Source organism: Nilaparvata lugens, unplaced genomic scaffold, assembly GCF_014356525.2.
Source record: "Nilaparvata lugens isolate BPH unplaced genomic scaffold, ASM1435652v1 scaffold2386, whole genome shotgun sequence".
Taxonomy (NCBI): domain Eukaryota; kingdom Metazoa; phylum Arthropoda; class Insecta; order Hemiptera; family Delphacidae; genus Nilaparvata; species Nilaparvata lugens.
Genome location: NW_024090298.1, coordinates 1 through 55,915, shown reverse-complemented (window position 1 = coordinate 55,915; position 55,915 = coordinate 1). Strand labels below are relative to the sequence as shown.

General features: G+C 35.6%; 1 protein-coding gene across 4 annotated transcripts; it reads right to left on the bottom strand.

Annotated features, from left to right (window-relative positions):
- Positions 1-24,515: 24,515 nt before the first annotated feature.
- Positions 24,516-50,422, bottom strand: LOC111057209. 4 transcript variants are annotated; one of them, XR_005573549.1, is made up of 8 exons: positions 50,128-50,422; positions 45,018-45,100; positions 43,586-43,796; positions 38,550-38,821; positions 37,457-37,550; positions 35,674-35,860; positions 32,983-33,155; positions 24,559-24,720 (listed from the first exon to the last, which is right to left on the bottom strand). XR_005573549.1 is itself a non-coding variant. In XM_039443976.1 (6 exons), exons 1-6 carry the CDS (start codon positions 50,132-50,134, stop codon positions 24,542-24,544), a joined length of 795 nt encoding a protein of 264 aa, XP_039299910.1. In that variant the 5' UTR covers positions 50,135-50,422; the 3' UTR covers positions 24,516-24,541. The 4 variants fall into 4 exon arrangements, 3 of the variants coding, with proteins under 3 accessions (XP_039299910.1, XP_039299908.1, XP_039299909.1); XM_039443976.1 differs by lacking the exons at positions 37,457-37,550; positions 38,550-38,821 and having other exon boundaries at positions 24,516-24,720; positions 32,983-33,158; positions 35,722-35,860; XM_039443974.1 differs by lacking the exons at positions 37,457-37,550; positions 38,550-38,821; positions 50,128-50,422 and adding an exon at positions 47,016-47,991 and having other exon boundaries at positions 24,516-24,720; positions 32,983-33,158; positions 35,722-35,860.
- Between the last annotated feature and the right edge of the window lie 5,493 nt (positions 50,423-55,915).

Genomic DNA, 55,915 nt, shown 5'->3' with positions numbered 1-55,915 from the left:
CCCCCTGTTTCTCTTCCCGATATTTTCAATGCATGTTAGTTAACATAACTAAGTTGCATGTTATCCCTTTATGATTTTCTTGCATTATTGTTAGTCATTGAACACTCAGCATCTGTGCTCAGGTTTTTTCAAACCTTGCAGGGACTTGGTTTAATATATCTATATTATTTATCCTATTTGATGGAATTTCATTTTTCATTTTATATTGTATTTTAGTTTTTTATAATCATTGTTATTGTAATTATGTTTTTGGGAAAAATGAAGATTTGATTTGATTTGCAGTCGTCGCCGCCGCACCACGATCACTCGGCGGCATCCACATCTAGTGGTGGTGGATCTACATGCAAGGAGCATGCGCACTACCACTGGATGTGGATGCTGGATGAGTTGGGCAACCTCGGCCGCTCCAGTACCAACTGCCCGACCAGGTGTTGCTAACCATATTCGGCTACTTGCTGTCGGTTTCAGGGCATCAGCTCTGGTAAGTAGCAAATTAACAATAATTATCTGTGGTTTTATTGAATTATAATGTCGCATCCACACTATCGCCCAAGTGCGTACTAATGACGACGACCGCGAGAGTGTGGATGGGTGGTTTGCCAGTGCTGGCCTTGGTTGGCCTACGCTGGGCTGGCCGACGCTGGCCGACGTTGGGCCAATATGTAGCTACAACAGCTGAAACCATACAGGCTATACCTTACTATCATTCTCTAACTTATTGACTTGGACTCTTCAGGTATTATGTGTGTAGGTGTTGTGATCGAATTCCCATCTAGCTGTTAACCCTGTTGTCAATATGTGCAGTAGCACAAGTATTCGGGGTGATTTACAGCATTTAATTTGGATTACTGTTTAGTAATAATCATTCATTATTTAGCATTTGAATAAAATGCAATTTCTCATGAATTTTCATCTGTAGACTGGCTGGCCGCTATGGCTTCGAATAAAATGAGCGCTGCTATCCAGAGATTGTCAGTTTGGTGTAAGCGTGAGCATACCTGACGCTGACTAGCAATTAGGGTTCGATTCCCGGGCTGGCAAATAATTTCTAGATAGTAGCTCTCATCGAATTTCCATCCAGCTGTTAACCCTGTTGTCAATATGTGCAGTAGCACAAGTATTCGGGGTGATTTACAGCATTTAATTTGGATTACTGTTTAGTAATAATCATTCATTATTTAGCATTTGAATAAAATGCAATTTCTCATGAATTTTCATCTGTAGACTGGCTGGCCGCTATGGCTTCGAATAAAATGAGCGCTGCTATCCAGAGATTGTCAGTTTGGTGTAAGCGTGAGCATACCTGACGCTGACTAGCAATTAGGGTTCGATTCCCGGGCTGGCAAATAATTTCTAGATAGTAGCTCTCATCGAATTTCCATCCAGCTGTTAACCCTGTTGTCAATATGTGCAGTAGCACAAGTCTTCGGGGTGATTTACAGCATTTAATTTGGATTACTGTTTAGTAATAATCATTCATTATTTAGCATTTGAATAAAATGCAATTTCTCATGAATTTTCATCTGTAGACTGGCTGGCCGCTATGGCTTCGAATAAAATGAGCGCTGCTATCCAGAGATTGTCAGTTTGGTGTAAGCGTGAGCATACCTGACGCTGACTAGCAATTAGGGTTCGATTCCCGGGCTGGCAAATAATTTCTAGATAGTAGCTCTCATCGAATTTCCATCCAGCTGTTAACCCTGTTGTCAATATGTGCAGTAGCACAAGTATTCGGGGTGATTTACAGCATTTAATTTGGATTTTCGTTTAGTAATAACTATTCATTAATTAGCATTTGAATAAAATGCAATTTGTCATTAATTCCCATCCAGCTGTATATACCGTACTCATGGATGAATATAATAATATATAGCCTATCTATAGATATCTATCTATGTGAAGGCCATCTCACACCGCCGTAGCGTAGCTTGTAATACGTTTTTGAAAAACGTAGCCGACATATTTCCTAATGTTAGCCAATCTGTCCATTTGAATCTGGCATGGCATAATATTCGTAAATTGGGAAACACAACTTTAAAAATATAACATTGAAATATTATTTGCAGGATTGAGACCACAATAGGAGGCATAAAGTCCCTTGATAATTTTGAAAACAGAGACGTTATAGTGAGGTCCACGTTATAATGGCAGTGGAGGAAAGTAGGAGAACAACGTTGCCAATTATCTGCCTTGCCACTGCCTTCTGAAGAGGATAGCTTGGTCAATTTTACCACCAACTTTGGTCAATATCTATAGTTAGTTCCTAAAGGTAGGTAGTGGAGAAAAATAGAAGAACAACATTGCCAATAATTATACATAAATATCAGATGTACTGGTATCAGCTATCCTCTTCAAAAGACAGAGAATTGGCAACGTTGTTCTTCTATTTTTCTAGTGGAGAAAGATAGGAGAACAGTAGGGCCGATTCTGTACCTTCTATAGAGGATAGCTGATACCGTTAAGCCTATATCTGATCTGATATCAACTGTTCATTCTTGTTAAAAATAATTAATTATATTTCATTTGGGATTCCATCCCTTCCAGTTAGGCCGCAACTCCACCTCAGCATCTTCATTTCAGTGACCTCCAGTCTGTGTTCATGGGCTTTCTTAACTGCCCAGGCCTCCGCTCCGTATGTCAACGCGGGCCGCACGACACGACTGTTTTATAGATTTTGCCCTTAAGTTTTTCATTCCTTCTATCACAAAGTATTGCAGTCATTTTCCTCCAATTCATCAATTAATTTACTAGATGTGCTATTTCGTTGGCCTGTTCTCCGTCTGCATCAAAGGTTGAGCCCAGCTAATAAGAGTATAGAAACTCTAACTTGTACTAAACATGATTATTTCAAGTATGCATTGTGATGATCTATGAATTAATTTCTATTATACATTATTCATTATCTCATTTCCATTTTCATATGATGTGTCTGATAATTCGTGAACTGTGATTCCATTCATTCATCTGTGAATTTATTATATTGTCATCCAATTTATCTATGTACTGTTACAGGCTCTGAAAATTGATGAAATGGAACAAATTATTTGGACAAGACACTAGAAAAATTCTACTCGGTCGGTTTTGTAATCATACCTCAAGATACTTGCGAGATCTTCGTCTGCACTGCACTAGCATTTCAGGTAATTATCCAACTAGCCTACTATTTTGTATTCATTTCAGTGACAAATATTCATTTGTACCGTAAATGAATAAATGAATATCACAACTGAAATAGAGAGCAAACCTTTGTTTAGGAGGAAATTAAAAGACTCGAATAGTGCTTTTACAGTGCTACAGAACTTTTCGAATCAAGACAAGTTGAACTCATGATTGCTGTGTTCAGAAATAAATGTATTAATACAACGTTATATGTATGCTACTTTATTGTATATGACAATTGTAAATATTGGTGACATACTCAGTTATGCAGTAATGAAGGTTATAATTATTATTAAATACGTCCGTTCTTTAGACCTCACCGCTCGGTGAGTGGTACCATAGATATAGATAGCATAATTAGAAGTGCCATAGTAGAGGGCGTCTATGTGACGCTGGTAGTCTCTTATACTGTGTCGTTCTTACAATCTCACCCGTCCAAAACAGTAATAATTGACAGTAGTCGACAGTAGAACTTCCGTCAGGGACTTGGTTTAATATATCTATATTATTTATCCTATTTGATGGAATTTCATTTTTCATTTTATATTGTATTTTAGTTTTTTATAATCATTGTTATTGTAATTATGTTTTTGGGAAAAATGAAGATTTGATTTGATTTGCAGTCGTCGCCGCCGCACCACGATCACTCGGCGGCATCCACATCTAGTGGTGGTGGATCTACATGCAAGGAGCATGCGCACTACCACTGGATGTGGATGCTGGATGAGTTGGGCAACCTCGGCCGCTCCAGTACCAACTGCCCGACCAGGTGTTGCTAACCATATTCGGCTACTTGCTGTCGGTTTCAGGGCATCAGCTCTGGTAAGTAGCAAATTAACAATAATTATCTGTGGTTTTATTGAATTATAATGTCGCATCCACACTATCGCCCAAGTGCGTACTAATGACGACGACCGCGAGAGTGTGGATGGGTGGTTTGCCAGTGCTGGCCTTGGTTGGCCTACGCTGGGCTGGCCGACGCTGGCCGACGTTGGGCCAATATGTAGCTACAACAGCTGAAACCATACAGGCTATACCTTACTATCATTCTCTAACTTATTGACTTGGACTCTTCAGGTATTATGTGTGTAGGTGTTGTGATCGAATTCCCATCTAGCTGTTAACCCTGTTGTCAATCTTCGGGGTGATTTACAGCATTTAATTTGGATTACTGTTTAGTAATAATCATTCATTATTTAGCATTTGAATAAAATGCAATTTCTCATGAATTTTCATCTGTAGACTGGCTGGCCGCTATGGCTTCGAATAAAATGAGCGCTGCTATCCAGAGATTGTCAGTTTGGTGTAAGCGTGAGCATACCTGACGCTGACTAGCAATTAGGGTTCGATTCCCGGGCTGGCAAATAATTTCTAGATAGTAGCTCTCATCGAATTTCCATCCAGCTGTTAACCCTGTTGTCAATATGTGCAGTAGCACAAGTATTCGGGGTGATTTACAGCATTTAATTTGGATTACTGTTTAGTAATAATCATTCATTATTTAGCATTTGAATAAATGCAATTTCTCATGAATTTTCATCTGTAGACTGGCTGGCCGCTATGGCTTCGAATAAAATGAGCGCTGCTATCCAGAGATTGTCAGTTTGGTGTAAGCGTGAGCATACCTGACGCTGACTAGCAATTAGGGTTCGATTCCCGGGCTGGCAAATAATTTCTAGATAGTAGCTCTCATCGAATTTCCATCCAGCTGTTAACCCTGTTGTCAATCTTCGGGGTGATTTACAGCATTTAATTTGGATTACTGTTTAGTAATAATCATTCATTATTTAGCATTTGAATAAATGCAATTTCTCATGAATTTTCATCTGTAGACTGGCTGGCCGCTATGGCTTCGAATAAAATGAGCGCTGCTATCCAGAGATTGTCAGTTTGGTGTAAGCGTGAGCATACCTGACGCTGACTAGCAATTAGGGTTCGATTCCCGGGCTGGCAAATAATTTCTAGATAGTAGCTCTCATCGAATTTCCATCCAGCTGTTAACCCTGTTGTCAATCTTCGGGGTGATTTACAGCATTCAATTTGGATTACTGTTTAGTAATAATCATTCATTATTTAGCATTTGAATAAATGCAATTTCTCATGAATTTTCATCTGTAGACTGGCTGGCCGCTATGGCTTCGAATAAAATGAGCGCTGCTATCCAGAGATTGTCAGTTTGGTGTAAGCGTGAGCATACCTGACGCTGACTAGCAATTAGGGTTCGATTCCCGGGCTGGCAAATAATTTCTAGATAGTAGCTCTCATCGAATTTCCATCCAGCTGTTAACCCTGTTGTCAATCTTCGGGGTGATTTACAGCATTTAATTTGGATTTTCGTTTAGTAATAACTATTCATTAATTAGCATTTGAATAAATGCAATTTCTCATGAATTTTCATCTGTAGACTGGCTGGCCGCTATGGCTTCGAATAAAATGAGCGCTGCTATCCAGAGATTGTCAGTTTGGTGTAAGCGTGAGCATACCTGACGCTGACTAGCAATTAGGGTTCGATTCCCGGGCTGGCAAATAATTTCTAGATAGTAGCTCTCATCGAATTTCCATCCAGCTGTTAACCCTGTTGTCAATCTTCGGGGTGATTTACAGCATTTAATTTGGATTTTCGTTTAGTAATAACTATTCATTAATTAGCATTTGAATAAATGCAATTTGTCATTAATTCCCATCCAGCTGTATATACCATACTCATGGATGAATATAATAATATATAGCCTATCTATAGATATCTATCTATGTGAAGGCCATCTCACACCGCCGTAGCGTAGCTTGTAATACGTTTTTGAAAAACGTAGCCGACATATTTCCTAATGTTAGCCAATCTGTCCATTTGAATCTGGCATGGCATAATAATAATATTCGTATGGCTTTTATTGGTGGGGAGTTCCTGACGGAAGTTTCTCCTCGCCTGAATATATATCATTTAAGCCGTCAATGGGCCTCACGACTGTCATACTTCAGCCGTGACCGACAGTTTAACGTGCCCATCCAATTTAACTTGAGGAGATAGAACAGCTACGTCTTCCGAAGACTTATTTCAATAGGCATTTTACGAGGTGTTTCCTAAGCGACGGCTCTACGATTCTACCCGAGCGACATTGTAGGCTAGTCTATAAGTCGGCAGGTCAGGATTGGTTGGTTGCTCCGTTTGGGTTGCTGCTAGTGAGGTCCACGTTATAATTGCACTAGAAAACAAAGAAAACAGCGTTGCCAGAGGATAGCTGCTGTTACTGCTATAGGCCTATCTCATGTCATATTAACAACTGTTCATTCTTGTTTAAAATAATCAATTATGTTTTATTCGTCAAGGAAATACACATTCCAATGATTAAACAATAGGTGATAAAATTTGATTATTCATTTATTTTTCTAAACACTATAATCATAATATAATTATGACGATGGAGGAAGAACTAGGCAGAGCCTGTACCATTTCTCTTCCAAATTTTGATAGAAAGTTGATGTTTTCCAAAGAAATAATTGAGATTAAATATTTTGTTCATCAATTATATTATTCTATATTGTTAAAACACGATCTGGCGACGTTGAGGAGCTAGAGAAGGATAGAGAAGGATCTGCTTTGTCGAATGATAGACACGGTTGGCAATACCAATGTTAATTAATAATACTGCCATTATAACGTGGACCTCATGTATGTAAATTGTTATGTATTTTTTATTTCTGCACTTTTTTGTAATTGATTTGAAATCCAGGTTATATGCTTCTTTTATTAAAATGTCTATATTGTTTTGTTCAAAAGGCATTTTTCGGATTTGTTTCAATAATTGACCGCAGTGTCTTTTATATTATCTGTTTCAGTTGGGGCAAACTGAGCCGCTTCGGCGAGCGGGCCAATAATTTCAACATTGTTTCAATTCCAAGTTGATTGTTTTGAATTAATATAGTCTACTGTTACAGAGAGACTATGCCTTTTGAAAATATAAACGGTTACCTGATAAGTACCTTAATGTGTGTTATGAAATATGATTGATATCCAACTATTTAATAAATTTCTCAATTTGAAAGATTCAAATAATGATATTATTTCGATTATTTACTTGCTCACCAAGTGCAGTTTTCTCGGTGAAAGCTTAAACCGAATTGGATCAGCTGGTGTGTTTTAATATCAATTAAACTTAACATGGATTTAATTCATATTAAGCCGACATTTGGTTCAAACTGGTACTGTGAAAACGGCTTTTAAATCGTTAGAATTATTCAAGTAATTAGTATGGTGATTATTATCATAGAAAAAAGATATCATAAGAAGATAACCCTATGGTATAGATTGTTTATGTTTCATCGTGCGTTTTAAAACAGTAAAGAAAAAAGTATCTCAGGTTTGGCTGAAATTTGCACCATAGATGAAGCTTTATCTGAGAAATGTCTGAGCCAAATCTGGCACCCCCAGCTACTATACAGGGTGAGTTATGCAGCTTCAAACGTAAAATTTGCAAATTTTCAAACGGTGAGGAATTTTGCAAATCGGATTCCAGATTCATGTTCCTCTCATCAAAGAGCATAAGGTCACGAAGTTAGAGCGATTTTGATTTTTCACAAAAAAATTAGATAAACCATGGATTTTATGAAAAATGCGAATGTGCCAGATTCGGTTGATATTCGAACTATGGAAAGAGGTTGACTCAATAGTGATAGATAAATGTCTTTTATTTTCATTTTATAACATTACAAATGATGTGGGCGAAGTTGAGGCAATAAGAGCCCCCCTCTTCCACTTGACCCACAAGTATGGGTCTGTTTGTGTAAATGGCAGAAGATAAGAAAAGATTCATTGAACAATTGACAAATTTACTTGATAGAATACTTGACAATTATATAGTCTAAAATAAGAACTTAGTCAAAAATAACAGATTAACAAATAACAACTCTAAAGTCATTTTTCACCAAGTTACCAAGAGGGATTATTAACTATGGAATGAGAAAGAAATCAATAAAAATGCTTACTTTCTTAATCAGATTCAGTATAGTTTTTAGTATAAAAGATTTTTTTTTCAAAGAGCAAAGAATAAAGAGTTAACCTGATTTCAAAAACTCAGTCCAAGTAAACTGAAGATCAGTAGTAAATTATACAAGAAAATTTACAATAATCAAAAATATAATAGCTGTAAATTCTGCTCAAAATAAGATCTAGTTGCACGAAATTTGTTTAATAACTGATTAAATTATTAGATTTTTCTGTATTAGCTGTTATGCTACTATAGCGGTGACTGAGGACTCTATAGATTTGTTTCTTCAAGTATTTCAGAAGAAGTTGCTGTTGTGGGCTGTACAGCTCGCTTTCCTGATAGATTTTCCTTTGAGAATCTGATCTGTTTCATTTTCATGATGGCCTATGGGCTATGTGAGATAATGGGATGATGTTCCAGTAATTTAACCATAACCATTGAACGGTTCATCAGAGCCTTATTTTGTAGCAAACGTTGTTGTATAATATAACATTTTTCTTATCATCATATACCGTAGTTGAAAATTTTGTCACTGCAATTAATAAAATCAAACTGAGAGATTTAATGCTTCAAAAAAAAGCAGGACCGCATCTCTAGTAGAATTTTCCCTAGTTTTTATATCTCTAACTTTTGTTAGCTTCATAGTAGCTTTGTACGCATGAGGACCTTTTTTGTATAATATCAAATTGACTGTTGAGTAACAAGTTCTAATTACTAACTAAAGTCAAGAGTAAAGAGCTATTTTATAGCTTCAAAGAAAAATTTGAATCATATTCTCAATGTAGCCTATTCCTTAGCAATGTTACCTCAATAACTTACTTTTGAAAGACTTCTTGTTGAATATTTTAGAAATATTTCAAGCCAGAACAAGTGAATAACTTTTCTCCATTTATTTCGATTTTTAGTATAAAAGATTTTTTTTTCAAAGAGCAAAGAATAAAGAGTTAACCTGATTTCAAAAACTCAGTCCAAGTAAACTGAAGATCAGTAGTAAATTATACAAGAAAATTTACAATAATCAAAAATATAATAGCTGTAAATTCTGCTCAAAATAAGATCTAGTTGCACGAAATTTGTTTAATAACTGATTAAATTATTAGATTTTTCTGTATTAGCTGTTATGCTACTATAGCGGTGACTGAGGACTCTATAGATTTGTTTCTTCAAGTATTTCAGAAGAAGTTGCTGTTGTGGGCTGTACAGCTCGCTTTCCTGATAGATTTTCCTTTGAGAATCTGATCTGTTTCATTTTCATGATGGCCTATGGGCTATGTGAGATAATGGGATGATGTTCCAGTAATTTAACCATAACCATTGAACGGTTCATCAGAGCCTTATTTTGTAGCAAACGTTGTTGTATAATATAACATTTTTCTTATCATCATATACCGTAGTTGAAAATTTTGTCACTGCAATTAATAAAATCAAACTGAGAGATTTAATGCTTCAAAAAAAAGCAGGACCGCATCTCTAGTAGAATTTTCCCTAGTTTTTATATCTCTAACTTTTGTTAGCTTCATAGTAGCTTTGTACGCATGAGGACCTTTTTTGTATAATATCAAATTGACTGTTGAGTAACAAGTTCTAATTACTAACTAAAGTCAAGAGTAAAGAGCTATTTTATAGCTTCAAAGAAAAATTTGAATCATATTCTCAATGTAGCCTATTCCTTAGCAATGTTACCTCAATAACTTACTTTTGAAAGACTTCTTGTTGAATATTTTAGAAATATTTCAAGCCAGAACAAGTGAATAACTTTTCTCCATTTATTTCGATTTTCAATATAATAATTATATACCGTAGTTAGTAGGTAGCTTTTGAATTTGCCGGTTGATAACCTAGTTTGAATTTGCCGGTTGATAACCTAGTTTGAATTTGCCGGTGAGCCATCTTGATAATGATGTTTCAAAACCTTTTGAAGAATGAAGAGTGAATCTTTTTATGAATCATTCTTTCAAACGTAATCAAGACATCAATCTATAGTTATAAAATTCCTTATCTATAAAAAATCATTTGAGAACCATTGAATGTCGATATTTTCTCCAAATGCATCAATCAGAAGTACTTATATATATTCCCAACTTTTCAATGAATAATGGTATAAATCAACTAGAGAATATATTTGAAACTTTTAAAATCATCATTTGAATATCATAATTCTATTTTGATGATAGATATACTTAATTATTTTCTATTATTTTTTTGCGTTGTGTAGTGGTACGGCTGGCTACCTGCTGTTCAAGCTAATCAGCTGTTTGATGCTCATTATTTTTTCAACTATGAATTGCGTTAATAGTGCTTCCAATAAACAGGATAATTTGATACATCAGAGAAATAATTTAAATATTCTATTTGAACGTATCAATTGTTAATACTTAATTATTTTTTCATTATTATTTTGCGGTGTGTAGTGGTACAGCTGGTTACCAAAATCCGTCTCCATCGAGGTCAGTTACGTTGCAAGCACGCGTTGCATTTTTACCTCCTATGTCCTTCTGATACCCTGGTATTGGTTTTTGATTTTCCTATCTCTTCAATGTTAAATTTTTGGTTCAAGTGATACAGAATGACGTCAGGGTGATACAGAGATACAGAACGGCGTCCATCTTTGATTTGATACGGATTTAACCTCTATGGATAATCTCTACAGAGGATCAAATCCATAAATAAATATTATTTAAATAATTCTCTATTATATCAGTGTTTAATGATATTTAGATAGTTTTTAATATTGGTTTCAATTGACCTACAGATTTTTTGGTTAAATATTTTTTTGACTGAAAATTGTACTCAACTCAAAATGAATTGAGGTTATGAAAATATTAACCACCAATAACCAATTTTTGGAATTTTTAGTCAAAATTGAAATTTAAAAGAGGAATAGGACAGTTTTAATCTCATCTTTCCAATCATTTTTATTAAAATTATATGTAGAGATAATTAAAGAATAAAACGGTTTATTTGGTAAACAGATACAGGAATTTGGAGGTTAACCTGATTTCAAAAACTCAGTCCAAGTAAACTGAAGATCAGTAGTAAATTATACAAGAAAATTTACAATAATCAAAAATATAATAGCTGTAAATTCTGCTCAAAATAAGATCTAGTTGCACGAAATTTGTTTAATAACTGATTAAATTATTAGATTTTTCTGTATTAGCTGTTATGCTACTATAGCGGTGACTGAGGACTCTATAGATTTGTTTCTTCAAGTATTTCAGAAGAAGTTGCTGTTGTGGGCTGTACAGCTCGCTTTCCTGATAGATTTTCCTTTGAGAATCTGATCTGTTTCATTTTCATGATGGCCTATGGGCTATGTGAGATAATGGGATGATGTTCCAGTAATTTAACCATAACCATTGAACGGTTCATCAGAGCCTTATTTTGTAGCAAACGTTGTTGTATAATATAACATTTTTCTTATCATCATATACCGTAGTTGAAAATTTTGTCACTGCAATTAATAAAATCAAACTGAGAGATTTAATGCTTCAAAAAAAAGCAGGACCGCATCTCTAGTAGAATTTTCCCTAGTTTTTATATCTCTAACTTTTGTTAGCTTCATAGTAGCTTTGTACGCATGAGGACCTTTTTTGTATAATATCAAATTGACTGTTGAGTAACAAGTTCTAATTACTAACTAAAGTCAAGAGTAAAGAGCTATTTTATAGCTTCAAAGAAAAATTTGAATCATATTCTCAATGTAGCCTATTCCTTAGCAATGTTACCTCAATAACTTACTTTTGAAAGACTTCTTGTTGAATATTTAGAAATATTTCAAGCCAGAACAAGTGAATAACTTTTCTCCATTTATTTCGATTTTCAATATAATAATTATATACCGTAGTTAGTAGGTAGCTTTTGAATTTGCCGGTTGATAACCTAGTTTGAATTTGCCGGTTGATAACCTAGTTTGAATTTGCCGGTGAGCCATCTTGATAATGATGTTTCAAAACCTTTTGAAGAATGAAGAGTGAATCTTTTTATGAATCATTCTTTCAAACGTAATCAAGACATCAATCTATAGTTATAAAATTCCTTATCTATAAAAAATCATTTGAGAACCATTGAATGTCGATATTTTCTCCAAATGCATCAATCAGAAGTACTTATATATATTCCCAACTTTTCAATGAATAATGGTATAAATCAACTAGAGAATATATTTGAAACTTTTAAAATCATCATTTGAATATCATAATTCTATTTTGATGATAGATATACTTAATTATTTTCTATTATTTTTTTGCGTTGTGTAGTGGTACGGCTGGCTACCTGCTGTTCAAGCTAATCAGCTGTTTGATGCTCATTATTTTTTCAACTATGAATTGCGTTAATAGTGCTTCCAATAAACAGGATAATTTGATACATCAGAGAAATAATTTAAATATTCTATTTGAACGTATCAATTGTTAATACTTAATTATTTTTTCATTATTATTTTGCGGTGTGTAGTGGTACAGCTGGTTACCAAAATCCGTCTCCATCGAGGTCAGTTACGTTGCAAGCACGCGTTGCATTTTTACCTCCTATGTCCTTCTGATACCCTGGTATTGGTTTTTGATTTTCCTATCTCTTCAATGTTAAATTTTTGGTTCAAGTGATACAGAATGACGTCAGGGTGATACAGAGATACAGAACGGCGTCCATCTTTGATTTGATACGGATTTAACCTCTATGGATAATCTCTACAGAGGATCAAATCCATAAATAAATATTATTTAAATAATTCTCTATTATATCAGTGTTTAATGATATTTAGATAGTTTTTAATATTGGTTTCAATTGACCTACAGATTTTTTGGTTAAATATTTTTTTGACTGAAAATTGTACTCAACTCAAAATGAATTGAGGTTATGAAAATATTAACCACCAATAACCAATTTTTGGAATTTTTAGTCAAAATTGAAATTTAAAAGAGGAATAGGACAGTTTTAATCTCATCTTTCCAATCATTTTTATTAAAATTATATGTAGAGATAATTAAAGAATAAAACGGTTTATTTGGTAAACAGATACAGGAATTTGGAGGTTAGCCTAGTATTCAGTCGAAACTTCAGTAGATAGTTAGGCATTTAAACACCATTATATTTGAAAAGGGTATCAATAAATACATTATAAAAATATTAACCACTTGATATATTGTATCTTCAAAACTAAAAAATGTTTTGGTTGAAACTTGAATATTTAGAAAATTCTTCTCTTCAGTAGTGGAGTACCAAATTTATTGGTTTAAATGCTAGTAAGCTTACTGTATTTTAATATAAAACGTAGCTGGTAATGGTTTATTCACTGATAAACAAACATGAACATTTGCAAATAGGTTATGGGTTAGTTTACAATATTATTCCAGGTTTTGTATGGTATCATAGCCAAGGGTGTCGTTGACAAGTTTATTCATTTTATTTATTGTCAATTGCTAATCATAATGTTATACAATAATTAGATTCGGAGAAAAACAACAGGCCCAAAATTTTGAGGCTACCTATGTTTTTCTTTAAAAGAATGAGGTTAGAATTCCACTTTCAAGCCCAATTTTTACTTCATAAATAACAGTTTGGTGAGATAAAATCAATTTGCATAAACCAACGTACGGTGGTAAACACTTTTCGAATAGTCAATAAGTTCATTTTATTTAGGCTATTTGATGATACATAAAACTTATTCATTTAAATGATTGGAAAGGAGCTAAAGGCACAGGCCGAAACTTTTCCTTCTCCGAATTTTGATTCATAAGCTAGTCAAGAAAGTTGGTTATGTATTATAATTTGAACCATTTATTCATTAACGCTCATGTTTTCCTAGTTTTATCCCAACCTAGCAAATAATAACAGTTTAGCTTGTTAGAACGACAACTTGGTAAGTACCGGTAAACCTAATGATAAATCTATAATGTAATAATGGAAAGAATCGGCTTGTACACGTAGGGGATAGGATATTTTTCAATGACGCATCACCCCCAGGAGACGTCTCCACCGTTCAGCTGCTTTTGTGATAATGCATATTATAATTTGAATGAATTTATGATTGATGATTTAAATTTTTATTGAAAGTGCTCACTGTTTTATTTGCCATTTGAATAGTTGTTCTGTAATTATGTGTATTGAATACAATGACGCCATCGATCACACAATGAATGAAACAGAAGGTATTGGAGGTATCTCAGTAGGTCGAGTTTGTGAAGTTTTCAGTTAGTCCCTAGCAAAGCACGGGTTACCTGCTGTTGGTAATATTTTGTTTTTTTATTTGACCACTCTACAGTAAGATTGTACACAATAATAATAATGTGGGTCTGTTTTTGCAGTTGCTTGGTATGGATTGTAAGACACAGAAGAAGACGCATTTAGATGTTTTTGGATCTTGAATCTTGATGCTCACAGAAAAGCAAGTCAACCAGACAGGTGAGTCACACAACATAAGTATACTTTTACTCAAGTAGGCCTATACTTACTTAGTTACTTACAACTTAATAGTTGCTACAATACTCTTTTCTGGCTATCAAGTTTGTCAGTGGCTCAATTCAGGGCAGTATTCCACCACCAATTCAATTCAATACTAGCAGATAACCCGTGCACCGCAATGGGCTAATTAAAAATTTAACAGACTTAAAACTTGACCTACCTTAATCTTGAAGAATTAACAATAGGCTAATATTCTTTTATATTAAAAGAATTAATATAACCATCCACGGTGAATAATTAATAATCTATATGCAAATTGTCAAGTTAATCAGTCCAGTAGTTGAGGCGTGATGCTTGATACTTACTTGATACTTGTAGATATCCCACTAGTAGCGCGACAGCGCCGTGGTCGTCCCTGCGGAACACACCGTCATCATAGAATTCGTGCAGGCTATAGTAAGGCTTTTGTTGTAAGTGTCTCTTCTGGAGGTCCTTGAAGGTGCCTATGCTTTTGATATTTTTTATTTCTTCTTCTGGGAGATGGTTGTAAATCCTGCTGCATCTGGTTGTAAATCTGGGCCCCTCTTGCGCCAGTCCAGTTCTCACTGTCAGTATATGGGTGTCATTATGTCGTCTTGTGTTGTATCCATGTATATGTTGGTTCCGTTGGAAATAATCCGGTCTTCTTTCAACCATCAGAGCTGATTCAAAGACAAGGGAGTGTTAGTATTCCAGTCTCAATAAACAAAGTTTTGCAATGTGCCAGGTAGTTTTCATTGTTTATAATTCTAACGATCCTTTTCTGTAGGTGAAGAAGCATGATTTTTTCAAGTATGCATTGTGATGATCTATGAATTTCTATCATGCATTATTCATTATCTCATTTCTATTTTCATATGATGCGTCTGGTGAACTGTGATTCCATTCATTCATCTGTGAATTTCTTATTTTTCATCTAATTTATCTATGTTCTTTTACAGGCTCTGAAAATTGATGAAATGGAACAAATTATTTGGACAAGACACTAGAAAAATTCTACTCGGTCGGTTTTGAAATCATACCTCAAGAAACTTGCGAGATCTTCGTCTGCACTGCACTAGCATTTCAGGTAACTATCCGAATAGCCTACTATTTTGTATTCATTTCAGTGACAAATTTTCATTTGTACCGTAAATGAATAAATGAATAGCCTATCACAACTGAAATAGAGAGCAAACCTTTGTTTAGGAGGAAATTAAAAGACTCGAATAGTGCTTTTACAGTGCTACAGAACTTTTCGAATCAAGACAAGTTGAACTCATGATTGCTGTGTTCAGAAATAAAAGTATTAATTCAACATCATATCTATGCTACTTTATTGTATATAACAATTGTAAATATATGATTGTTATGGTGACTTACTCAGTTATGTACATGCAGAAATTAAGCATATTTTTAATAACACAGTGTTATGATGTGGCAATTTAATATCTGGGTAGAATGGATCCCTGCAAGCCATTTTTTAAAAATATACAGCAATTTGACTCTTCACTGTTTATTAATGCTGCAGGCTCTTACTTTTCAAAGATATCTTGAATATATTAGATCTAATATGCGATCTACATGAGCACTTTACTAGAGAGTGTATTCAAGTTGATACCGGTCAGGCTTTTTATTCGGTTGAGGAGATGTTAACTGGTGAAATTCCATTATAATATTGTTTGAATGCCAGACATTATAGTAATCATCGGTTAAAACATGACATGATAAATTGACGGTAGGTACCACATATAGATAGATAGATAGATAGATAGGCTGCCTTTATTTTAACCTGGAGGGCGAAGTTAGGGCGCATCCGGCCCTCTCTCCCACTTAACCCTCCTATACAATTCTAATGCATCTACATCAAAACATAATGAAATAATCTCTTAAATATAATAAGTAATATGATAGAAAAAAAATATATATATATGTATATAATATAAATCAATAATTGAAAAAAACAATTTCATTCAATTTAGTAGAATATATTTTAGACTGAAAGAAAATAAAAAAAAAGTTAGAAAATAGAGTTATAGGAAATTTTTTTAATTTTAAGCAAGAAACAAGAAAATTTCACGCAAACACACACCTTCCACACAAGCAAACACACCACGCATACACACCTCCTCATCCTATGCCCCGATCGCCCTCCCTCAGCCACGCCAAGACCTCCGCGCCGAACAGTGTCCGCCTCTCCACACTCCTCAAAGATGCGGGTAAGCTATTCCACAGTCTGCAAGCGGTCACACAGAACGACCTATTATATGTCACAGTGCGATGGATGGGAATGCTCAACAGGCTCGCGCCATGCCTCGTATCTCTTCTGTTGATTCCTGCGAGGAATTGAAATTTCTGACTCAAGTAGAGAGGAGACCCAGTTGCCAGAACCTTGTGGAGGAGCATCAGCACATGATAAATTCTGCTGTCTCGAAGCTTCAAAATACCCATCTGAGTGATGTAAGGGCTTATGTGGACGTCCCTTTCAAGGCCAAAGACGAATCTCACGCAGTAGTTCTGAGCCCTTTGCAGTCTTTCAGAAAGAGTCACTGTCATGTCCTGTATGACCACATCTCCATAATGGAAATGCGGAAATATCAAAGTCTTCACAAGCATTATTCTCTCCCGTAAGGGGATAACAGCTCCAATTCTCTTCAGTGAGTGAATGCCTGCAAAGACCCTGTTGCAAGTCTTTGTCACTTGTTCAGTCCAGTCTAGATGTCTGTTAAATGTAAGTCCTAAGTTTTTAATGTTTTCACTATAATCCAGTCTATGAGAGTTAATTTCAATGAAAGGTCCATGGTTAAAGTCAAGTTGGTTCAAAAGTCTTCTATTACCTATAACGATTGTTTTGGATTTTGATTCATTAATTTTCAATCCATGTTGTGCTGTCCAGAGTGAGACAGCAGTCAGGTCCTCATTCATAAGAGTAACTGCTTCACCAAAGTTATCAGTCTTGAAATGTCTATAAATCTGTAGGTCGTCTGCATAAAGATGATATCTGGAGTGTCTGAGTCGGTCAGTTACGTCATTTACATACAAACTAAACAGTAGTGGTCCCAAAACTGAACCCTGAGGTACCCCCCTGTTGACCACCCTCCGTCGAGACGTGCTGTCTAATCGAACACACTGCTGTCTGTCAAGAAGGTATGACCTCACCCATGCCACACTACTCTCAGAAAAACCATAATTTTTCAGTTTTTTCAGAAGCAGCGGGTGATAGATACAATCGAATGCCTTGCTCAAGTCAATCAACACCATCAGTGTAGACTGTCTCCTATCCATAGCCATTCGAATGTCATCTGAAACACAGAGCAAAGCTGATGTGGTGCTGTGTCCTCCTCGGAATCCAGACTGATGTTCGCTGATGATTCCTTTCCGAGTAATATAGCCACTTATTTGCTTATGAGCAAGCCTCTCCTGACCCTTAGACAAGACAGACAGTATGCCGACCGGCCGATAATCAGAAGGAGAAGTGGGATCAGGAACTTTGTTGAATGGAATGATCATGGAAAATTTGAATGCAGATGGGAAGCTGGAGGTCATAAATGAAGTATTGTATAAATGTGTGATAAACGGAGAAATGAGAGGCAGAATTAGTTTGATGAATCTCACTGGAAGTGCATCGGCGCCGACAGCATTACTCTTAATATCACAGATTGATCCAATGACATCCATCTGCGTTACTGCTGCCAAGTGAAACTCATCATCACACCGTAACACCTCATAATTATTGGAATACTCGTAGGCCAAATCCAAACTCACCGGAACCTGAGAGAAGTGACAGTTCAATTCTTCAACAGTATGTCTGACCACCAACTTGGACTTATCCTTGCCTGCCCCGAGAGACTTTAAAGCGCGCCATTTGGAAGCCATTGATCTATTAGAGTTTAACAAATTTTTGAAATATTGACTTTTGGAATTTCTAATTAACTGTTTACATCTATTTCTTTTTGCTTTGTATTCGTCAAAAGTATTTGTATTCTGAGTTCGTCTGGCCAGTGTACATAGTCTATCTCGTTCTTTCATTAATTGTTTAATATCCTGAGTAATCCATGGAGCTGGTGTCCTGGTGACACGTCTTTTCCTTAAGGGAACATATTTATTGAAGAGATATTGTAGATTATTGACTATTATTAAAAGGATGTTATTGATATTATTAGTGTAGTAAATTCCTTCCCAGGGCATGTGAATTGTCTCTTGGAATAATGCTGTACTATCTATATTTTTGTAGTCATAATACTTGATTATTTTTGGCTTCATTTTGGGGGGCTTAATGGTGTACACGCAATATATTAGATCATGTCCAGAAAGTCCGGGAGCTGGGATCTGTCCATGAGTTCTTACCAATTTGGGATTAGAGACTACTATTAGATCAAGGAGGGTATGGGATGTAGCCGTATGGTGGGTGGCCTCCAGAGGGAGCAGAGTCAGGTTGCATGAGTCAAATATTGTCGTCAGTTGTGTTCTGTCAAAAGTAGCCGGTCCTAACAAGTCTGTGTTGAAGTCTCCCATAACAATAACATGGTTATAATTGGCCATACACTGCGTAAGACCCTCTTCAAACTCGTCCATAAAGCCTATGTGAGGCGGTCTATAACAGACAGCTAACAAAATTTTCTGTCTTGAAACAGTTATTTCTAAGAACAAATATTCTGGCTTATTAGCTCTAGATGTATCAGATTTGAACTTCGAGACTGGCTTCAATTCGCTTCTAACATATGCCGCCACCCCTCCTCCACCCTTATGCAATCGGTCGTTCCTAACAAGAGTGTAACCATCCAAATCAACTCCTCGTGACGACACAAATGGCTTCAACCATGTTTCACACACCAGGACCACATCGCACTGATTCGACTCGAAAATACACCTGAATTCGTCAATGTGACCACCAACAGACTGTGCATTAACATGAGCTATCTTAAGGAAACCAGAATAGGGCTGTAGTTTATTTTGAAGCAAACATTTAGTGTCCGACGCGGCAGATCGGTCATCTACAGCACTCATAGCTGTTCTTTAACGAGAGCTGTAGTCCACAACCGCATCTGAGTGAGAGCAATCGCAAGCTATAAGTAACGAGAGGCAGTTTAACTTTCACATTCATACTTTCAATCATACATGCACATCCAAACATACTTACAAAAAAAATATCAAATAATAAGTGAGCAAAACTATTACAGGCCTATAACTTCAGCCCCTGTTTGATAAAATTTAATAACAAACAAACAAAATCACAAATAACAACAATCGGGTTTAGATACTAATCTACCTGGGTAGGTATTATCTGAAGGTGATATGGGAAAAACAACTAACTTTATTAATTAATAAGACTCGGTACCCACAATAAAAACATTATAGCAAAACTCCGCTCATGACATAAAAAGAAAAATTATAGTGAATTCAATAGTATAAAACATGGGAAAAAAATGCTCATCCAGAACATAAATATATTTCTTTATTATGTCTGTGATCTCAGCAGATATGATGGATAACCAGAAAAGTAATCGACAGAAAATAAAATAAATAGAAGATATACCTCGCTCTATAGTGCACTTTGCGATAAATGATAAGATGTATTGGCAGAATGAGATAAACAACACTACGGCAGATAAGTAGGCTGATTGCAGTTACTGTCTTTCAATAAGAGTACGAATGAAAATACCGATTGATTCCAACCGTACCAAATGAGTTAGACGAATAACTCACCCTAGAAGAAATGCACAAAAAATGTAATGCAGGTCAACAGCTCTCATAAATATCTAGCATAAAATCTCGTACATCTCATAATCTCTCCCACACAAATCTCTCTCACTCATTCACAAACATGACTCAGACGCACCTTTCATACCAATCATTAATGCAAATTCTCATCATTGTGAAAAAAAATGTTTTTATGCCATATGCGTATGATATTTTGAATCATACGAAGAAAAACAATATCAGAAAATAAATAAGACGAAAAATATCCTACAATTATAAAGAAAAATAAAATGAGTTTAACCTACATGATCATTGTCCATCATTCACCAAATTATTCAGAGCACTTCAACGCTGTGCTTATAATTATTTATTGTTTTAGTGTGCTTATACTATGTCAGTTAAGTCCATCAAGTGTCTGCTCCCATCCGCCAGACATGACATTACCATTCTCCCTCCAGATCACGCGTCCATCAACGGTCCATACATTTCGCACTCCAACTCTCCTGGCTACGCTGCGATAGAAGTCGTTTCGTCTCTGTGTCAGGTCCTCGCGTATCGTCAATCCCGTCCCTTTCAATTTGCGCCGATCGGTCAGGACAGCTCTTTTCGTCTGGTAACTGATGAATTTCACGAGTACTGCTCTCGGTCGTGGTTGTTGTTGAGTATCAGTCACCATACGTCGGCCAACGCGATGACATCTGTCGATTGACGCAACGTCTATCTCCTTATTGAGCCTGGTGCGGAAGAAGCCCGTAACAATGCCTGAAACGTTTTCACCTCTCTCCTCTGGCAACCCAAAAATTCGCACGCTATTTCTTCGTTGATACTGCTCCAACTCGTCAACTTGTACTGCAGACAATTTTTTCATATTGTCTACTTGAGCAGTTAATGTGGCAATCTTCTTCTCTGCCTCCGCAAACCTGGTTTCGAATTTAACACTAATAGCTGCCGTCACTGATTCCTCCAGCCTGGCAGAAAACTTTTCAAACAATCGTTCAACAATATTGTCGAGGTGATTGTCCTCCGCAAGAAATTCAGATATTGTGTCCCGAATCAGCTGTTTTCCGCAAGCCGGCCCCTCACTGGTGGATGATGAGGAGGAGCGGGGTCGAGGAGCTCCGGCCGGGCTGTTGTTGCCTTGAGCCTTATCTTTGCCGGTTAGCTGCTTGCTACGCGTTCCTTGAGAAATCATGTCGAACAACAAAAATATATTCACGTATTCCACAAAAACTATTGTACGAATCAATTCGAAACTTCGTGATCACAATCAACTTCACCACTATTAACTCTATGCCAAATATCAATCCTGCAAGTCGCAAAGTACCCGAGTTATTTTCGAATAAACAGGAGCTGAAAAACAGTACGTCAGGCCGTTCTCATTCTTATCTCTCACTCACTGTTAAGGTGAGCAGCCTTGAAAAATTTTTTGAAAGAGTGGAGCTTATTTGCTAGAAACATACCTGCGTCATTATGACTATTATTGAAATAATCATACCTACTTGAGGGCGAGCGAGCTGACGTGTCAGTGAGAGGCATCATGGAAGCAGCAGACCAATCGTGAACCGACCTCAGAACGACACATGACGGGGGAAATGGGGATGAAACTGATAAAACTTAACCTAAATGAAAAAGTCTCTTGATTCGAGTGCATTCAGTATGCCTTGACAGTTCGGCTCCCTTCACTATTTAAAGTACTAGTTCAAAAATTCACTAAACACAATAAGATGTAGATGTGTGGAGTTTCGGTGATGAATAATCCTAATGGTGAATAAGATGAAGATTGAGGAAGAACTGGTAGTGGGAGATGAGATATCATGTAGGCCTACACAGACGCACATACACTCATACACACACACACACACATATATACATACCAATACCCAAAAACCACTTTTTTGGACTCAGGGGACCTTGAAACGTATAGAAATTTAGAAATTGGGGTACCTTAATTCTTTTGGAAAGCAATACTTTCCTTACCTATGGTAATAGGGCAAGGAAAGTAAAAAAGGAGATTATGATACCGCACTCAGTATATCATTTCAATTGCAAAAGGAAAAAAAATTACTTCCCTTAAAACAGTAAAGAAGTAGAATTAGAATTTACTCACGATGTCAACATGAGGAGCGCGGTTCCCGGCAGGGGTTTCGATGGCCAGTTTGGTAATAGACGACAAGCAGCAGTACAAATCGGTGACAACTTGAAGAGCAACAGTGTTGTGCTCCATTTGACTCAGACCGTTCACTGCCGATTCCACACAACTTGCTATATCGTTCGCCTGCAATTACGAAAATCTTCAAACAAATGGTGTTTATATGAAACAGTCCACCTTCTATTTATTTATTACATCAATAGAAAAAAATACAACATATAAAAATAATAATAATAATAATTTCTCTGATTGCCAATGAATTGCAACCAGAGGAGTTTATTGACAAAACATATACATAGTTGTTATATTAAACATACAAGATTGCTAATACTAAACTTAGTTCTAATTATGATACCCCACTATAATAATATGTGTCGGGGTGATCATAATATTCTTTTCCTCCACCTACTGTCAAAAGTACTTACTTTACTCCCTGAAACATGATACTAAAGTGTCACTTTTTCGCTCTCGGTACTAAAAATCAGAAAAACTCCCTAGGGAGTAAAAGTGACTCCATTTAAATAACATGGGAAGCATCTCTATTTTAAAAACGTACACTTGGAATAGGTCAGAAGGTCTAAGCTCAGATGAGGAAGCATATAGAGTAGTCATTAAACCAACTAAATTCAATACCTCAACCAGACATTTGATCGATACATAAAATTTATGTTTGTATGCTGAAATTATTATTACAAACTTCATATCACTATACTAAAAAAATGTATATATTTTTTTCTTTTATTCCATGTTATTCAAAATATCAGCCAACGAATCTGCGTTTTCCCAGCGTTTTTTTAGCGTTTTCTCAGCTTTATCGAGAACAAATGAACAGAAAATGTTCAAATTTAGTACAGAAGCTCAGCTAGGGTGTAATAATGTTGTGTTAGAGGGAATTTGCAATAACGTCAAGGATACGCCCAAAATTAGCGTTTTTCCAGCTTGTTTTTTGCTTTTTCTCAGATTTATCTAGAACAGAAATGAACAGAAATTGCTCAAATTTAGTACAGAAGCTAAGCTAGGGTATAATAATGTTGTGTTATAAGGAATTTGAAATAACGCCCAAAATCTGCGTTTTCCAGCGATGTTTTGTTATTTTGCGCTTTCTCAGCTCTATCGAGAACAAATGAACAGAAAATGTTCAAATTTACTACAGAAGCTCAGCTGGGGTATAATAATGATGTGTTAGAAGGAATTTGAAATTATTTCCAAAGATACGCCCAAAATTAGAATTTTTTTTAGTTTTCTCAGTCCTTTCATCAAGTAATAGACAGGAAATGTTCAAATTCGGTACAAAGTACCGGGTCTAAAAATTTTGTGATGAGGTGACATTGATATTTCATCAGAGATACGCAATCAGCATTTTTCTCAGCTTTTCTGCGTTTTCTCAGTACTTTGACTTTCTGAAGGAATGAAGCATGCTCAAATGAAAAATTCAGGCGAGCGAAGCGAGCCCGCTGATCTCATTTTTGGACGATCTAGTCGGGGGTCCAGGGGGACTAGCCCCTGGCTAGACGGATATGGCGAGCGAAGCGAGCCTGACGGCTAGTATACTATATAATCATTATAGATAAAAATCAACACAGTTCAATTCACATATCGAAACACAACTCAATTACATAAAGCCATAGAGAAAAAATAGCATAAGGAGATATATCCCATGGTATATGGGTCGTTCATGTTCCAAATTTGAAGCCGATTTTTTGTTAACTCAAGCCGATTACTTGTTTTTTGTCAACTGAAGCCGTTTATCGTCTATTATTACTGTTGTTTCTGGTGAGAGTGTAAGAACTGCACAATATGAGAGACTACCAGCGTCACATAGCTTCACCAAAAACAACTACTACGACTATCGGCTTGAGTTAACATTGAAATTAGTAACATAAACATCCTATACCACGGGATATCTCCTTATGCTATCTTTTCTCTCTGATCACCACACATTATACAGTATCAACACAATATGATACAGTATCAGCTCAGCTTGATACACAACACCATAATTTGATACAACACTTTCAAACTTTGAAGTTTTGACTACAAAACATGGGATATCTTCTTATGCTATCTTTTCTCCATGTTGGTACTAAACAATGCATACAGGATGTATTTTAAATAAATAATTTATTAGAAATTAATAACGAAACTCACCGGCGAACGAGGCATATTCTTTAAGAATAGAAGTGACCATTTCTGGTAGAAACTGGAATAGACGTGTTGAAGGAATATACTCTGAGAAAAATGAAACTTGGGGCCGACAACCGGTGATCAGATTCACCCAAATCGAAATTTCAACTGCCTGCAGAATGGTGCCTGGAAATTAAACAATACAATCAAACTCAATTCATTAATTTTACTAATACACCGCTAATATCAAAGGTTTTAGAAAAAATATTTTTAGAGAACATTGACAAGAAAATAATATCGGGAACCGAGCTCCGAGCTCCGCTCTGGAGTAAAACAGCATGAAATTTATTACGAAAGAAGAAATTATAATAACATTCATACAGAAATATTCTATCTAATCACAGTAAATTGAGATTAATACCCAAAGGGAAGGCAAAAATTTCCCTCACAAAGGCCCAGTTGAACAAAAGCCGGTTAGATTTTAATCCTGATTAACTTCACGTGAACCAAATCAGAGAAAAACATTTCAAAAAGATGTATCTACTGGAATTAATCAGGATTGAAAATAACCGGCTTTTTTGCAACCAGCACTAAAGTACCTGATTGAATGATTACAAAAGTTCAACAGCTGAGTCATAATTTTGACACATTCCCACACACATGAACTTGCTCACTCACTTCCATCACCAACAGATGAAGAAATAATTATCATTAGGTGTTTTTCCAAGGATGAATAATAATTATCTTTTCCTCCACCTACTGTCAAAAGTACTTACTTTACTCCCTGAAACATGATACTAAAGTGTCACTTTTTCGCTCTCGGTACTAAAAAACAGAAAAACTCCCTAGGGAGTAAAAGTGACTCCATTTAAATAACATGGGAAGCATCTCTATTTTAAAAACGTACATTTGGAATAGGTCAGAAGGTCTAAGCTCAGATGAGGAAGCATATAGAGTAGTCATTAAACCAACTGAATTCAATACCTCAACCAGACATTTGATCGATATATAAAATTTATGTTTGTATGCTGAAATTATTATTACAAACTTCATATCACTATACTAAAAAAATGTATATATTTTTTTCTTTTATTCCATGTTATTCAAAATATCAGCCAACGAATATTACTTATTAACTAATCAAATTTGAAACGGGAACTTCATCATAGCTGTAGTTTTGGCTGTCATTGTTGTTACAACTTTAGCCGACATATAGTGATGTCGGAGGAGAACTGTGATTACAAGCCAGCTGTTTCTGTTTACTTTTTAGATTATGTTGTAACACATTGTTTGGTCACATACGTTTTTAAAAATTATATATTAGCAGTTTTTATAAAAATGTAGGTGGAGGAAAAATGTTGTGTATATCACGAGTGAAAAATGTTTTTTCTCCCTCAGGAAAATATTGTTGCCCTCGGCTTCACCTCGGGCTTCAAACTTTTCCCTCAGGGAGAAAAAACAGCACTTTTCACTCTAGATATACAAATAACTATTTTAATGCCCTTCAGCGAGTTTTAACATGAAATATCAGCTGCCAACATCTCCTCAATCGAATAAAAAGCCCTATTTTTGAATAGTTTGGAAATTGCGTACCTGAACGATCTAGAGTTTTTATCACGGATACTTTCAGGCAGTTTATTAAATAATTTTATACCGATATAAACATACATATTTTGTGTTTTGGAAAGTCGTACCCGTCCGGTATTTATTTGTTTACGCTCTCTTGTAAAGTGCTGATGTACATCGCATCTTAGATCGAATTGCCTCAGATTATCTTTGACAAATGTCAGAGCTTGCAGCATAAATATACAGGGCAGAGTCAATATGCCGTTTCTTTTAAAGAATGGCCTGCATGAATCCATTCTACCAAGATTAAAAATGGTTCGCAGAGCTCTTTTCTGACACAAAAATACGTCACTGGCACCACTTGAATTGCCCCACAATAGGGTGCCATACTGTAAATGAGAGTGGAAAAGAGCAAAATATGCCATCAACGTTAAACCAGCACTAGTATACAATTTCAACCTCTTCAATAAAAATATTACTCTGGATAGGCGACTGCAAAGAGCTTCAGTGTGGGTACTCCAAGTGAGTTTGGAATCAAGGTTAATCCCTAGTAGTTTTACTGATCTTTTTTCACAATTTCTACTCAAACCAAACAATATAGATTCTGTTTTGCTCTCGTTCACCATAAGCTTATTTGCAGAGAACCAAATATTGGCTCTGTTGGTCATAAATGTTGTGATAATTTTATTTATTTCAGAAGACTTATTTGAACACAGAAGTGTCGTGTCGTCTGCATAGAGAACAGTTTTATAAGGGATGTATGAGGGTAGATCATTCATATATACTATAAACAGGAAAGGACCCAGTACAGAGCCCTGAGGGACTCCTCCTGAGACCTTCTTACAATCAGATTTCTGCTCACCCATTTTCACATACTGGAATCTATCAGAGAGATATGACTTGAAAAGTGACAACTCATTACCATTCAATCCATAGTAGTGCAGTTTTTCTATAAGTTGCTTGTGTGGGACAATATCAAAGGCTTTGCTAAGGTCCAAAAGCAGAGCACTAACCTCTTCACCATTTTCAAAGCCATCAATAATAAAAGACACAACGCTTTCAACTGCTTTAGTAGTGTTCAAATTACGTCTGAAAGCAAACTGCGCCGACTGAAACAATCTATTCTGCTCAAAATATTTCTCAATTTGAATTTTTATTGCGCTTTCCATTATCTTGGATATGACAGGTACCAGAGAAATTGGCCTATAATTATTAATGTTGTTCTTATCTCCTTTTTTATATACTGGTACTGTCACAGTGACTTTCAAGCAGTCCGGATACACCCCTACTCCAAGAGCCCAATTTATAAGGAATGTTAAAGGTTCTATGATGGCATCTATAATTTTCCTCAAAACAAAATTGGATAATCCAAAAACATCCTCTGCCCTGGAATTATTAAGTCTTGAAACAATCGTACAAATAACGTCTGGTTCAACCACACACCACACAAACGGCTGTTGATTTGTCTGAGGCTTCAACCCAGATGCAGATAGAATATCAATAGAACCAATATTGTTGCAACTATCACTCTTTACCGAAATCGTATTAGAAATTCCTGCGAAAAAATCATTAAACTCTCTAGCAGATAAAAGTGGTTCAGATTGTGACTTATTTTTTGGCAGTCGCCCTGTTTCATCATTTATAACCCTCCAGGATGCTTTGCACATATTATTAGATTTCAATATAAAATCATCATTTGCCTTTCTCTTAGCCAAATCTATTTGATCTCTATAGAGCTGTTTCAATCTTCTATGATTTTCTAATAGTTCAGGATTGGTCTTGCATTTCATATGGCTAAAATCTAATAGAGTTCTAATATTATTCAACTGAGGAGTGTACCAGTTCCTTGCACTGCTATTTTTTGACAATTTTTATTGAGGCTGATTTTTCTAGTTTTAAGAGGACAGCATCTTTTGAAATTATTAGACAGAACCTGCATAAAATTATTGAATGCTAAATTTACATTATCTGTACAGATTGTTGCAAACCAATCAACTTCATTCAAACAACGTTTTAACTTGTTTATACTGGTATCATTCAACACTCTATACTTATAGCTAGTTTTCGCACTTCCATCATCTACTTCTCCAGTGCTGAAGGGAGTCAGGCTAGAAATCGTCAACACTATCCCTAAGTGGTCAGATAGATGCGGTTGATTTGTAGCACAAGTATACGTTGTAGGGTGAAGGTTTGAGATGTAGTTATCTAGACATGAATCTAATCTTGTGGGAAGTGAGTTGATACAAAAACAGTCATAAGACTTCAATGTGTTGAGAAAAGCTAATGTTTGTGAGCCCTTACCTCTAGGATCAATGTTAATGTCACCGGCAATTACAATCTTATATTTGCAGTATTTAGGAGTAACATCAATAAAATCTAAGAGTTGAGACAGCTTATTTGTGAAGACCTCAATTGATGTATCAGGGGACCGATAAACAGAAACTACTATCAATTTGATTGTATGTAAGGCTATCATAACTGCCTCAAATTGTTTGGGCTCACAGAAGGAGTCAATATTTAGTACAGTGAGAGGATACTTGAAAGACTCTCTAACATAAATAGCTGAACCTCCATAGGGAGTAGACCTACAAAAACTAGCTGCCACGGTAAAATCAGCAGGCTTATACAAATCTATCTCATCATGTGTGCACCAATGTTCATTAACACAAAGTATATCACATGAAGTGTTATGATTAAAAACCTCTAAAGAGTTGAGTTTATTTTTTATAGATTGTATGTTAATGTGTGAAATCACCAGTGTTTGATTAGACTGTTCATCCTCCACCTTCGCCGCCGAAACCTGAGTGTTGCCCGCTCCTAAGTATGGGGAGATTCCACTGTTTGAAACTCGTTTCCCGGAAGCAATGCAGGAGAGATTGGTTGGGACTGCGGCCCAACTCCGACATCTTGTCTCAAAATCCCGCGGTCCAACAGCAACGCTGGAGAATCAGGAGACTTATACTCTGGCACAGTCACAGGAGAGAGCAAATCTCCAAGCAGGTCCACTGGTGAGCCGCATAGAGAGGAATCATCTGTTTTGTCCTTAGAACCCTCATTTACCGTCCGAGATGAAGAGAAGTCATCAGTTAGAGAAATGAGCATTTCAACACACTCAGACGCTATGTCATCGTCCTCGATTGCTCTGCAAATCTTCTCTGCTAGCCACCTCTTGCCCCAATTATTGAAGTGCATACCATGACGCGTGTGAAAGTTTCTATCAGCATTGCCTGCCTCCACAAGTACAACATTTTTATGCTCTCTGACAATAGATCTCATAGATTCATTTGTTTTTATTACTTCTTTATTAACGCATGACCAACTCACTAGATCATAACGATTAGGTATGTCAATCAGAATTATTTTATTGTTATTGAAATATTGCACTGTATCCTTAATACCCATCATAGCTTTTGCTGCCTCATTTTTTGCGACATCATTGGTGCCACAAAATATTACTAAAACATCATCATTTTTAATTTCTCTCACAATATTATCTCTATTCAGAACTGATTCAGTACCAGCACCAGGTTTAACAAAGCCTACGCATTCATATGGAGTTTTCAATTTATTATTTATATGCCACGATAAGTTCCTTCCATGGCTATCTGCACATAGTAGAATTTTCTTATTTTTAATTGGTCTGAGCCTTGGCTGAGGGCAGTTTTGTTTGATAAGTGTCTGTTTCCTTTGTTTTCCCTTTGTCAGTTTAGTATTTACTGTATTCCGCTCATCAATCCTATCTGTCTCTTCACTTTCCATGTCTTCACCACCAGGTTGCAGTGGTTCATAATAGTTTTCCTTGTAAAAATTCAGGCTACTAGGCAGACTTTTCCTAGCTTTATTTCTTTTTTTAGTTGATACTAACTGAAAGTCTGAACCGTTTTGCTTCAGTTTAACTATTTCTTCTTCTCTCTCCAAAACCAAGTTTTTAAAATTTTTGATCTCCTGCCTAGCCTGTTCTAAATCATCTCTCAAAACGTCTATTATTGCTCTTTGATTTTCGACCTCCTGTGTTAGGAGTTTATTTATCTCAATATTCAAATGTTCTTCATTATGTTCCCCATGCAAGCTACATGCTTCTATGTTTGATCTAGGATCTTGCACTTTATCTGGATTTTGGCAACTAACGCATGACCATGTCAAGTCACCATTTCTTATAAGTTCATATTTCTCATTTGTAAGATCTGTACATTCTTTAAAGTGATGCCACTTCGCACAAATTCCCATACATAGTACAGCTTTATTAGATTTATTAACATTTTTACCACATTTTCCACATGGGAATTTACCTACTCTACTCTTGGACATGTTGAATATTTTAATACTGTAAGACCTTCATGAATTGAATGTTGTTTATTAATCAATTGTGAAAGTGAATGTAGAGGAATAAGAACAGGGGACAAAAAAAATGCCAGGAGAGCTGTCAAGGCAGGAAAATTGGAAGCTCCTGAATATGAGAAGGATCAGGTGCTAGGAAGAGTATTTAAAAATGGGAAAACGATGATGGAATCATTATCGTATGAAAATAGAAGTAGGTCAGTGTGCCGTGATAGACTATACACAGCAGATAAGATTTTGAGAGGGTTGAAGAAAAATCGGCCTATGCGCAACAAGTTGTTTGTCACTTGTAAACAACTACGGTATCTCACCGGTGTCCTTATCTTCTTTAGTGTGATAAAAGCCTACACAGCTGACACGAAGCAGGCGACAGTTCAGTGGTAGTGACCGGCCGGTGAATTCAAGTTCGCAACGCCGAAAACATAAACACACTTTTATCCTATAATCATGTTCAACCAAGTTGCCAAAAATGGCCCACTAACACAATTAAATAAGTCGCAAATTCCGTGAAAATTTACAAAGCTCACAGCAGTGTCTAGGTGAGTACAGTAGAAATGACTGTTACTGAATCACATTTCACTAAAATTCCACCACATAAAAGCAGAAAACCTTTATAATTTTATAAAAATTAACAGAGCAATACTAAGCACAACCAGAACCGTTCAGGCAGTCCTGCCAACTTTCACAAGCTTCACGAGCCACTAGTACTATCGGCTCAATTTGCAACAAAAACGCCCTATACCATGGGATATCTTCTTAGGCCAATGTTATACAAGCGCTAATGCCGTGGAGTTGGCAACGCTGAACCAAGTTATACACAGCGTTATTGGCGCGTGTACTTTGAAAGAACCATTGCCCTGTTAATGCGACGCTAAAAACGCCGCGATATTAGGCCCATGTTAGGCTAAATGCTATCATTTTTCATCACCACACATGATGCCGTATCAATACAATCCCATAGTTTGTAGAATTTATTCAAAGTTTAGATGTATTGTATCAAATTATGGTGTTGTGTATCAAGTTGAGATGATACTGTATTATACTGGGTTGATATTGTATAATACACTTTACTTTAGTATAGTATACTTTTAAACATAAACTACAATCCATGGGGTACCTTCTGATGTCATCTTTTCTCTCAGTTATCACCACACATGATACAGTATCAACACAATATGATACAGCATCATCTCAACTTGATACACAATAACATTATTTGATACAAAACTTCCAAACTTTGAATGAATTCTACAAACCATGGAGTACCTTCTTATGCCATCTTTTCTCTCAGATATCACCACACATACAATATTCTCCTGCTTCAAAAAAAGGCACTTGGTGTGATGACTTATAGCAAGTTTGATTCTCACTGCTAGCCCATATTTCAACGTCTGGGCATCCACTGTGTATGAACTTTACATACTAGCATCACTCTTGCACGTCAAAAAACACCAGTATACGTTCTCATGAAGAGAGGAAGTGCACACCTACAGTACTCGGGGGAGGACCAACTGTCTAAGGTCAGGGATTGTTTTCCGGTGCTGGCAATGAAGATGTTCAACTGCCTGTCACACTCAGTGAAGGGGCGCTCACCTACCGCGTTCAACAACACTCTACCAAGGTGGCTCCTTGGGAGGAGCTTCTATTCTTTGCAGGATTTATTCAATGATGACTATGCTGGTCTGTGACGCCGCCATCTATGTGTGAAATACAGTTTAAATTTTTGACACAATCTATCCGGGGAAGCCTGGTCATCGATCACGATATTGGATATTGGACACAACACCATAATTTATACAAATACAAATAAATTTTATTCCCATTAAACAATAAACAATTCCAAATAAACAATCTAATCAATAAAATGTACATAATATTCAAAAATACAATATATGAAATTTACTACAAATATAAATAAATTGCATTTTTCGGAAATTAACCTACTCACCTATGGGAAACCCATGTTCTAGAGCAGGTGTAGTAGTAATACAATTGAATTTAGAGTGGGGGTGCAAATACATTGGGTAAGTGAGCTCACATATTGTTCGAAACTATGTTTTCTATATTATGTCTTCCAGTTGTTGTGATCCAGTTTCTAACGGCGCATTCAAATTTTCTTGAGTTTTCTATTATCTTGATGTGTACAGGAAGTAAATTGTGGAGTTTTGGTGCTAGGTGGTTGAAGTGTCGTTGGTATATTGCCTTCCTAGCCACGTTCGTTATAAGTAGGCTTCTATTTCTAGTGTTATGACAGTGGTTTCTGTTTTGAAAGCTTTCTGTGTTCTTGTGCAGTCTGCAAACAATTTCTAGGGAGTAGAGTTGTCTTGCGTCCATCACACCAAACTCATTGTAGAGCTGGTCTGATGGATAACGAGGTGGCTTCTGCTTGATGATTTTAATTATTCGTTTTTACACTTTTATAAGGGTGTCGAGGTGAACGTAGTTTGTTCCTCCCCATCCTACAATTCCATAGGTAAGCAACACTTTGAATGAATTCTACAAACTGTGAGATATCTTCTAACCTTACTCTAAGGTGGTACTTACTGACTGACGCGGATTCCAAACACATGCTTGACACGGTTTTCAAGAGTGAGGCGATTTCAAATGGCTTGGAGGTGTTGCACATGTACTTGGCAAGGTTGAAAATATGTTCCCCAACAAAATCCAACAATTTTGTGCACAATTTCTGATCAATAGACACTGAATCAACGAGATATCTGGAAATAAAGTAGAATGTATAATGATTATCCTCTGCAATAAAATAGTAACTCAAGTTGATTGAACTTTAATAAATAGTTTTATTTGTTCATTGACACATTTACATAGATGAAGTAACTCAGATAGGCTACGGTACAATATAAAACAATGTCAGATAACATAAAACAACATAAGATAAAATGGCGCTGATCCCCCATGAATGAATTGAATGATCCATGGCCATTGGATGAATCAAAGGCCATAATTCAAATGTGAATGAAACAGACCATAATATGCCATTAGCAGAATGTCAGTGGTAACTAAAGGTTTCAGTTTTCTTAAAAGAAATGTGACTCTAGCCAGTCTTTTACAAAGAAATTCAACGTGCTCATCCCAACACAGTTTACTGTCCAGCACTATACCAAGTAATTTAATTGGTTGTGTGTAATTTTGTAATTCAGTATTCAGACTGCTCTTTAATGAAAACAATATTTTCTCCGTTTTAGTCTCATTAAGTGATTGGCCATTAGTGTCAAACATTTGGAACACTTGTTTCCAAAAATAATACATTAATACATACAATACAATAATACATAACTTGAAGAGGTCAAGCATATTGTCACAATCTATGATCTAATAAAGGAAAACTGGCTTATACACATACGGGATAGGAAATTCACGAATGACGCATCGTCTGAACTACTGAATTTGAAATTTTGCATATACATTCTCAATTTATCGAGGATGGTTATATGTCTATTTTCAATGCTTTTTAACAATTATTAATTCTGATTATTTTAATGATAAAAACAAGTTTATTCAATTTGTGATTTAAGTTTACCCAACGATAAAAGCACAACCAATCAGAATTTTCTGTAATTGATTCCGTGGTGTAGAGGTTAGAACGGGGGACTCATGATTGAAAGATTGCAGGATCGAGTCTGATCGAACTCATATTTTTTTGCAGTGGAATATTGTGTTACAGTACTTCCTATGTGGATAGGAAATTCACGAATGACACATCATTGCGTCTGAACTACTTAATTGATTAACTTGAAAATTTGCATGTAAATTCTTGATTGACTGAGGATGGTTATAGGCCTGTATCATGTTCAAATTCAAATTATTTATTTGCATTTTCATTCATTTACATTATTTTTCACAACATTTAAAGAATTTCTACATTTTTAGCATACTCAATTCAACATGTTTGTTAATCAATAAATTATAAATTTAAAAATAAGAACAGATTTATTTTTATTCTGTGATACAAAGTATTCGTACGCTCAATCAAATCGTTTTTCTATTGTAGATTATAACAGTTGTTCATACTTTCAATATCAGTATGAAACTATAATACCTAATTCAATTTATTTGTGCTTTAAAAAGACCCCTGGGGAGAGCTCGGATTACCTGCTATGGTGAGATCAACGTTATAATGCCAGTAAAGAAAGATAGGAGAACAACGTTGCCGATCCTCTATCTTGTCAATGCCTCATACAGACAGTAGCTGATAGAAAGAAAAATAAAAATCTCAGTAGGCTACTCTTTTTGAATTATTTTATTACAAGTAGCCCCCCTATACAGAGAAAAGATAGACAATAGCTGATACAGGTTTGTTGATGTAATATTAACTGTTCATTCTCATTTAAAATGATCAATCATATTTTATTACACAAGAAATTATATTTTTCAATAATTTCATAATGCATTATCATAACGAAGATGAAATATTTTGTTAATTAACTATTAATTCTACATTGTTAAAAGACGATCTGGCAACAGAGCAAAGCGAGAAAGAGATGGCGCTATCAGCTTTGTTGAATGATAGACAAGGATAGCAATACCATACTAAACAAACACTGCCATTATAACGTGGACCTCACTATAGATTCAATTTATTTGTGCTTTAAAAAGACCCCTGGGGAGAGCTCGGATTACCTGCTATGGTGAGATCAACGTTATAATGCCAGTAAAGAAAGATAGGAGAACAACGTTGCCGATCCTCTATCTTGTCAATGCCTCATACAGACAGTAGCTGATAGAAAGAAAAATAAAAATCTCAGTAGGCTACTCTTTTTGAATTATTTTATTACAAGTAGCCCCCCTATACAGAGAAGAGATAGACAATAGCTGATTCAGGTTTGTTGATGTAATATTAACTGTTCATTCTCATTTAAAATGATCAATCATATTTTATTACACAAGAAATTATATTTTTCAATAATTTCATAATGCATTTTCATAACGAAGATGAAATATTTTGTTAATTAATTATTAATTCTACATTGTTAAAAGACGATCTGGCAACAGAGCAAAGCGAGAAAGAGATGGCGCTATCAGCTTTGTTGAATGATAGACAAGGATAGCAATACCATACTAAACAAACACTGCCATTATAACGTGGACCTCACTATAGATTCAATTTATTTGTTCTTCAAACAAATCCTTGCGGGGCTCGGGTTACCTTATAGTTTATAATAATATTTATAATAAAATATAACGTCCTAATAGACTTTGATAGCGAGATATCATTACTGAGTTGTATAATTCTGCAGCATTTAATGGATGGTCGATTGAGAAGTGAGTAATTCGACAGCAAGCTCGCCATTTTCCTCATGCAAAGCCATTGATGCCACTTCCAAAATCATATAGGGATGGGCAATTTCAAAGATCTCAGTCAGTCTACTGGCCTCTTGTACTATGTACTCAGCTCTTCCATATTCTGTACAGGTCACAAACATAAAATCATTTAGTATATACACGACTTAGGGCCATATGCTAACACTACGTTTAACACACGTTTACTTGTAGATATGGTTGCATTTATCATAATGTGTTTCATATGGGGTTTAAACGAACAGCTGACAATTCTCCGTTCAAACCGAGTAACTGCATACTGGCCTTTATTAAGCCAGTTTATCCAGTTACACATACATATCGATTTTTGGACGTTCGATTATTTCCGTCCTTATGAATTCATCTGACATCATCTGTTTAATCCAATAGAATTTATAAGAACGGCCAAAAATCGATGTGTGTGTAACTCGCCTTACGCCCTGCACACACACACATCGATCTTTGGTCGTACGATATTTTGCCGACCCTATGAATTCTATCAGATTAAACGGAGCTTGACAAACACATTAACACATCATCTGTTTGCATGTTTAATCTAACAGAAGTTATTGCGTAAAAATATATTTCATAAATGATTATACAATCACTAGTAAGCTACCAACCAAATTTGGTGTATATAGTATATTTTTAAGATGACTAAAATTTCATTTACAATGTAATTTTCTATTCTAAAACTATTAGCATAGTTTAATTTCATCATTAATCCATCTATTCCCACTAACATTTTTCATTCTCCTTCCGTTAGTGGGAAGGATACTTCGAATATTCATTCCGAAGAATGGACATTGATATGTCCAAAGCTCCGCCAATTTATGTAGATGCATAACAATATTATCTATTTTATCTATAGTTATTACAAATTGCTTTTTTTCATATCATATACGGTACAGCTCAATAATTATTTTCTTAGTTTATATTTTGTAAATTCATCTACAATTTTGCTGTATCGTAAGCTATTGTATATAAGTGTATAAGCCAGTATATATTGTAATCTACATAAATAAAGTACTCAATCCGTTTACAAGCCCAACACATAACCTAAAATTGAATTTCCTGTTCATTCAACAATAACAAACAAATTAGTTCAGCTGAAGATGTGGTAGGTGTTACCATGAAACCTGGTTCTGTAAGATGAATTAATTTTCGAATAAATTAAAGTGGTATTGACAACATCAACATTCTTTAAATTATGGAGAAATATCACAATATCTCATACCATACAATCGAATTATTAGAAGTATTCAGATAAAAAGGTAAAATGTCATAATTATGTTACATTTATTCACTGACTTGACTTATACAGAAAGATAAAAAAAACGAGCACATCAATTTTCAAACAAACACATCTCATTAGCATAGATAGAACATAGGTATTTTCCTATCCTTGTTTTTGACATTGGACAAATGGACTGTTGTACTATAAAAACGTAGGCACATGGAAAATTAGGTACAGTGCATAGTACGACAAAAAAGTTAGAAATGATTTACAAAAAAAAAATACAGTAAATATAAATGAGCCGAGTAAGGACAAATATTAATCCATATTATTAATTTTATATCTTACAATTCAAGTACTGAATGTATTGAACTTTCTTCTATTCACTGACGAATAACAAAGTGATGGCTAATCTAGGATTTATGTGGTTGAAACATATTTGATAAAATTGAAAATACTAGTTACCTTGAATGAGGTGTTTATAAGCTTTATGTGCCAATTCTTCAATCCTTTTTCTACTATGTAAATCGGCAACTTGCGACTTTATATTAAAATCCAACTGAAAAGAATAATAAGTGTGTTTTTAGGAAAGAAGTTTACCATTTTTTACAGAGAGCAACAAGGATTCTTAGATTATTGCCAGGATGAAGATGGATTTATTTCAGGACGACTTTTAAGACCAACGTCTTAGCAACTGCTATCACAAGTAGTACAGGATCTTTCTAAATGATGGACCCATTTTCAAAAATTGGTATTTATTAAAGTAAAAATGCAAAATGGACAACCTTTATACCAATGGAAAGAGAAAGTTTCAAAGTTTTTTTTAATACCTTACAAGTGTTCAATGTGGCCTCCGGCTGCTGCATGGTAAACATCTACGCGGTAGCCAAACTCGTCCCACACGCTGGTGTTATTGAGTGCACGGCAGCAGTGATACGCTTCCGCAGATCTTGCAGCAGCCGGAGACCATATTGAACACTTGTAAGGTATTGAAAAAAACTTTGAAACTTTCTCTTTCCATTTGTATAAAGGTTGTCCATTTTGCATTTTTACTTTAATAAATACCAATTTTTTAAAATGGGTTCATCATTTAGAAAAACCCTGTATTATTAATTACGCGTATGTTTCAGACAGACAGACTTCAACGGAAGTGAGATATAGAACTTATAAATTAAATATGTTGTGTATTATACAGCTGAAATCATGTGTCAGCACATGAAAATGAGCGCTGCTATCCAGAGATTGTCAGTTTGGTGTAAGGGTAAGCATTCCTGACTGGCAATTGGGAGGTACCGGGTTCGATTCCCGGGCTGGCAACTAATTTTTGGATAGTAGTTCTCATCGAATTTCCATCTTGCTGTTAACACTGTTGTCAATGTCTGCAGTAGCAGAAGTCTTCGGGGTGATTTACAGCATTTATTTGGGATCTTCGTTAAATAATAATTATAATATATTAATTAGCATTTGAATAAATGCACTCTCTATTTAATTCCATCTGTATGCAATGAATTCTTCAGCTGACTAAATGATAAATCACAACACATTTTCTCTTATGCACCTTCAATGTTATCTATTAGGTAATCGACTTCTGGCCGTCCTTCCTACCAGATCGAACCGAGCTTAGCAAACACATGATGTGTGTGCAGATATAGCCATGTATACAGAATCCATGGAAGTAAGAAAACTAGTCGAAATAGATCTTGGGGCTGTCCTCCTCCGTCTTGAGAATGTCGGCGCCCTTTTTGCCGATCAGATGTCGGTGGATCCAGGAGGGCACGTCTAGGTACTGCTCCACTACGCTGTTCGCCTTCTCCTATATCATCGTCAGTGCTGCAACGACAACGTAGATGTATGGAGTGCCTCCTCATAGATCACAATAGAATATAAATATATGTTTACATTAGTGCAGAACTGCACAACCAGGAGGCAGATTGCCGACTGTTATGATATTCAATCAGATGACCACCGCTTAAAATGCTGTCTTGCTCCAGCATACACAAGACAGGACCATTTCATTTTCAATTGGCAAAGCTGTTAAAACAGAAAATTATTATTCAAATATTGGAATAGAATCACCTGACACGAACAAACTACAATTCATTTTGTATTATTTGATCACAGAGTTATCTCAAGTCTCACTGTTTAGCGACGTTTACACGTTGGAAAACGTAGCGTTGGCGAAGCATATCATCATAGAGAAAATATAGCACATGAAGATATCCCAAGTCAACTCAAGCCGAAAGTCCTAGTAGTTGGTTTTTACTTTCCTTGCCCTATTGCCATAGGTAAGGAAAGTATTGCTTTCCGAAAAAAATTAAGGTCCCCCAATTTTCAAATTTCTATAGGTACGTTTCAAGGTCCCCTGAGTCCAAAAAAGTGGTTTTTGGGTATTGGTCTGTATGTGTGTGTGTGAGTGTGTGTGTGTGTGTGTGTGTGTGTGTGTGGTGTGTGTGTGTGTGTGTGTGTGTATGTGCGTCTGTGTACACGATATCATCACCCAATTAACGGAATGACTTGAAATTTGGAACTTAAGGTCCTTACAATATAAGGATCCGACACGGACAATTTCGATCTAATATAATTCAAGATGTCGGTTAAAATGGCGAAAATGTTGTCAAAAACAGGGTTTTTTACGATTTTCTCGAAAACGGCTCCAACGATTTTGATCAAATTTATACCTAAAATAGTCATTAATAAGCTCTATCAATTGTCACAAGACCCATATCTGTAAAAATTCCAGGAGCTCCGTCCCATCTATGCAAAGTTTGATTTTAGATTCACAATTATCAGGCTTCAGATACAATTTAAACAAAAAAAATCAAGTGGAAAAGATTGAGCATGAAAATCTCTAAAACTGATGTTCAGTAACAGTTTCACCTAAAATTTAAAATAAGCTCGAAATTCGAGAAAAGGTTATTATTTATTTCAATTGTAAACTGTTGGCAACTTTTGATTCTATTAAATCATTCACTATGAAGAGATAGCAGACTTCGTGTGTCTCCAGCGTTATTGTCCTGTCACCAGCTGGCTTGGATCTTTGAATAGTAGACTTGAGATGCGCGTGAACACCAGCGTCAGGTGATCAATTTTCACAACGGCAAGGAAAGTTGTGTGAGTGCGCCACACCAGATTTTTGGTGAAGCTATGTGACACTTGAAGTCTCTCATACTGTGCCATTCTTACACTCTAACCCTGCCAAAACACTAATAAATAATAGACAGTAGTCGACAGTGAACAGCTTGAGATGACAAGAAATTGAATTGATTTGAAATGTAAACGAACTATATCATGGGATATCTTCTCAAGCTATCTTTTATCTATGGTATTATAGATGTGATGTCGTAGGGCGGGCGGTGTGAAATGGCGTTTAGGAATCAGCTGATAATCAACCAATCGCAGAGCTTGCTGCGCTTCATTTGGCTTGGCCCTAGTAGTGATGTAGACTGAGTAACTTTGCAACATGCAGCAAGTTATTCATGATAGCAGGAGGAAAGTTGATATATTCAGCCTTCCTTAGAATAAGAAAATGTTTATTGTCATTGAACAAATCAATTGCAATAGGCGACAGAAGAGTCATGCCCCCCTGCTTCTCAAGTTGTATTAGGGCGAGACCATATCAGGCATTTTTGGAGTCGGCAGGTCAGGACGCTCTCCGACTAGCTGATTGGATTCACGCCTAATATGGAATCGCTCTGTCTTTTTTTGCTACATTATAGTTTTGAAGCTTGGCAAGAAGCAATCTATAGGCATATTAACACAGAGAAAAGATAGCATAAGAAGATATCTCATGGTTGTTTATGTTCTAAACTAAAACTCATTACTGTCGACTACTTACTATCAAGTTTTCAATTAGACTTATGTACTAGTGTTGTAATAAAAATGTGTACGGTACATGAAGAAAATGTGAATAGTGATCATACTGATAATAATGGGGCAGAGCCCCATAAGTACGTGTTATGTTGCTCTTGGTCACTCTGTATTAGACCTGTTTCTCCAGGTACACCCTGTACATAGACCCAAAATTGTCCTGGAGTGTTCATGTCGAGAATCTGTGTACAAGGTTGTCAAGATCAACATTTGTTCTTAGAAAACTTTAGATCAGCTATCAACCCAGCATCTAAGAATGGTGTATTTTGCTCTAGTTCAGAGTCATCTAGCTTATGGCCTGCATTTGTGGGGTCACACAGCCCACCTCAAACATCTACTGCTGTGCCAGAAGAGAGCAATTATAGTGAGATCCACATTATAATGGCAGTGTACGATTGACAATACTGTTGCTGTCCTTTTCTATCATACAACAAAACAGATAGCACTATCTCTCTCTCTCGCTTTGCAATGTTGTCTATTTGCCAGAATATTTTATATTCACTTTTGACAGAGACTGTACAAAACTGACCAAACAATTCTCAGCCGCCATTTTTTTCTCCATTCTATCAAAATACTTGATTACACAAGTCGTATAATTGATTTAAAATGTATTTTTGAAACAATGAAATAATTTTTACACATTACCGTATGAGAAACACAAATTAAAATACCTGAAATGACATTTTAAAAGTTGATAACTAACCATCCTAGACTTCATCCATGCTTCAGTTAGCCTACCCGTATAGGTTAGACCTACTCGTACCGGTATAAATAATATTGAAAAGTTATTTAAGAATTAATCCATTGAAATTACTTATTTTTGAATAGGATTTCTATTATTTTAAAAAGAAATTGGAGTAGAATATCTACCAAATGACTTAATTTCTGTTGTTTTGAAATTCAGATTGTTGTATCACAGCTTTTTAAATTAGCCGCTATTTCAGGTTTGTATAAAAATAACAATCTGGGGCCAGAGGCCTGTTTCATAAAAGTTACAAGTCCTGTAATACAGGAGAATCACCATTCCAATTACCTGCTCAATATAGCCGATAAAATCAGCTGTTCCTGTATTACAGGACTTCTACATTTTTATGATAAATTTTTATAGCTGATTTTATCGGCTATATTGAGCATGTAATTGGAATGGTGATTCTCCTGTATTACAGGACTTGTAACTTTTATGAAACAGGCCCCTGATCTCAGTTATGAAAGCAAATTTTTGAATCAAATTATGAAAAAATATAATTCCTTGATTAATTTGACATTAAATTAATTATTTTATCAAGGAAATGATAATTATTATTAGATTAAATTTAATGGGATGAATTGAGTAACAGCTGTGTACAGTCAGTGGCAAAATGGAGAGACTTGGCAACGTTTTTCTCCTATCTTTCTTCACTGCCATTATAACGTGGACGCCACTATAGAACTATTATGTATAAGAATCAGCAAGAGACTTGTTGTAGACCTCTGTTTATCGACTCAATGTATTAACAGTATTAAACTTGTATATACTGTGCTCTGTTCTGTATACAGAGTGTTCTGAAAAAAGGAGCCCATAAGCCAGGGCGTGATTACTCACATCAAAAGATGAGAAAAAGTTCAAATTAGCATAGGTCCGAAAATTCTTAGTTACCAAATTATACAGGATGAAAGATTTCGTCTGAATTTCAGTTCCCCTGCTGAAACGAAGCCCTACGGGTATTTGCTAGCTGTTAATTAAGATGTACAATTTAGTGTATTTTATGTAAAATTAACTGAAAAATTGAATAAAACCGTTTTCATACCTGTAGCTACAGTAAATTTCAAGATATGTGACGAAATAGGCAAAAATTGGTCCCAAAAAGACAAGTTCATTTAAGGTTTGAAGCAGATTTACTATGTTGAATGTACAATAAACACAGCATTTTTTTTACAGAACTTGTAGAAAATTAATTTCGAAGAGCAATATGTGAAACAAGTCTATAATAGACAAATGCAACATTTAAAAAAATAATCCTTAAGTACATACAAAATGCATGAAAAGAGATCTTAACAGATTTTGTCTATTTTTCATGCGTTTTGTATGTAACTAAGGATTATTTTTTAAAGGTTGCATTTGACTATTATAGACTTATTCTACATCTTTCTCTTCGAAATCAAATTTTCTACAAGTTGTGTAGAATAATATCTGGTGTTTATTGTACATTTGACATAGTAAATCTGATTCAAACCTTGAAGGAACATGTTATTCGGGACCAAGCTTCGCGTATTTCGTCACATATCTTAAAAATTACAGTAGCTACAGGTCTGGAAATGGTTTTATTCAATTTTTCAGTTCATTTTAAATAAAGTTGGCTAAATTTTACATCTTAATTAACAGCCAACAAATACCCGTAGGGCTTCGTTTCAGCAGGGGAACTGAAATTCAGACGAAATCTTTCATCCTGTATAACTTGGTAACCAAGCATTTTCGGACCTATATTAATTAGAACTACTTCTTTTGATGTGAGGAATCACGCCCTGACTTATGGGCACCTTTTTCAGAAAACTCTGTATAAAAAAGAACATGTTTTCAGCGGTCCCAGATACATAGTTTCAATACACGATCCAGTCAGATGTTGCATCTGCCAAGATGTAAAACAGACAAATCTTACAGAACATACTTTGTAGGTGGTGTTAATTTCCTATCTTTTATCTTTTTCCACTGCCATTATAACGTGGACCTCACTAAATAGAACAACTTACCATCATAAAGATCAAACTTTTTGTGCACTTGACTAACGGACACGTCGAGAATGGTCGCCAGTCGACCGAAGACGCACTGAGTCAAGTCCTTCATGTCATTGTAGTCATGGAGCAGCTGCATTTGCTGTTCATTCAAATCAGTGAAAGAGATTAGCTTGTTGTCAACGTCTTCTTCAACTGATTTCACGTGCATCCACAGCTCACTAACATTCTGAAAATTACATAAATAAAAGATAAAATTGTGATTGAACGAACAGACTTTTTAAATTTATTCGTTTAGGCTATGGCTTCCAAGAGGAAAAGAGTCCAAGTTTCAACACCCAACCCCCTAGGAAGAAGACCCAGACAGAGATGGTGGCAACAGGTTAAGACTGACATGGAGAGACTTGGAGCGACAGAAAGAGATGCTGAGGAGCGAACTACGTGGAGACAGTTTGTTGGTGCGGCCAAATGTCAACTTAGATATAGCTGGCCCTGGGAGTAAGAAAGTAAGTATGGCTTCCAAGACATCAATCAGTATTCATTTTCATCTTCACTTCTTCAGGATCATAATATGGGAATGATCCCTTGTTTCAAGGTATAAAAATAAACATAAATGGTAACTAAAAACAATTTATTCAAATACATATATCCAGTCCATTCAGATAGGCTATTGAATTTGGAGTTGCCATCAAGAAATCTTCTTCTGTTTCTCCTCTAAAGGCCGTGATTGGGCACTCTTTCACTATGTGGCCAATCGTTTTCCTTTGCAAATAAATATTCGTTACAGTAATGCTTCCTATTTTAACAACCACACTATAAACATCTAAGGAGGTAGAGATAAGAGAAGCATTTTCTATATAAGTTACTACTCCGTATGCTTGATGAATGGCCTATATGGTGCCAAATTGGTCATATCCAGGTTCCGTATCTTGCCTCTATTTTTCAATTGCTCCTAACCGTCACAGTGAGTTTCCTCAAGTGCAACCACATTAATATTGTCTCTTTTTAAAATCTTAGATAAATACTGACTCTTAGAATAACTAATGCTTTCAATATTCAAGAGGCAAATTTGGACTGATGGTCCAATATTTCTTGTCGGCAAGAAATCAAACTAGACAAATCTTGTCTTTTTAAAAATGATTTTATTTGAGAAACCATATGTTACAATTTTATATCTCGTGCAATAGAGAGTACCGTTCGCTATAGTCTGTATAAAATAAGTTGAAAATTTTGGCCCTCCATCCAAAGAAATTACAGTGTTGCCAAATCGTGTAAAATTGAAACTTTCTCTCTGGAAAAGTTCAAATTAATCATGAGATAAAGTAATTCACAGTATGATAATAAATTCAAAACTGGAGGAGAATTGGTGATTTTGTTTAATTTGACGAAATGTAAGTATTCAGAACAATTCTCAATCAATTTTATGTTATAAAACTTTTTAAAAAGGTACCTGAAACTCCTTTGAACCGATATCTTTTAGTGACTCACACCTGTTGCAGGCTGTTAGAATATCAGTATTGAGCTCGAATTTGTCTGAAATGAAACGAAAAATGGAAATCAATGAGTAGAATTATATAATTTTGATTGAAAGAGATCAATAACATTAATGGAACACATATCAGAGGCCAAGAATGAAAGTTTAAAGGCATTTAAACCAAATGACAGAAATATATAGTGGGGTTCACGTTATAATGGCAGTGTATAGGTGCGTACAGACTTACGCTATGCTCCGCAATCGACCGTCGAGCAGATCGATTGATGATCGCAGGTGGAGCAAGAGCGTGTAACAGAGCTCGAGCTCGAGCTTGGCAAATTCCTAGCTCAAACTAACCAATAGTTGCGCATACGTGGTTAACATTATTGTTGGATCAGTTACGATCTCTGTGTTAGCATATGAAATTATCAAAATTGATCATTAATTATTAAATCATTAACAAGACTGAGGATCGGAAACATTGTTCTCCTATCTCTCTCCACTGCCATTATAACGTGGACGTCACTACAGTCTGTTCACCCGGAACCAATCACTGGCGACCTTCAATAGACCTGTGGTTCGCCACAGCAGCATCTCCATCCCTGGCAACTGGGGTTGTCATCTGCGAATAATCCCCAGTTTAGAGGGCCCCCTGAGGCACACCACAGCATACATCCGACGCAGCCGTATAATTCTTTTTTCTTCATCAATGACCAGTGAAGTGGATGGATGGAATCATGAAATTTACTTCTAAAGGTGCGTACAGATATACGCGCCGCGAACATGAGCAATTCACTTTTAATCAGCTGATTATATCTGTATTTTCACAGAAACTGTAAGATACAGATATAAAATGCTTGGCATCAGCTGATTAAAAGTGAATTGCTCATGTTCGCGGCGCGTAAATCTGTACGCACCTTAAGATGGCAGGTCAGGCTATGTTGTCCTTATATGCATCAAAATATTCACTCATGGTGTAGAATGGGTTATTCTTCAGCCATGTCACTATTTTAAATTTTTGTCACTATTTAGTTCCACCAATTGACACCACCTCTCTACGATAAGCAAGAAAATCCTTCAGCAATTTAAGGGCCACCCCTTGATCTCCATATCTTTCAAGTTTAACTAACAATGTAGACCTACAGTGAGAAACACAGTCAAAGGCCTTGGTCAGATTGCTCAGAGCTACTGCCTCTGAGGCCCGGTTGCACCAAAGCCGGTTAAATTTTAACCGTGATTAATTTCACGAGATCGAGAACCAATCAGAGAAGCCGTCTTTTCTAAAGGCCTTCTCTGTTTGGTTCTCGTGGAATTAATCACGATTAAAATTTAACAGGCTTTGGTGCAACCGGGCCTCAGATTCACTTACTCATTTGTTCAACAATAGAGTGTTTATCCTCTATTGTCACAAGCATGGACTCCACCAAGTAACAAACAGCATCTGTGGTAGAACGCCCCCCTCGGAATCCAAACTGATGAGTTGAGAAGAGGCAGTTTTCCTCAAGAAAGAAACTGAGTTGAGTGTAAAAACTGCGTTAATTACTTCTTTTTAAATTGAAAATGTTCTTGTTTCAAGTGTTTGGTCAGACAATAAGACATTTTATAATGTAGAGAAAACATAACCTCAATTTGTTTCAATTTAATTTTTCTTCTGTCTGTGACCAGTGTATATACCGGATAGAAATTGTCGATTAATAAAAACGCAGAGTTTACTTTTTTCAAAGAAAAGAACCTACTTTCTGAACTATATGAATGAATCAAAACACGAGGGAAAAACAGTTTTGGATTGCGCCTGTTGATCTCCTACGCCAAATTATTTAAAAAAATAGTTGTGTATCATTATTGAATCAATATAAGAAACACAGGAATTATTGATATATGCCTAAAGTTCCCCTATTTGTCTAAGTTACAACTCATTAATTAAGTTACAGTTAAATATTAAATAAATAGGTAGGCTTACCCTAGTGTACTCACCCATCTTTACAGTTTGTTTTTCTACATTTACGCTAGTTGTTTTTAGTAAATCTATGTGACGCTGGTTGTCTCTCATACTGTGTTGTTCTTACACTCTTCCCCCAACAAAACTGTAATGATAGTCAGTAGTCGACAGTAATCAGTTTGAGTTTAGAACATAAACAACCATACTATGGGATATCTTCTTATGCTATCTTTTCTCTGTGTTAATACGCCTATAGATGACTTCTTGTCAAGCTTCAAAACTCTATGAAATAGCAAAATAGGCAGTGAGAGTCTTGGCGCGATACCAGGCGTGAATCCAATCAGCTAATCGGAGAGCGTCCTCGCCTGCCGACTCTAAAAACGCCTGATATGGTCTCGCCCTTGTACAACTTGAGAAGCAGGGAGGCATGAATATTCTATTGCCTATTGATTTGTTCAATGACAATAAACATTTTCTTATTCTAAGGAAGGCTGAATATATCAACTTTCCTCCAGCTATCATGAATAACTTGCTGCATGTTGCAAAGTTACTCAGTCTACATCACTACTAGGGCCAAGCCAAATGAAGCGTTTTCTCAGGCGGGGCGGCAGCGCAGCAAGCTCTGCGATTGGTTGATTATCATCGCAATAGGCCCAAGTGCGATGCACTATGATGCGCTCCATTGCTTTGCCACAATCAAATACAACACATCAATTGCATTCTATAATTGCCTGCACACAACAAATAACCATAGAGAAAAAATACCTAGCATAATAAGATATCCCATCGGTATTGGAAGTTTTTTCTTTCCATAATCCTAATTTATTTGGGTCTTAATATGATATGATTCCTACCTCAAATTTTTCTTCAATTGCTTATTTGAATTAAAAAAAAAATGTTCAGAAACCAATCTGGAATAATTCATTTTTACAGAACTAGTTCAGTTCTGTTCTCTCAAGTTCAGTTTTCACTTTGCATTAAAACTCCCTATAATATTTTTTCTCATAGAAATCTTTCCAAGATCTACAGTTTACTATATAAAAGTGTGTTATTATCTTTGCTCTTCCATTCAAATTTATTATTTTTAATTCCATTCCATTATGATCTACTGTTGGAGCCTTCTGAGTCAAACTTGGGGCATCGGCGGTAAATTTGAAGACGATGGCCGGAACATCAACTAATCCTAATTCATTATCTTCTCTCTTCAATTCAAATTTATTACCTATCTTAATTATTGAGTTTATTTAGGCTTATGAATATTTTAAATTTTTAAGCTTCATTACAAAAAAATTTGGAGTTGAACAAAATTTTCAATATTATTTGAAATTCGAACACTTGAAAATTTTGTCAATTGTTCAAACATAGAAGTGTTCAAATTTCAAATTGTTCGAAATTTAGAACACTGTCTGCGAGTACCCTTTCTGAAGTCAACTTAAATTAAAATCAAATATATAGCTCTGATTGGATCAATGTCAACCAAAATAATTCTATTGATTTGATTCGTTATTATTTCAAATCATTTTTCGGTTGGAAAATATAGAATTTCAATATTGATATTTATTACAATTCTACACCTGTTTTAAATTGGTAAACCTGTAAAACAGCTGAAACTGATGTTTTCGTCATTGCGTTCTTCTCGTTGTGTGCTGATGGTTCTCTTTTCTCGATTTGTCTCTAGTTGCTTGATTTTCTAGTCTATTATCCTCGTAGTGTTTATTTATTTAGTGGTATTAGGGTTTAGTGTTATTTTAGTTAAGTTAGGCTTAGTTAGTTTTATTATTATATAGTGTAGGCAAATAATTATTATATTAGCTTACATATTATAAGCCACCAGCCTTTATAGGAAACTTATTTCTATTCTACTATTAAAAGAATAGTAGCTCCGAGTTTCAAGGTAACTTCAACATACTCTATAATTTACCAATACCTAATTGAAAAGAGTTAAATTATTGTTTATCTATTGATTAATCACTAATATCACTAATACTTTGTAACCATATTTTATGATAATAGGTATTCTTTATGAAAACTTTATAACTTAGTTCAGTTTGAGATTCGTAATTTAATCTTTTATTCTAATTTATTCATTTGATTCCAATCATTTAAAAGTAATCTTTCAATCGTTTGTTATTTGTTTGCTTCAACTGTCACAGATACTGACAAAAATTTAACTTATCTCGCTGAATTTAAATTTCAAATACTCTCATTGGTAGGCTACTTGAAATCATTTATTTAAATTTTTCCTCGACACTTTTTCAAATCATTTTTTGGTTGGAAAATATAGAATTTCAATATTGATATTTATTACAATTCTACACCTGTTTTAAATTGGTAAACCTGTAAAACAGCTGAAACTGATGTTTTCGTCATTGCGTTCTTCTCGTTGTGTGCTGATGGTTCTCTTTTCTCGATTTGTCTCCAGTTGCTCGATTTTCTAGTCTATTATCCTCGTAGTGTTTATTTATTTAGTGGTATTAGGGTTTAGTGTTATTTTAGTTAAGTTAGGCTTAGTTAGTTTTATTATTATATAGTGTAGGCAAATAATTATTATATTAGCTTACATATTATAAGCCACCAGCCTTTATAGGAAACTTATTTCTATTCTACTATTAAAAGAATAGTAGCTCCGAGTTTCAAGGTAACTTCAACATACTCTATAATTTACCAATACCTAATTGAAAAGAGTTAAATTGTTTATCTATTGATTAATCACTAATATCACTAATACTTTGTAACCATATTTTATGATAATAGGTATTCTTTATAAAAACTTTATAACTTAGTTCAGTTTGAGATTCGTAATTTAATCTTTTATTCTAATTTATTCATTTGATTCCAATCATTTAAAAGTAATCTTTCAATCGTTTGTTATTTGTTTGCTTCAACTGTCACAGATACTGACAAAAATTTAACTTATCTCGCTGAATTTAAATTTCAAATACTCTCATTGGTAGGCTACTTGAAATCATTTATTTAAATTTTTCCTCGACACTTTCTCAAAGCATATAATGGATAACTAATTTTTACCAAAGAATTTAAATATCTCAATTATCTACTGTACACAATAGAAATTACTCAAGAAATCAATTCAATCTATTAATAGGCGTTATTTATGTTGATATTGTAAAAAGAAGAGTATTATCTTACCTCTCATTGAAAGAATAGTTGATTCTCAAATACCGGTAGTTTTGAATCTAACAATACAAAATCACACTAGGCCTACAATAGTTTCACGACATAAGTTAGTAACTTGCAATTAATATATAATTAAACGGACGTCGCCACATCAAAGAATGTGAGTGTTTTTTCACTTTTAAGTTTTACGAAATATGATAGTAATATAATTAACTTAAAATATGCATAAACTCTTCTTTACAAATTCACAACACTGAACACTACATACAGATTCAAAATAAATAACTGAAAAGAAAATGAGAGGTTAGCCGGTTACCTTGGACTTGAACTTGATATTAAATCAAAATGGCATTGAATGGAAAAATCACTCTCGGTCTCAGTCAGCACAGTATTGCACATGCGCTGGTAACGATTTTTTCCCGTTCCATTCAGTCATTTCATTCAATGTAACGTTCTTTGTGATGATGGCTACCGAGTACTGTGACTGGAGCCAATCATCATTTTATTTTCATGATAATATAATTATCCAATCATGATCTATCATTGAATTCAATATAACTAACTGAACATAGAAGTATTTAACATTATTATAACTAAAATAGTAAATATTCACATATTAAAAATATAATTTTGAAGAATATTACCAAAAAACAAACTGAATTCTGAATGTAATATATAATTATTCTTTTCAATAAAAGAAAGATCAATTTTGAATAATATAATCCATAAAATATACAAGTTGTTATTAAACTGAAGTCAGCATATTGCAATTTCAAATCAAAATCCTAACACCCTAACCTTCCCTTTCACCTTTGAAACATCAACAACATAACTCTACCTGGGCCCTAGCCCCTTTTAGCATAATTATTGTAATTTCAAAGCAATAACTTAACCTACTATTATGAAACGTTATTAAATATAACCTTTATAAAACCTAACCCTTTCACATTTAATAGGTTGGTACTTAAGATTCATTCGACATCTTCAGTACAAAACATAAACATGTGGTTTATTTTCTAGAACTAAACAAATATTATATTTTATGGATAGTAAAATGCGAGTTGAATCTTGGCACTCAATCAGCTGGTCGATACACAAAGAATACTTTTGAATAACTATTTGGTAACTGTGACCGTTGCTGTTCGTTACTCTGTATCTTTGACAAAGAGAAGCTTTTGTTGTCAGTCGTCAGACCACAGAACAGCTGATACATCTAACCTCTATTTCTCTAAGGCTCGCAAATCTAAATGAATTGAAAATTTTAGGTTAGTGATTGTTTTTCCAAAAGGAGCAGAAATTAAAAATAAATACTTAGGCATAAAAGAAGAATTTGGCAATGTCGAAGAGAGAAGACAAGAGTATAACTATAGTCAGATCCACGTTATAATGGCAGGGGATAAAGATAGAAGAATAGCGATACCGATCCTCTGCATTAATTATATTTCTACACCGTCAAAAACATAATTGGCATCGTTGTGGACCTGGAAAAGTATAGTACCACCGGCTTTGTAGAATGATAGATAAGGATAGCAAAACCAAAGTTGATCAAATACTGTCATTATAACGTGGACCTCACTATACATCAAAGTCAACAAAAACAGTGGTTCTTGAAAACTTTCAACTTTGATAAAGAAGTGTTACAGTGCTTTGAAAAGACTGACTTAAATGAATAAAATAATTTATTTTAATGATACAAAGAAAGTACAATATTTTAATTTAGCTTGCTGCGTGAAATTGCTTCCTCCAAGTGACAGAAAAGGGTTGTCGATTTTAAGACTGAAAAACATTTTGTTTGGAAATATTCTATCAAAAGTGTTGGTCATTAAGTAGACATTTGCATATCATTTCTTATAAAGTTATAAGTTTTTACCAAGTATGAGTGAAACGCATTGGAAAAAAAAGTTGAAGAGGAACCTCTAGAGAAACTGCGACTATTTACAGGTAAGCATGGAAAACAATAATAAATTAGTGTGAACCAATAATGATAATATTTTTATTTCCACAAGAAAAGAACAAAATAAACAAACAACTTGTGCAAATGTAAGAAAATAACCAACTACTTATTAATACTAAGACAACTTTTACATCTACAAAATGATATGGCTTGATATATCTATGTGCGGTTTCCACCATTTATTTTCTTTTGAAACTCTATCGAAATAAGGTATCATGAATTTGGATTCAAATTTAAGATGTTGAAGCAATAGAGTAAGTTAATATTTGAAGAGTAATTTTTAATTTCAAATTAGAGCTGTAACTCCAACAACTATGTCTCAATTCAAATCCCAATTGACAAGTCTATGTCATGGCTAACTATAGTAAGGTCCACGTTATAATGACAGTAGTTGATCAACTTTGGTTTTGCTATCCTTGTCTATCATTTGACATAGCCGGTGGTACTATCCTTTTCTAGGTCCACAACGATGCCAATTATGTTTTTGACAGTGTAGAAATTTAATTATCAATGCAGAGAATTGGCATCGCTATTCTATCTTTATCTACTGCCATTATAACGTGGACTTCACTATAGTCCAAAACGGCGCCGCGCCGCGCTCGTAGTGCACAGACCTTCCATTTTCCGCTCTCCTGGGCGCCACACCGCGTCGCGCCGCCCCACCAACCTAGTGCACGTGCAGCTTAAGACTCTAATACTTAAGACTGCTCTAATCAAATGTTTTTCTAAAGTGAAGATTTTATTAAAATGGTTGAAATGGACACAATTTAATATTCGTAATATTGTACTCAGTGTACTCTTCGTTCATATATGACACAGGTTACAAAAGAGAAAATACTGGATTCACCCAATTATAAGTAATAGGCTGTCTAAAGGCATATTTCACATGCTGCATAGCAAATTAAGAGAGTAATATTATAAAAATAAGCAATAATTAAGAAAGTATTGAGACAAGAAGAAGCTATCACTTATATAAGTTAAGAATCATGTGCCTGGTACTCCCATTGGATGGGTTACCACTTGAGCCAACTCCTCTGAATATGAGTTGTAAAATCGCTTCCTGGTGGTTTGGAACCCACCTAAAACTTTAGGTCCATTCATCTCACCGCCTCATCATCATCCTCAGCAAAAAAATACATTAAGACTCAATATCAATTCCAAACTCCATTGTTCACAAAATATTTTAGTTCAACTGTGTAGTGTTGGTTTGTGTTGTGCTTTGGATGCTGGTCGACTGCAGACTACAGAGTATAGATGTTGTGTGCTGTGCTACAGTATACAGCCAGTGGTGTCATCAAATGGCAACCAAGTGTTGTGCAAAAATAGAATAGGTTCTATTTTGGCGTAACACTACTTTGTGCGGCACTGCAGATGGTCTCTAGTGGGCCATCTATGTTTGTTCTCTACTATAGCTCTGACTTACCAGCCACACTTTGCAGCGCGATAATGTACAGCGAGTGGAGCCGTGGCCAAACTGTATGATCCTCAAGTGGAAGACACAGTTATAAGTAAATACTGACCTTTACTAATGGGAAATAATTCCCAGGGTCACCCTGATCCGGCAATTCTGCATATGCTCTTTGTGGACTTCCGCCAAGCATTTGATAGCATCAAAAGAGACAGAATGATGAATGTGCTAAATGAGATGGGAATCCCAAGAAAGTTGACAAGTCTCATAAAGATGACAATGTATGGTATGACATCACAAGTTAAAATATGAAACAAACTGAGTCACTCATTCAATGTTACAACCGGTGTAAGACAAGGTGATGCACTGTCAGCAACCCTCTTCAATTTTATGCTTGAAACAATACTTTAGAAGATAGGTAACAAGGTAGACAAGTAACACAATACTTAACAGAACAAGTCAAATACTGGCCTATGCGGATGATGTGCTGCTGATAGCATGGAATCGCAATAAGTTGAAAGAGATTTTCAGCACAATGAAAGAGGAAGCAAGAGAGCTGGGTCTTGAAATTAATATTGGGAAGACTAAGTATATGAGAATGTCTGCAAATGAAAGAAGAAGGCACGTAGACAACTTGATACTATCAGATGATTGCAGCATTGAAGGTGTCAGAGAGTTCAGGTATCTTGGAGTTACACTGACAGCCGACAATAAGACTAGCCAAGAAATTTCTAACAGAATTATGATGGGCAATCGAGCATATTTTGCAAATCAAAGGATTTTTAAGAGTAGAATAGTATCAAGAGCAACTAAAGTGAAAATGTACAAGACGTTAGTCTGACCGGTTGTGACATATGGAGCAGAGACATGGACACTGCTGAGCAGGGATGGAAGAGCACTGAAGTCATTCGATTACACACTGGAGGGGTTTGGAGAACAGGACTGTAGAGCCAACTAAAGTAAAGTAAGTATGTACCCTGATCCGGCTAACCTCAGTCAGCGTCTGGAGAGGGCTGGAGTAGGATTTACTGCTCTCAATGTGGTGTCAGCCGGCCGCTCAAGGTTGGAACAGCCGGGCATGATTGGCCTCCTAGTGGTGTTTGGCAACCTTCCGACACCAAGTGGTGTCCTCTAGGTTCACAACGCCAGTCTCCTCATGAGTTGGAAAATCTTCACGAGGTGAAATGCATCCTTTGCACTGTCCGAAGGGAGGGGTGTAGCTAGGAAAGACAGGAGAGTAGGGTAGCTCATCTGCTCATTATTCAGTTTGTGGAAAAATTTATTAATTAGTTCAAAACAATAATAAATTAGTGTGAGTGAGCATTATAAAATTACTAATATTAAATGAGAGTGAGCGAAATTTGTTGAACACATTTCATAGATGAATGAATAAATAATAGTATTTACAAGGATATTGATTCATTGAAAAGCCAATTTCCAAAATTGGCATTTGCCAAATAAAGGAGCTCTTAGCCCTTTACTAGAATTCCCAGGGTCGCCCTGGTCTGGCTAAACTCAGTAGGCTGGGGAGTAGGATTTACTGCTCTCAAGTGGTGTCAGCCGGCCGCTCTAGTTTGGAACAGCTGGGTGAGCACCCTCTTGGGGACGATTGGCCTCCTAGTGGTGTTCGTGGTGGTAGCGTGTGGCGCTCGGAACCCAGGTCCTTCAGGGCGCCTGGAGTCGATTCGGCGACGATGGTCCCATGTTGCTGGGCTCTAGTAGCACTTGACTAAGTGCAACTCTGCTGCTTGTCATTCCACTACGTGCATTTTTTTCAACACTCTCGAGCTTGAAGCTTCCTTGTAGCTTCACTATTCTTTTACCTGTACGCATTACTTATAATATGCTCATCTGCTCAGTATTCAGTTTAATGAAAAGTATATTATATTATATGCAATTCTAATTTGAATTTGAATTTTAAAAGGCTGTAAGTCACCCCGAAGACATCTGCTACTGCAAATATTGACAACAGGGTTAACAGCTAGATGGAAATTCTATGCTCATCTGCTCAGTATTCAGTTTAATGAAAAGTATATTATATTATATGCAATTCTAATTTGAATTTCAAAAGGCTGTAAGTCACCCCGAAGACATCTGCTACTGCAAATATTGACAACAGAGTTAACAGCTAGATGGAAATTCGATGCTCATCTGCTCAGTATTCAGTTTAATGAAAAGTATATTATATTATATGCAATTCTAATTTGAATTTGAATTTTAAAAGGCTGTAAGTCACCCCGAAGACATCTGCTACTGCAAATATTGACAACAGGGTTAACAGCTAGATGGAAATTCGATGAGCACTACTATTATTTGCCAGCCCGGGAATCAAACCCGGTACCTCCTAATTGCTAGTCAGGAACACTCACCCTTGCACCAAACTGATGATCTCTGGATAGCAGCGCTCATTTTATAGGAAGCCATAGCAGGCAGCCAGT

What these genes read in the sequence shown, in the direction of transcription:
- LOC111057209 (XM_039443974.1), bottom strand. Translation starts at nt 47,091, where the DNA reads ATGAGAGACAACCAGCGTCACATAGATTTACTAAAAACAACTAGCGTA. An exon ending in AAAACAAACTGTAAAGATGG is followed by an intron (nt 45,101 to 47,015) that starts GTGAGTACACTA and finishes GTTTCATTTCAG; the next exon opens with ACAAATTCGAGCTCAATACT. An exon ending in AAAGTTTGATCTTTATGATG is followed by an intron (nt 35,861 to 43,585) that starts GTAAGTTGTTCT and finishes TGACCTGTACAG; the next exon opens with AATATGGAAGAGCTGAGTAC.